Raw genomic sequence first — 72089 nt, 5'->3', positions numbered from 1 at the left:
AGAAAAGATAAAATAGTATATAACTCATTCACTAACTGGACTGCGGTCCTTCGTTCATCATTACATTGTGATTTAGTAGGTGCTCTTATCTGCAATGACTTACATAAGTTACAGTTTTACACATTTACAGAGCTCGATTTTTTCTGAGGCAGTTCTGGGTTAAGTACCTCGCCCAAGGCTACAACAGCAATGCCCTAGCGCGGAATCGAACTATCAAGCTTTTGGTTACGAATCCTGTTACTTACCACTACGCCACACTGCTGCCCATTATGTTCTTAATGCGTATAATTTAACATTTCACTATCATTCATGTGATTTTCGAACAGAGTTGCTCCTAGTTCAGTTGGATGCTCAGTACTGTGGCTTTACACTAATCCAAACCCCATTCATACAGTACATGCTGCAGCTCCCCACCTTTCCACAGTCACCCCCCTGTCTCTGCGACCCCCCCCCCCCCCCCCCTACCTCCGATCTTGTAGACGTCCTGCAGGGGAAGGCGCAGGGGCTTGTCGGTGGGGCGGGAGGGGGGCTGAATGGCGTCCAGGGCTTCCAGCAGCGTGGTTCCTGACGCGTTGCCCTCCTTCCGCGTGATCTTCCAGCCCTTAAACCAGGTCATCTAAAGAAACGATACCACAATGAGCCAACCGGCAGGGTAACAAAGAGGCCATTCAGTACACGGTGCTGCCGTCTGGCACGTCAAGGAAACCCCCGCCCGCCGCTTACGTTGGGGCTGGCCTCCAGCATGTTGTCACCATTCCAGCCGGAGATGGGCACGAACGCCACTGTGTCGGGGTTGTAGCCGATCTTCTTGATGTACGTGCTGACTTCCTTGACGATCTCCTCGTAGCGCTTCTGGCTGTAGTTGGGCTCGGTGGAGTCCATCTTGTTGACGCCCACGATGAGCTGCTTCACGCCCAGCGTGTAGGCCAGCAGAGCGTGCTCCCGGGTCTGCCCGTTCTTGGAGATCCCGGCCTCGAACTCGCCCACGCCAGCCGCCACGATCAGCACGGCGCAGTCCGCCTGGAAAGATCACATATCGCCACCGTTTTCATATGGCGGTTCAGCTTTTGAGGTGCCATTACATGTTATGTTACACAGATTGCCTGTCACCAGCACTGAATTCATCCTGTTGTTATGTCCTGTACAAAGCCAAAGCAACAGCAGGCCACCACAGAGACTTGGGTCCTGAGACAAATGTCCAGGTTACCTGTGTGAAACACTATGATGAAAAAGAGTCCTGAGACAAATGTCCAGGTTACCTGTGTGAAACACTATTATGAAAAAGAGTCCTGAGACAAATGTCCAGGTTACCTGTGTGAAAAACTATTATGAAAAAGAGTCCTGAGACAAATGTCCAGGTTACCTGTGTGAAACACTATTATGAAAAAGAGTCCTGAGACAAATGTCCAGGTTACCTGTGTGAAAAACTATTATGACTGCACATACTTAAATCTTGCTTTCTTTCATTCATTACATTATGTTCATTGTCATTCAGCAGAGCGACTTACATAGCTTACAGCTGTTACTCACGTTATCCATTTATACAGCTGGGTATTTATTTTACAGAGGCAACTGTGGGTTAAGTACCTTCCCCAAGGGGTGCAGCAGCAGTGCCCCAGCGAGGAATCAAACCAGCAACGCTTCGGCTACGAACCCTGCTCCTTATCACTATGCCACACTGCCACCCTACATTCATAAAAGCCTGGGGAACCCTGGTCCCCGCTGCTTACCTGGGAGGTGCCAGTGATCATGTTCTTGATGAAGTCCCTGTGCCCGGGCGCATCGATGATGGTGACGTAGTATTTGCTGGTCTCAAACTTCCAGAGGGAGATGTCGATGGTGATGCCACGCTCCCTCTCTGCCTTCAGCTTGTCCAGCACCCAGGCGTACTTAAAGGAGCCCTTGCCCATCTGGCAAGAACAAATAAACAAAATGAGTGTGCAACAGCAGACGTCTGCGGCAAACGACACTCATTCAGCAACCTGCAGAATATACTTTTATAATCTGACTTTCCAGCAATACTGCTGTGCCTTGCTTATGAGACTGATGCTGGGTAAAATAACTGGGAGAAACAACTTCTGCTTCCAGCCAGTGAAAATGCAGAAAGACTTGTAAAAGGGACAGATGCTTGGCTGATGGAATACATCACGCGCACCTCAGCGGCCTCCTTCTCAAACTTCTCGATGGTCCGCTTGTCGATTCCACCACACTTGTAGATGAGGTGCCCGGTGGTGGTGGACTTGCCCGAGTCGACATGGCCGATCACCACGATGTTGATGTGTAGCTTTTCCTTGCCCATGGCGGACGCTTCAGTTCACACGACACTGGAGCAGCGACAACTGCGATGGGGGAAAAAATTAACCACTGACGCCGAGGAACAGGCATATATTCCTCTTAACACTCTTGCAGCTATTACTCTGACCAACACAATGCACACAGACACTTCCTGGGTCCCGCTGGTGAACTTCAGACGTCCCCAAAAATAAATCCTTTGAAATGTGGTCCAAACAACTGTAAAGCTGTTTCAGCACAGAGTTTAAAATAGCTACCTAGGTTAGCACCTGGAAGGCAGAAACACAGTGTTGTATGAAGTCCTTCTACCCTCTCACAAGCCACTCTCTAGAATAAAGGTAGAGGGGAGAACTCCTTCAAGGACTGAGTCCCCCTCAGCCATTAATTTCAGCGTCACAGAAAAAGAAGCCAGTTGGCACGGCACTGCGTCAAGCACTCAGCCCTCCCTCCCCTCCTCACACCCCTCTCCTGCACCGAGCGGAGGGGGGAATTTATTCACCCCTGATCAGTCACACATCACACCTTAGCACTGTATCTGCTAAGCAGCACCGGGCTCAAAAAGGTCTTTTTTTCCACTTCTGTGTGTATCGTTAGTCAAGCTGTCCTCCATTTTGTGTCTAACTTATTCTCACCATCGAAAAGAATAGCAGCCATTTGTGAAGACAATCACTGCTGTTCTGGGCATCCACATCTTTGCAATTTAACGGATGCCGATAAAAGTACAACTGGAATGGCGACAAACATCGGGAAGTCACGTAAACGTTTTTTTAAAAATGCAGTTAATTGTGTGAATTCAATTCTCGATGCAAATCGAGCATTAATGGAGTGACATTTGACAGATGACAGCTAGCCAGCTGACCAGTGTGACCCCACAGAATCATCTGAGCGGTCATCACGTTGTTTTCACTGGAAAAAGAGTTTGACCTTCAAAATAACTGCATGACCTAGCACGCTACAGGGCCACGAACGAAAATAAAGTTTTGTTAATAGCTTGTGACACATACCGCCCCCGCCCCCCCATACAATTAGCTATCCAGCGACCAGGTTAACCCACCCTTCGCGTACCTGAATTGCTACATAGCGCGGTATCATTTTGCTAAAGCTGTAGTGGCTCGGATGTTTATTTGCCCGTGTCCTAACAGGCTGGCCAGCTGTATCTGCTAGCTAGCAATATTTGTTGACGGGGAAATGACTACGAAAGCAAAATGTGGTTAGCTAACGCTAGCTGGGTTTGGATCCTTAATAGCCGGCATTCCAGACATCGCCTTATACCTAGACGGCGACATACAGCGCCTTTAGCGATGGCATTCTTGGTAAATAAAACCAAGCCTTTTTGTATTCCCTGATGGGCAGCTAAAATAAAAAATGTTTATACAACTGGCTTATAATAAGCGTTACAATATTGGCTTGTAAAGATATGAGGAGCGGAGGTCCTCTTGCGCACTCTGCGGTGAACAGCGCCTGAGATCGGGGAGATGTCGAGCAGAGGGATTAAGCTCTCCGCTCCCTCCTCCTACATCACGCCGCCATGTTAACTCATCCTTGTGTAGCTCAGGTTGCTTATAGCCGCATGCAACACAACATCCTCCCCCATGCTAGCCGGCAACCGTTATCTTATTTCCATTAAGACAAGGCTTACAAAATAGCATTCATGCGGCTTTTCTCCTGTGCTATGTTTTGGGTGAAATGCAAATTACGCACATCGGCCTTTCTTAAAGACAAATAAAAGATGCTGCATTCTGAGGCTCCTACCTGTGCTTCTATCTATGAATTGCGTTCGGCGCAGAAGAGACGGGATGTTGTCGCTGATCCGCTTATATTGCTGACGGGAGGGGGTGCTGGAATTGTCGTCAAAGCCCTCATTGCCCATACCCCCTCTAGGACCAGATACAGCATCATTACGCAGGGACCGTGAGGTGTGAGAAATTCCGACGCAATTGACAGAAAACCACATGCGTGACCAGTGTGAGGTTTCAGTCTCTACGACCTGCTTAGTTTAAGATAATACACATTTAGTATTGTTTATTTTTCAACGCATGCAAACAGGAGGACGGGAAAAAAGCTATACCTACTGTCTAGCTTTGTGTAACGACAGAATGTGTGAACTTTTGAGTCATTCCCTAGCTTTCTTAAGTAGACTCCGTCTTCTAACGCTTTCTATCAAATTAAATTAACTTAGGAGCTAAGTGCATTTCAAACATTTCATCCACTGTTTCCAATGTGTTCTACAATTTAGCCCAATGTTGTTGCTTTGCAAGAAATACGAAAAATGTAAATATGGTGAAGCTACACCCGCGCACTATACAGTAACTGCAGGTGTATGCTAGAGACTTAACGTTACACTTCTTTAACTCAACCCTAGTATGACTGTTTGTATGTGACCCGACTGCACATATCCTATGGAATGAAACGAAAGAGAACCAACAGGTTTTAGGCACATCATGTTTTTAATTAAATGCTAAACAAAGGGCGCTTGCAAGAAAAAATGTGGCCAAGGACACGGTATCATATTCGAAGATGAACCACCTGTGACAATCCCATTGTAAAAGGTTCTATTGTATAAAAAAAAAAAGTGACCAAACAGGTTGGGATGCAGCGATATACAGGTATTATGCACAAAGACAACACATACCTCTTTTGGTATTTTATGCAGAATATTTAAATTACAAGTGCTCTATTATTCTGTACGATATGTTGTACAATATACATAATTAAAACACATTCCTGCTTTCTCTGTTATGTACTACTTTTAACAAATAATCAATAGGTTATGGAGTAATTTATATGTTTCAATATAAATTACATCTTTAATTTAAGGATAATCGAAGAGTGGACTTCCATATGATTACAGTTATACGTCAATAAACTTTATAATTTCTCACAGCTAAAAAAAAAAAAAAAAAAAGTAACTGTCTCCCTGATCCCACAAGCTGGGAAAGGTGAAGGTGAGGTTACCTGACATCATCAAGAGCACACTACGGTGTCTAATCCACCTCCGCTGCCAGTGCTCTTTGCTTTGGCTTCGGTTTTGACGCCTTGGATAGCCGACACGGCTCTGCTTCCCATTGTCAGTCTCATATGCTCATATCTGGAGCGCGTGTCTGCAGCTGGTGGCATTAAAGAACTGACACAACAAATACAACAGAAAGAAACACAACGGAGAAATGCGCATAGTGCAGTAATATCAACGCAAGTGTAAACATCACGTCTTTACGCGTGGCAATGTTCAAGAATCACAGGGAGTCTTTGCCATTCCCTTCACTCCTTTCACAGTTAAGGCCAACATTTCGAACATCTCCAGCACTCTGTACTTACAAAGCCAGCACTGACAGCAGTGTCAGTTTTCAAGCATGCTGAACTAATGACAATTGTTAATTATATCACCTTTGATACGTTTAATTAGGTGTTGGGCCAATTTTATTTCCTAACATTTGATTATAGCTTATGAATGATTCATCAGCCCATTGGACAGGGATTGTAATGAGAACAGCTACAAGTGGAAAACAAAACATACAACACAAAAATGAAAATTAAAATAAAAAATTGCCAATATTTCAGGCATCCTCATGAGCTACATGAAAAACTGGAATGAAAAATCATTAGTATGTTCTGAGTATATAAAATGTAGTGACTAAAAAAATGTCTGTCATGCAGTCAGTAATTATCATTTGTCATTTTTCAAGTTTTCTAGTTTTCCCTTCAAGTTCCAAAATCTGTGCAGTCAGGCTTCCATCCGACGACGTTGACATTTTGAGAAACGTCAGTGATTTAGAGCAAGAATTAATTGGAATTCATATCAGGACAATTGATTGAGATTTCCTAAAACGTGAACGTAAGACTGTGACAGGACAAGACCTAAGACAAGGCTATATAACCCTGAGGGCATCAGCCTGGTAAGATGCTTCCCGATGCCCTCAGGGATGAGAAAAACAAACATCAGTTACATTAAACATTAATCTGATTTGGCAAAAAAGGACAGAAACAGGAGAAAATGGGAGAAAAATGTAAATCCACTAATTAACAGTACATTTTTCACAACTGTCCTGTGCCAGTAAAGTGAAACAAATAAAAATATTTGAAAAGGCTAATTCTTTCTCCGGTGTAATGCACAGAACAGTCTAGACCACAGCAGGTAGCTTAGGCCTGGTCTCTACTGCTCTGTTGACATATGTAACTGAGAGAGCGTGGGTACTGTGTCAATTTTAGGACATTTTAGGAAGTAATTTGTGATAGTGCCAGTTGTCAGAGCGACTTGGATTTCATCCAGATCTCAGCTGACTCTGATAACACAGTTTCAGCGTTGTCGGTCGTTTGCAGATGGTGTGGGCGTGGCTTTTCCCTTTGAGCACAGTCCAGCTGTCAGTCCTGGCAGATATTAGCTTCCTTTCATTTCATTAGTTGTGTCAGAACTTCAGGCTGCACGCACAGCGGTCAAAAACAGAAAGTGAGTGAGGCGTAGCTACCTACAAGAAACAATGACCTTTCAAGTGACTTTGACAACTGGCTACCAGACCTGAAGGTGTCCTAAAAAAGAACAGCGAACACTGGCTCTCTGTTGCAGCAGATTCAGTTATCGTGGGAGTGCATCTTCTGGAATGCCCAGGGCTGGACCACACCCTTTCCAAATATGGTGAAGAAAATGGCGCCGAACACATTGATTCCAGCCGAGATGTAGAAGACCGTCTGCCACTCCTCTAGGGTGTTCTGCAACGAGAGCGAAATCATCAGACAGCCACAGCAGTAAACTGCATCACAATGATGGACTAATCACAGCACCACACCTACAAAGCATTTGTGGCGGTAATGTGCATGACTAAAAAAAACAGCCGTAGTAGTTTACTGTCCTTTTGACATTACCATTAGACATGCACATACAACAATGTAACACAGCGAAAAAATTTACACACATGTACAGAACTAGCGGAAAGCACAATTGTAAAACGTTGTTAAATATATTAAATATCCAGCAAACTCGACACGAAATCAAAATGATTAATATCGTTGTCATTATAGAACCACGATGTTTGTTCAGAAAATAATCAGTGAAGAGTTCATGCCTGGCATCTTGTCAAAACTAATTAAATATGCAAATGTATGCATTATATTGCATCATAATAACATAGACCTCTTGTCATTCATTTGGAGGACTCAGTAAAGCTAAAGAGTTCTTGTAAGTCCTGTATCTCTGTCAACAACTATGTAACCTGCAGACACAAATTGGCAATAACAGAAAACACCCTACAAAAAGACAAGTACAGACTGTATAACCACCTCAACCAGTTCTACAGCAGCTGCCACACAAAAGTCAGCCTATTAGCTTAATTTATCTATGGTTACACACACATCTCTCCCGATCCATTAAAGGAACAGGTTAGTCTGAGTATCAGTTAAGTGTTCACATGTAGTGTGTGTGCATATAAGTACAGCATTTTAAATCACCATAGGTGCAATCTCCATTTAAGATAAAATATGCTAAAAGTGAACAGGTAGCTACTGGCAGTGCTGAGTCAGTCACTGTCAGTGTGGTGATAAAAGTGTGTGTCTGTCTGTGTGGCTCCCACGTTCTGTAAACCATTTCATTCAGACGTTGCTTACATGTGGTGTGAGGGCCCTGGCTATGACTGGCCCCACCATGCCTGGGATGGTGGCAAAGGTGTTGGTAATCCCCAGCAAGATTCCCGCGTAGCTGAGGAGAGAAAAATGTGAACTGAGGAATAATTTCATCATCCAGGACCTTTTTTTTATAGTAAGAACCACCAAACTCGGTCAATTCCATGACAGCACAGACGACATTCTACTTGAATAGTTTCTTTCAAAGAGGATCTGTGGGTGTGTCAGTGAGGCTCAGGAACACACAAAATTAAATTCACAAACTTTTAGTCATGCTACCCATGTGGCACAGGCTGCTGCTATTCTTCTCCTGTCCACTGGGAGTGCAAACGAGTAGTCAAGTGACACTAAGAGAATGCAAGGCAGCTCTAAATATAAAAACATGCAATAAAATGGTCAATACGATTTCACGGCTACTTTGCATTTCTTCGAAAAGTTAGATAGGAACAGCACATCTCTAAGAGCAGACAGCATCTCCTATAACACCATGTCCCGATCACCTCTTTCGGGCATTTGTTCTCTACTTATACATCAGGTAAGACTGCCCCCCACTGATCCACTAGCACAACTTCCAGCAATAATTTTTTTCCCCCAGGAGATTACCCATTCAGCTACTAACCAAGCCCAGATGGACTCTGCACCATGGCAGTGGAAAGGCAAGTCATACATGATCATTATGGGCGCAGTATGGGAAAATAGCTTTTTAAAACAGTTTTAATTTTGCTGGCCACTTCATTTTTACACAAGTACGTGTGCAGACATGATAAATTAATTTTAGTACAGGTACAAGCACTGTTTAGGAGTTAAACACATGAAGCATCCAAGAGCTTGACCAAAGTCTGGAGTTCTGATGTGGCTCAATTGTAATCAGTTGATCAATTGTAAATCAAATGAACTGCTGGATTTTATAAAAGAAAAACATGTCATTCCCTGTCAAGAGTGCACTGATTGTGCAGACTTGCGCAGATGTGCACAGACTTGCGCAGATTTGCTCAGACTTACGAGGGGGCGATGTCCAGGTGGTTGATGTTGAACCCGGAGGCGGAGAAGCCCCCCAGGGCAGATGAGATGGTGAGGAAGGCTACAGCCAGGACGTAGTCGCAGCCGGTGTGCCCTGCGGCCACCAGGAACACGGACGGCCCAATCATCCCTGACGGACCACACAGAGACAAACACACCTGAGACACAGCCCTGCTGCTGCTGGCCAATAGGGTGGCAGCGTGGGCTACAGGTTCAAGAAGCAGAAGGTTCTTTATGTCTTAAGTGGCCCACATCAAATGTACCCTTGGGAAAAGTACTTCTCATGAACTGCTTCAGGGAATATTCGGCTATATAAACACATGAGCCATAAACACCCTGAAAAGGGCATAAATGGGTAATGGAATGTGAGGCAGCAGTGTGGCATAACGGTAAGGAGCAGGAAAAGATGCTGTTTTGATTCCGAACTGGGACACTGTTGTACTGGGATGCTGCTGTACTCTTGTGCAGGTTACTCAACCCATAATTGCCTCAGTATTTATCAAGCTGTATAAATGGATAAAACTGTCGTGTATGTAGGTCGCTCTGGACAAGAGCGTCTGCTAAATGATAATAACGTGATATGAAATGCGATGGCTAAGAAGGTAGAAATATATGGCAACAGCAGGACCTGGAGAGAAATGCACTAGGCCTCCATGTTCTAACCCAGAACCTGTGGAACTCACAGGACTGTTACAAAAGGCTTCTACCTACCACTGCTGAGCCAGAACTCACCCACTCCTCTGTACGGGGGGTGGGCTAAATCTGTTTTCCTTAAACTTTCTGAGCCCCTGACTGACCCCCCTACCCTCTTGGCTCAGAGGGGCGGCGACCCCCGGTCACCTATGAGGGTGAAGGCCTTGCGCACGGCCACGGTGGAGAAGTGGCAGGTCTCCCGCAGGCGGTCGGCCAGCTGTCCCCCCAAGAGGGACAGGAGCCAGCAGCCCAGGTAGGGCAGCGCAGACAGCGTTCCGTTCTGCGGGGGTAAGCAGACGCAGCAGGTTAACACTTAACGGCAGCACGCTTTCAGAGGATGCTGTAGATCTGCTACTCCACCAGCAATCATGACACACAAAATGTAACAGTCACCCAGAGTGGATGGATATTCTACAGAGATGTGAGGGGGTGGCTTGTTAAGGCCATGATGCTGTAATGGTCTTCCTTTTATTTTGTCCTGCCTTTTTAAGAGTTCTTATAAACGCTGCTGTACGTTTGTTCAGAAAGTGACGCAAAACTGCGTGGAATGCTGGGAAATTGAACTTCTTTTCCTTTGGGAAGTTGCTTGATGTTTTATCCCCGCTTGTACAAAAGAACCGTGACAGAACCACAAAGTGGGACTTTATCTGTAATTTTAATTATTTCCTCATTACACACTGAGGCGCACCACCACTCTGTGGAGGTCTTGTCATTTTTTATTTTTTTCACACCCACTTGCAAGCTAGAGAGCCCTCACTACTTCCATGGTAACGGCCGCGAGGTGAGGACTGGGAAAACATGCAACTCCAGCAGCTTGTAAGCGGGCATTAAGACAATAAAAAACAACAAACGTTGAACAAGCGTACAGCAACGTTTGTGAGAACTCTTCAAGAGGCAGGAAAAAATAAAAGGCAGACTATTACAATGCTCTGTGACCAAGGCACCCTGCCACCTCTTTCATAAGCAGGGCTACACACAATTCAGCCTGCAGCTAATGTTCCAACTACACCCTTTTCTGGGGTTTAAGGGTGTCACCCCATTCAACGTGTTCTTTAAAAGAACTTCACACCCTCCTTACGTAGACACTATTATGCATTAGTATCGTGCACGCCACGTGCATCTGTTTGTGTTAACCTGTGTCACCTGAAAATATTGTATAATGAGATCAACACTGAAAGGGCAGATATTTTCCCCCTAAAAGAAACTGGTCAAACCAGTTAACGGAGGAGCAGCTGGCGTGTTAAATGACGTGTGAGTAATTTGACATTTACATCGTTGGTGATGGAGCGCTCAAGGCATACATTCTCCTGAGGTACTTAACGCTTCCACCTTAACACCCACACAGGCCTAGCATCCCAGAAGCATGCCCGTGTACCCTGCTGGATCACTACGAGCTGGCAGTGTGATGGGGCGGGGTGTGGGGGGCAGAGCCACCTGCTTAATGCTGAAGCCCAGGATGTTATTCATGTAGGTGGGGAGCAGGGTGAGCAGGGTGTAGAAGGTCCAGTTGTAGGAGAAGTGAGCGACCACAATGGCCCACAGAGGGAGGGAGCTCAGGATGGACCCCCAGGGGACGGACTCAGACGAGTGGGAGAGCTGAGGGGGAGCACGAAACCTGGTGAACACACCTCAAACTGTGCGCTCTTCCATTCTGCAATCTTACTTACAAAAAAAAAAAAGCACAGCCCAATTAATTACACACACAGCCGTGCAAAACAAATAAATGTGGGGAAATAAAACGGGTTAGCATATCACATATTTCCAATGGAACTGCACACAGCAAAACTAAGGACTGATCTAGGACAAGAAGGCTGATCTAGTAAGCACTGCACTTTCATTAGTTTGTATGTAGTGTAAATATAGAAAACTAATAAACACACAGATTGTTCTAATACCTTTCATTGCACATGGGTATTGTTACCTTGGCACAAACAGCCTTTTCTGGGAGGAATACTTTCATTAGCTCTCTGAGGAATGCAATGCAATGTCAGAAAGATAACTCATTGCTGCCACCTAGCACAAAATCATGTAATAGCATGACAGTGAAACGCACCAGCCTTTGACGATTGAGTCTTTGCAGCAACCTGATCATTAGTTACATTGAGAAATTTTAACAGCACAGCTGAGCTGCTCTGAGATAGGAAATCTTAGGGGGATTTCTATGCAATATTAAAAGTATTCATTTCAACAATAAAACTACACGCCATGGGCAGTGGTTAAATAGAAACAAAAAAAGACTAAGTCAAGACGGCTGGGTTTTTAATTTGTCCATCGTAATCAATGTGAAAATGCTATATTTCTGTATTGTAACAATACTTACATATCTGCACTTACTGAGGAACAGTAAGGATTGTGATGGAGGCTGCCAGCATCAGGACAAAATTTCACACCCCTGTTTGCATTTATAAGTATATTCGCTTTCTTACTGAGCAACAGCGTATTCTTTTTTGATTTTTACAGGGCAATCTAAAGAGGCATGTAACTTTGCTGATAATGTTTGACTTGGGCAACAGTTAGTGGTTCCAAAAAGTCATCTGTGTACTGACTCAAATACCTCCAAACCTCATTGCAACCTGGCTTTATATTTCTTCATTTCATAAGTACAAAGCTGTATCTTACCAGTTTTATTATTATTTAGCAGTATTATTCTTATTGATTCCTTTCATTTGCTGAGGTAATGGTAATACTCATTACTGCCAGATTACAACCAATACCTAACAGCATGGGGAGGCATGGATGGATAAAAATAAGATCTCGGAGCCAGTGACAAGCAGACACAAAGCACAGAGTGTGTAACTGGCAGGGGCGTGTGGCTTTTCTCCTACTTGTCTGTGATCCACACAAACCTGTCAAATGTGGCACTGAGTAGAGGACACTTCGTGCGTGTTGGGAAAATGAACACAGCTTGCTCTGGCAAGTTTCAGGGCTAAAGTGGGCCACTAGGGGGGGCAGTATTCACTCTGGACTTAACAGGAGACCAATGCTCCTGTTCAGTGTGCTGTAGGAAGACATCATCTTTCATATGAGACGTTAAACCAAGATCCTGACTCAGTGTAGTCATTAAAGTCATAAACTGTACTTATCGTAAATATGTGTGTGCGTGTGTGTGTGTGCGTGTGTGTGTGTGTGTTTGCCTTGGTGTCCTGGCTGAATTCACAATCAGTCTCTTTGAATCTACCAATTTAACTGTCAAAATAAATCCCTCAGCTGATGTGTCATGAGTGTTCTACTGCTGATTCACTCCCGTGCATCACCCAGGCGAGTGCTGCACACCAGTGACGGCTGAGACAAGTAACCCCCCCCTCCACTGTAAACTGCTCTTACCTCTTTCTTTAGTGATGAAGTGATGTAGAGCCGCTCCTGGTCTGAGATGGTCCTGTGCGCGTCGGGGGTGCTGCTCACCAGGAAGGCCCACAGGACAAACCACAGCAGCCCAATGGCTCCTGCAGGCAGCAAGGGCACAATTCAACACATCTGCTCACCAGCATCGGCCTTTCAGGGTTTTACATTACAATACATTACATTACATTACACCACATTCATTTAGCAGATGCTCTTATCCAGAGTGACTTCCAGCACCAAAGAACAGAAGCGCATCCACTCAAGTTGAACGAACAACAGTGTCAGACCAGGCTAACGACACTCCCAGACCAGTGAGCGTGAACATAACACTATTCAAGCCCTACCACAAGTTAACTTCTGCAGCCTGACTAGACAAGGGAAGCCACGTATAGCTACTACACATCTGTCAGTAGATCACAAAATCTATAACACTTTGGGATACTGAGTGTAAAATAAACAGCAAGTAATACAAGTGTTGTATACTGAGGTGGAACCAAGATGCAGTCTGAAGAGGTGGGTCTTCAGTCTGGCGAAGTAGGTCTTCAGTTAATTTGTCCAACCTGACTACACAAGGGAAGCCAAAGTATTCTACCATACGTCAGTCAATAGATCACAGAATCCAAAACACATTGTGATCCTACACGTAAAATAAACAGCAACTATTACAAGTAGCTGGAGTTTTTAGCACAATAGCGAAGCTCTGTGCCTCCCAGAAGTACGCTTTAGCCCAGTGAACACACACAACACACATGACAATCCCACTAACATCTGGCACAGCCTTCATGCTCACAGTCGAAGCACACAGTTGGGATTCTGATTTGGAATATACACCAGAGGTACACAAGTGTTTTGGGAGGAATGACCCATCAATGGGTGCAATGCCTCAGACTTACCAAACACATAGAAAACATACGTCCAGTCCAAGTAATAACAAATCTCGCCAGACAAGGGGAGCGCCACTACAGTGCCCAGCTGAGCACCTGGAAGGCAAACGAAACAAGAAAACAACCCTGTTGTGAAAATACAAAGATGGATGTATATTGTAGATTAATTATATTGATTACAGTATTTTAAAAAGAAATCAAAGGAAGGAATTAATGTTACCCTTCCCGTTCCTTATCACTCATTCCCAGCTGTTTTGAAAACTGCACCTTAAGGCGAACAGCTCGGGAAGGAGGAAGTGATGTCAGCCTGAGAGGTCAGCTGACCATCGTACCTGCGTATGAGATGGTGAGCAGCCGGCTCCTCTCCAGGGGCGGGGCCCACGACGCCCACATGGAGTGCATGGCGGGAAAGGTCACACCCTGAGGGGCAAGACAAAATCAGCCCTGTGTCACTGCACATGGGCACGGACAGAACACACAGATACAGGAGACATGAGCTCCACTGCAGAGAGCCCTTGGAAGGCTCCGGGTCAAACGGAAGAGGAGGAAAAATAATAAGCTTAATGTTTAATGACAAGAACAGGCTGTTCAGCCCATCTAGGCTTGGCATTTTCCTTTAGCCTTGGGTGTGTCTACTCTTACAGCATGATGAAGAAGGCGGGTTCTTGGATGTTATTACCCCTACAGGATCCTAACAGGATACGTGTCATCCCTACAGCATATGAAGGGGCAGAGTCTCAAGTTTAACTTTTGTGTATAATGCTCATAAGGCGGGGTACGGTAACTCCAATAACACACAAAGAGATGGAAATGTAGTTTATGATGCAACTAGCATTTAGTCGTGTTGTTCATTACATTTCTTGACTGTAGAACAGAGGAAACTACAACTCCCAGCATTCACTGCAGTTAGCATGGCAAGTGAGAGATTCCACTATATACAAGAGCACGGGATGATGAAGGAGATGGAGGGGTCCCTCATGCAGCTGAGACTTTGCAGTCCACCGCACGCACTGGGGTAGTACTGCACTCCTTCACACCCCTCCCTGACTGGGCAGTCGCATCCGCAAACTCAAAGGATTCTGGGAGACTGAAACGACTGTTTGGACGACAGCGTGTGCAGCTGGCACGGAGGCCTACCTCCCCGATGCCCTCCAGCACTCGCACGGCGATCAGGTATCCCGCGCCCATGTCTGCCGCCAGCGGGGTGACCAGGGTGAAAATGACCGTGCCCAGGATCCCGATGCCCAGAAGCCACTTGGCCCCATATATCCGGGCCAGGTAGCCGCCCGGGATCTGGGTCAGGATGTACCCGTAGAAGAACGAGCCCAGGATCCAGCCCTGCGTCTTTGAGTCCCAGTCGTAAACGCTTGCCTGGGGAACCACAGCCACTGTTAACCACCACAGACTGCAGAGCCTACAAACCCTTTGATTTCCATTGGATGAAGACACAAGACAATACACTTAACCAAGATGTTTCAACGCACTAAGAGAACAGTGTTGCTCAACTGCCATGAAGAAGTGCTCACTAAAACTAGTGGTAAGTAGTATTGAGCAGATCTCACAACCCAAAGGTTGTCGGTTCATATTCCACATAGAGTACCTTCACTTTACCCTTGAGCAAGGTGCTAAACCTGTTTTGTCTCAGTAACTATCCAGCTGTATAAATGGATGATATTCTGTACAACATACGTATCTATATATCAGACAGAAGGAACCAGGTGACGTGCGGTGAAGACTGAGGAGGCTTACTCACCGAGTGGTTGTGTTTTGGCCGTGGTGGACCCTGGCTGGGGCAGAGGGAGGAGCTGACGTTGCCAGTCATGTTAGTGTTGATCATGTCCACCATGGCCACACTCAGGTTGACCCGCAGAGCGTAGGCCACGAAGAAGCCGTAGCATGCGATCACGGCCAGGCCGTAGCGGGAGGAGCAGCAGGCGGGCGCTGTAGGGACACATCGATTCCAAAGCCATGATCACATGACACTGCCAACCAATCAGAGCTCTTCTTACACCCTCTGCCTGCTTAGGTCACAAAGCCATCCTCACACACTGGCACCGCCAACCAATCAGAGCTCCTCTTTCACTCTCAGTCTGCATCGGTCACAAAGCCATGATCACATGACGCTGCCAACCAATCAGAGCTCTTCTTATACCCTCTGCCTGCTTAGGTCACAGAGCCATCCTCACACACTGGCACTGCCGACCAATCAGAGCTCCTCTTATGCCCTCAGTCTGTACACGGGCAGTCAGGTGCTTACTAAAGAGCACAGGGTGAAGAGGAGTGACAGGACTGCGGCAGCAAATAGCCCACCTGCTCAGACTCCATCTTGGCTTCCCTACCTCAGTGTAACACTTCAATCTTTCCTTTCCTGGTACATTAATCACTGTGTGGTATTACTGTACTTGGTGCTGATATAACTGAATTCAGGGCTTCTGTGCTCAGTATGGCACTGATTATAACCGCACTATCTGAGGGAGCAGCACATGTTCAGACGTTGCCTGTTAGTCATTCGTGGGACATTCTGTGTGAAATTATTTTTTGAAATTCACCACAAAGAATTCTCCTTAGGAAGAAGTATCTTTGACATAGATTTAACATTTGTTAACACCAATTATTGAGAAAAATGTCATTATAAAACAGGCCTTGTTTCTGAATTCAGGCCCAAGCAGGTCTCCTGAAAGACTTTTCATCTGTACATGGTACTGAAAAAAATACTCATTATTACCCTTATTACATGGCATACGTGGATCTCAACTCTGCACAATTTACACATTAATTTATTGAATGTAAACTATGTAACAATTAATATTTCAAAAGCACCATTTTCAATCGAACCACTTCGCATTGTTTCACGCACATTATAGGAGCATAGATTGTGGTATCTCTGGTACTTTCTGAATCCATACAGAATGCCTCACAAATCTTCATTATATGTACTGTTCTGTATGTTTTCAGGTTGCTCTGGATAAGAGCATCCGTCAGCTGGCTGTAAGTAAATAAACGAAAAGCACTTCAGACAAAGTCTTTATTGATTGCGGTCTGTTTCCCCTCCATTCGAGGGAGATGAGAAACGTCTGTATTCGATTTGTCTCTCATTGTTGCAGTGCAAAGCCTGAACCTGTAACCTCTGTCTTTCATAATTTAAAAACCATGCAGACCACTTTCAGGGAACAGTATGTTTGTTAATGCAGCCACACAATGACATGCGTACATTAGCGTGCATCTGCATTCCTCTTCATAATTGTCACTTTTCTCACGCTTGTCACAGAACAATAACTTCATTCAAATGCACTGATCCACTTCTTAATGCCTGTTAATATTCCATAGTTGCATTTATATATCGATCCTTATAGGCACATTCATAGGAGGAGACAGAACACGACTGTCTCAAGTTCCCTGTGTTCACACATTTAGTAAAGTGGAAGTATTTTTTAGCACAGTCATACAATACAGCTGTCCAATCGGCGCCAATGCTTCTGCTGAACACTTCCTCGTACACAAGCCCTGGCCAGGAATGTATCTCATGGTTCATATGTACTGTAACATATAGCCGAAACGGTTGCACCCATTCCGCACTCAAGCTCAACGCAATTAAAATATTACTGGCACTGACTCGCCATCTCGCCGTTTAAAATCCACAATCATAACAGCTCCAGATTGCACAGCTGCATAATAATTGACAGACGTCACACAACCTATCAGCTGATCCGCGAGCAAGGAAAAGCGGAAAAGTGACACGCAGGACAGTGTGACTATCATATGATTGCAGGTTTGCAACACGCACGTTACAAACCAAACGCGTGCAAAGAGCTTTGTCCCACCGCAAGCTGCATTGGGTAATTCTACCCAAAAAAAAGACTGCGCACTGTTCCTCGACTGAGGAGGTCTACTCCTGCAATCACTGCCCCGTCTGCCGGGTTGCAACAGCGGCGGAAAGAAAACAACACCGAACTTCGTAACGTGGCGGCAGATAACGTTGGCCAGCTAACCTATCTTACGCTTCGAAGTGCACAGCTTGTAATACATCATTATCGGGACAGAACTGACGATGCGATTATGCTGAGTTAGCCTCAAAATAGCAAACAGCTGTCTGGAATAAATGAAACAAAGCGGGTTTTCCCTCACCCTTTTCAACCTCATCGTTATCCGCACGCTGCAACAAGGGCTTCTTGCAATCGTCCGTCTCCACGTCCGATCCATAATAATCCATTTCACGTCAGTGTGCTTAAATGATTAAACGCAAATTAGGTGATATCATTCCGTGTCAGATGCCGGACTGTACTCTAACAACAACTTTTCCCGTGTGCGGTGCTTCTCTGACGGACACTGATCACTTGACTCATTGTCAACAAGGCTTCTACCGGAAAACGCGTGGTAGTGCGCCGGCGCAGTAAGGCGTGCGCGTCTGCAGACCAGGGGTGTAGCGCCCACCCCCCACCACTCTAACCCGGGACGACACTGAACGTTAGTACTAGTACCAATCCCAGCGATGATCGTTTTATTTATGCATTTATTTTGTTTCTGGCCGGTCTTTTGGAGATTTAGTGTTGTGTGTGTTCCTATGGGTTACGTGTGTATTAAAGAAGTGTATGAACAATGAAATCCTTTTATACTATGATAATAAATGCCAGAATAATACATATCACGCAAAAATCGAACAGAGCATGGTGAAGTGCAGCCGCCCCAAGGAGAAAGAAATACATACTCTGTGTTTAGGACACTTCATCTTGGATATAAACTTAAGTTTCTCTAATAAAATGTATAGCTTATCTTTTCATCAGTCCTAAAACCACAATTTCCAAAGCATGGCAATTGAATGGACACGCCTCGTTTTCTCTTTACAGTGAACATGAAGTTGATTTTCTCCTCTAAAATAGCGTTTTAAAACACAGCCGGAACTAACACTGTTTTTATCTGTTCTGGGGTGTCAAAACATGGAGTTAGTGTTGAAATTCATTCTCATTTAAGAGTGCAGTGTACAGAAAAAGCAGTTGTTTGTCTCAAGTTGCATATACGCTTTCAGACACGCTTTGAAATCGTCAAAATCTTTCTGCAGATTTCCTGAAGATGAAATACAACAGTAATCCACGAGATGGCGAGGTTGTCTTTTCACTAAAGTAAGCCACCCTGAAAGCACGTTACCAACCAATACAAACTGTTTCAATTGAAAATATATATATATATTGATAAAGCCCGCGGGGTCTGAATCTTTGATTTCCCCCTAAATTACATATTATTTGCATAATCCCTCAATTCAGAATCCACGGAATGAGGAACTCTTTTATTCCCCACTCAGTTAAGATACTCCTCAAACAAATTAGTTCATGGTCTACTTAAAATCTGGGCAAATCCAATCAGGGGATCTTGCGCAGTAAACCATGTTGGCAATACACTCTGTAAAGAGCTTGTCGCAAAAGTGAGGTTGGCTTGTGCAATCATGTGGGCCTAGTGCCATTGCGGTGTAGACTAGAATATGTTCCTTGTGAATCTAAGACGATGGGCTGGCAACCTAAAGAACCTGGGGGGGGGATATTTGTTAAATGTACAATAAAATATGCAACAAATACAATATGATAAAAGCTCATTATTTCAATAAATAAAATCATAATATTGTAGGCTGTTTGTTGAACCCCACCTATATTCACTACTGACATATAGGCACAGACACGACAGCGGGAGCTAGTATGTTTGGCTGTCTGTAAGGCATCTGAAATTGGGCTACGACCCATTGGTCACCATAAGGTCCTGCGTCAACGCCCCTGCAGGACGCAAAGTTCCGGGATAACCCTTTGTCATAACGTTATTGTCCAATCAGAGCCAAACAAAGCATCTCATTGACTACAACCTGGCTTCCATGGGGCACCTTCAATTGGACTTTGGTGGACTTTAAGATGTTAGATACTTGGTGCAATAAAGTATTAAATAGAAATAAATTAATGTTAACTGTAATAAATTGAGTTTAAAATCTCTAATAAAAATGGCATTTTTAAAAATTTCCATGCAAACTTTGGCAAGAGCCTCTGAGACTATGAGCACCCTGAATTTACGTGCCTGGCAGGTAAACCCAAGAATGGAGACAGAGGGTGGTGACGCCTCCTTGTGGTCACTGTGAGAAAATACATTATAATCGCACAGGTTCCAGCATCAAGCTAACTGTGCACTGAATGTTTCTCTGAACGGTGACTAACCTGTTAGTCTGGTCCCTCTGTTCTTCCCAGGTGTTTAAAATGCAGACAAAGGAAATAGGATAAAGACCTCAGAATTTGTTTTTCTCCATGAATGGGTGGGTCTTCTTTATAAGCAGCGTCTGCTTGGACCTCTCCCCTAAGGGAAGCAAGACTACAGCAAGAGAAACACACTGAATTATGACATGTAAGTGTGAGTATCTTGCTGGATGTTAAAACTGACACCTCTCTACTTCATTTGTTTGGAACATACAGTTAAGCACCAAACATGAAAGTTAGCAAAGATTTAAATATATGCATGTCATAGAAATGACAGACACAAAAACAGGTTTCGCTTCAGGTTATGTTTGAAATTGGAGGTAAAAGAAGTGAATTTACTTGAGAAACCCCCCACATACACACAGACCTATTCATAGAGCCCACAGGTCTGACACTGCCTGCGCTGGGGGGTGTTTGGTGAATTCCCAGCCGACAGGTCAGAGGGTGGATTTGGAAGTGGTTTGGGTTTCCTGTTTCCACAGAACCAAGCCCTCTCAATAAGGGAGGGAGACCTTACACCCGGAGTCACTCCCTGCCTTATACGGACTGCTTCCTGTCCCAGCAGTACAGGGGAACAGATCTTCTGATGTGCATCATACCTGAAACTGATAAGCAGTAATACTCTCGGACATTTGCATTTTCCCCATTTACTTTTCTACATATTATTCATTTATTTCATTTATGGGCTTGTCAAAATGTTCTGATCACAAAATATCTGCGACTCAATGACTGTACTTTGAGTTGCGTGGAATTAAGCAGGTTTTATGGCAATATGATACAAATTACAACTTCAAACTTCAACTCAGTTCGTAGTTCTTCAGTGCACACACTGGAATTATGCATCCCAAAATACTTGCTGGACTCAAAAATGAGAAACAACTGTGAAGACAACAACCTAAAAATATCCCATCTGAAAAGCCTGCATTGTTGTAAACAGTAACCTGTTTTGAGGAAGTGCACACTACTGACAAGACACATTCCATGGCTTAAAAATAAAAGATAAGCCGGAATTCATCTCTGATTTGTTTTGCCAATCCTTTTCATGGAAGCACGTGACTAACCGCACACAGAAAACAGGGACACCGTATCAGGATGCTGTGGTCAAATGACTTAGCTTCACTACTGTCAGGGACACAAGGACAGTGTAGTTGAAGGAACAACAGACATTATTTGAGATATCATCACAATTTATTGTGTGCAAAATGAAATCGGCCAAGGTTACACGATGAAACATGAGAAATGTCTTCTGATGGGCTCAAAAACAAGCGGTGTGCATGGCCTTCTCCTTCGGGTGACAACATAAAAATAAAATATCTAGGTGTATAAAGAGCAACTTACAAAATGATCTGTGAAAATCCCTGCACAGACTAAATATAATACATATTTTAAGGCATGTTTCACCTTAGTAAAATGACATATTTGAGAGCTAAATTCCTACAAAATGCATAACATTTAGAACAACATATCATATAATATATAATATCATAGAATCATAGTGTTTTCTGCCTGTCTTGTGTATGTCTACTCAGTATCTCTCACAACACAGCTTTCTCAGGAAAAAGGCACAGAATTTTTCACATTTTTACTAAATATTAATCATAAAATTCAATCAATTCAGACACATTAGAAAAATTGTGTGTGTGTGGTCTGTGTCAGAGCTTCTCAGTATTGTCTGTACTTTGCAAATATTAAATTGAGACTGACGTGTCAGAACCAACCAATGCTTATTATTATTATTACTATTATTACTATTATTATTATTATTAACAATAATAACAACAACCCCATACAGTGATCTGGTTTCCTCTTTCAGCGTTATCATGCTTTCCGGGGTGGGGTAGGCCAGATGTATTAACTCACTATTTTTACACATCAGACCTTCAATGAGGAAGTATAAAAATAAATGCTGAAACACACAGAGTGGACTCTTGTAGGCCATTACATTTTCTTAACATTACTCTTAACATTAACATTACTCTTAATAATACGCTTATCCTGTCCCTTCAGTTTCATTCCCTACTCACCCAACGACGCACGTCACTAACGCCCCTCGCACGCGTGGATCAGGCAGTCCACTTCTTCTGGGGCACAGTCCTACCGCAGGCCAAAGAACCAGCGCACCTGGACCCCAACACACGAGTACGGCCAGGAGCAAGTGAGCGAGAGTTCACTGCCTCTAAAGCACAATGACGACGGTGACACCATCTGTCTCCTGTCCATGTGTCAGTAGGTTGTTTGCCTCCTTCAACTTCAGTGAATATTAGTCTCACTCGGTAATGTTTTAAATTAATGTTTAAAGAATATTTAGAGAAGGGACTAATAAGGGAGTGTTGTAGGTGTCAGGTTAACACACAATAATCTTCCCATTACTTGCAACAATAGCTCATAAAGGTTTTTAAAAAGAACACAATTAAAGGATGTACATTATTATAATAATTCAAATAAAACAATGGCATCAATCATATTGCACAGTTTACCAGCAACTGCAGCATAAAAAATCATCCAGATTCCTAAATAAAAATATATAATTACTGTATAGTTATATACAATATTCTTGGCCATTTTCACATGGCAAAAATGAGACACCATATTTCTTAATTTGGGATCTGACAGCAAGGAGATCCCAGTGAGTCCGACACAATATTGAGACAGTGGGAAGAACTTCAATGCCTACATGTCCCAGAATTCCCCTTGATCCAGTCTTTTTACATGAAGTCCTTGCTGTTCCTGCTTTCATAGGTCAGGATTCGTGAAAAAAAGAGAGTTCTTTAAGGCACAGCAGACAGAGAGATGCCAGAGAGGGACACTCTCTATCTCAGCACTAACAGACAGCACTAGGCCTGCAGTGGAGGGGCCTAATCAGAAACACTGCCCGCAGCTGATGAGGAACATATTAAAGGACCCCTGCTTAGCTGCCCCGGGCGTGCCTGCTTTGAACAGCCCCTCTCAATGGAAATCTGTAACAGATAAGCTTTGTGGCTGCAAAAAAGTGCAGGCTAATTTCCGCCCCCCCGATGTGTCTCTCACAAGCACGGGTTCCAGGGGATTAAAAAGAGTCAGAACAGAAGCCTGCAGCTGTCAGACATTTCTTCTCCCCTCCTCTCTCCTTCCTCAGGCCAGCCCTGTCAATGCAGGCCTTTTCCGTATGGAAGGCTCAGATATGAGACCTCACTGCGGTTTTTCGCAGGACTGCGAGCCTCGAGGACTCGCTGCTTTTAACTGCATCCTGAGGCGCAGGAGCTCAGTTTGACGGGTGGTTCCCGTTCAGCTGGTCTGTGGGCACGGGCAGGCCGGGCACCCTCTTGTATACGAAGTGGAAGGGCTGGACCTGGGGACGGCTGTGGATTTCGGCCTTGATCTTCTGGGGATAGGTGTCCGGGGCCAGCTGCTGGCTGGTCTCCCCGATGAGGAGGAAGAGGGCGTGGTTTTTGGGGTCCTGCACCCCAAACCGGTCCGCACAGAGGGCGCACACCTCCTCGGTGGTGCAGTGGGGGCGAACGGGGAGGGTCTTGGCAGTGCAGCCGTTGTCGTGTCGTTGCAGGGCCACTCGAAGGAAGTTCTGCGTGCACAGACACAGGGAGAGAAGGAGGTAAGCCTCAGACATCCGCCGCTCCGCCTCCAGCCGCCTGACAAACACACTGTTTGTGCCACTCTTAATAAAACTTCATAAATGTACTCCACAGAAACACGACAGAAATTTCCTTTTCTATAAGAAATATTGGATATTGTCCAAACGGGTCTGTGAAGCAGGTGAAAAGGAATTTAAGTAACACCAAAATCTGCTGGAACACATCCGTTAATGCAGGTTTAGGCCTAGATTAAATCGAGAGCTTTCCCCTCACTGACGGGTCCGGCACGCCCCCCCCCACCCTCACCTGGAAGTCGTCGATGGAGGGCATGGAGCGCTGGGCGGTGCGTCGCCGGTGCCACTGCCGCAGGGTATTGCGTGTCTCCGAGCTCAGCATGCCGGCCGCCTGCTCCTCCTGGAAGTTCTTGATGAGTGACATGGCTCCGTACGCGCTGGTCAGGTAGTACCCACCTGGGAGCGGGGGGGGAGGGCAGGAGAGGAAAAGAGGACGCGGTCACACGCGGGATCCTTCAGTATGCACAGATCGATGCCTGCTGATGTCACTGCTACGTCTTCCACATTATGGGTTATTACACAGTGTAGTGGTAAGGAGCAGGGCTCACAACTGAGAAGTTGCTGGTTTGATTCCCCGCTGGGGCACTGCTGCTGCACCCTTGGGCAAGGTACTTAACCCACAACTGCCCCAGTAAATATCCAGCCGTATAAATGCGTAAAACTGTAAGCCTGGATAAGAGCGTCTGCTAAATGACAATATAATATAATGTACTGTACTGGTCCAGGATCATTCCCCCTGCCCATGGGGTTAAACTGAAACATTGGCTTCAGTTCGACTAACTCAGAGAAAAGACTGATGCATTGATATGAATATTTAATACACTTAATGAAATACGTTTTGTATGAGTGGAAAATGAAGATAATTTTTTTCCCCTGCAGTAAAGATTTCTGCCAGCAGAAGTGTGTGCAGTAGGTGTAATGCATGAGGGTGCAGACAGATGGCGCTGTTCAGACGCAGGAGCAGAGATGGATACCTTCGCCGTGCAGCAGGGAGGGGTCCAGGAGCTCCATCATGTACTGGATCTCAATGTCCAGCTGCGGCATGTCGCACTGAGCCAGCACATAGGTCAGCATGGGCAGGAAGTCATCGGCCCCGTACATCCTCCCTGCACACACACACAGCAGGACAGAGCTGTCAGTGAGAGAGTGTGTATGTGTGTGTGTGTGTGCGTGTGCGTGTGCGTGTGCGTGTGCGTGCGTGAGGGCACACCTGTGTGTGTGTGTGTGTGTGTGTGTGTGTGTGTGTGTGTGCGCGTGAGGGCACACCTGTGTGTGTGTGTGTTTGCGTGCGCACGTGTGTGCGCGTGTGCTTGTATGCCCTACTCCTCATAAACCCACCCATGTATTCCTCAGAAATTTTACAGAAATTTGCTTTTCTGTAAGAAATATTGGATGTTGTCCAAACGGGTTTGTGAAGCAGGTGAAAGGAATTTAAATAAATGCCAAAACCTGCTTGGACACATCCGTTAATGCAGCTTTAGGCCTAGATTAAATCAACAGCTTTCCCTTACTCTGACTCACGGTTAAATGGAAGCGTTTTCTCTAAACAGACTGGCAGGTTCATCACCAGGATGAATGAAAAAAAAAAAAAAAAAAAAAACTTTCAGTAACCCTTGCATCTGCTCGTGAGCCACACACTGATATAGAAAGGATGTGTCAGTGTGAGCCGGCCAGCACCCCTCCGACCCCCCAGGACTCCGGCCATACCCGAGTTGTCCTCCATGATGGTGTAGATCATCTTGCAGACCCGCAGCAGGCAGGACACCTTCTTCTCGGGGGAGTACATCTTGCACATGGTGTGGATCTTGTGACGGATCTTCTCGATGGCCACGGGGTCAGGGGGCATGCCCCCGTCCACCCCTAGCTCCTGGGGCTGCTTGGTCTTGGCCAGCGCCAGGTTGTCCTTGAGCTGCTTCCACGCCCCGCTGCTCACCTCGAATTCCTGCAGAGCCGACTCCACCATGCCCTTCAGGGGCTTCAGCACACACTTATGCATGGCCTTCTCCAGGACCTGATCTGTGGAGCAGAGAGGGGGGCAGAGGTTTTTACTAACATTCACATTACATTACGTTACGTTACTAACATTTTAGCAGACGCTCTAATCAAGAGCAACACAGGTTACAGTTTTTACATGTCATCCATTTATACAGCTGGGTATTTACTGAGGCAATGCTGGGTTAAGTAGCTTGGCCAAGGCTACAACAGTAGTACCCCAGTGGGGAGTCGAACCAGCAACCTTTCAGTTATAAGCCCTGCTCCTTACCACTACACCATACTGCTGCCCCACCCTCTGTACTCTTGAAACACAACCATGGTTTGGAAATTAAAACCATCTCACGGTCATTTCAAAATCAAAAATAAAAACAATTTAAAACAAAATAAATGTATTTAGAGAGTGGAGGAGAGAGTTAAGCATTTGATCATTTCTGCCTGTTTATGTATTTTGTGTATGAATGTCTGGTAGAAATGAAGGCTCATCTTCCAGTCACTATTAGAATGTAGAATGTCCCCTTTGCTTACTTCTGGGATGAGAGTTATGCAAATTAATGCATTCCATAACGCATGTCATCGAGTACAGTAAGTCTCTGAAGGTGGAAACCAAACCACTGCGGTGATGACAGGGACTGGGAATATGGACTGCTTCTTCACTGTCAGTATTTTTAGTATTTTCTCTTCCTCCTGCCTGTCCAGGGGAAACCCAGCTCTTAGGATGTGAATTTAAACTCGGTATCTTGGAGGCCATATCTTGGAACAAATGATATATATGCACCACAAAGAGTTAAGGCAATTTCCCAATTGGAAAAAAAGTCTTGTATTTCTTAAAAGCAGTAAACAGTAAGTAGTAAGTTCCCATTACCAACTTTTACAACCAATGCTCAAATAAAACCGTGTCTCTGAACAGTAGCCTCATGACTTGTGGGGGGAAAATGTCTGCCTCTTCATATACCAGTCAAAGCCATAAAACAATTGGATAAGCCCTGCACACATATAATCGTGCCTGTGTGCTTCGAAATGCTGACTGTGCTGAGCTCTGCTTGGTCAGCATGTTCTACTGAGGTCTGCTGAAGTCTGCACATGAATGCAATGTGTTTTTCCTTAGGATGTCTGGGCCAGGACTCAGAGACCACTGCTCTTTCTGAGGACACACGGCAACCCTCCCTCCCGCTTCTGTTTAAACACATTTGCCTAATCTGGCCAAATCTACTGCAGGCCCAGACAGGAGCGGCAACTCTGCCATGCACTCTGAGATTCATGCTGGAAATGCCTTATCATCTCAGACACTGAGACTGGCAGAACACTATGCCTAAAGGTGAACTCTTTCTGTCACGGGCACAGTGTTGAGGTGGATGTACCACAGATTCAGCAAAATGAGTGAATGAATGGCTGAATCCCAGAATTGGTGCCACCGGTCATGACACGACACCCGGTAAAACATTTCATTATTGTCATTTAGCAGACTGTACTAACAACAGGGTACAATTGTACATGTTACCCATTTATACAGCTGTGAATTTACTGAGGAAATTCTGGGTTAAGTACCTTGCCCAAGGGCACAGCAGCAGTACCCCAGCAGGGAATCGAATCTCTGTTACAAGTCCTGCTCCTTACCACTACGCTACACTGCAGCCCCAAGTAAGGAAGTAAACATAACACACTTTGACCCTTAAAAGCAGCTGATGAAGGCTTAACATCAGTGGCAGCCATCAGAATGAACGGTTGCACAGAGGCCTGCAGTGTGTGGTGAGTTCATGTGTCAGACTGTAGTAGCAAAGACCCCTACAGTCCAGTTCTTCTGCAGAAAGCACGTCTACAGACTCCGCCACTACTCTTCCCCTCAGCGCATTTCCATCGAAGACCCTGCACGGCACACTGGTAGCTTTCCATGGCTAATGCTACAGCGGCTGGGCTCAGGGCCAAAGCAGCAGTGATCCTATGACCATGAGCGGTCAAAGCCTGCCAATCGTTACACCACATCTCTGATAATGTGTGTGAATTGCAGTTAACAAAAAAGAAAAACTTACTAAAAAAACCCCATCTGATTCCCCTGCCATTCTATTAGAAAAAGAACTTGATTTCCTTGTGTAATGTTACACTGAGGGCTTCTGTTTGTGTGGCAGCTGTCCAAATATAGCATGTTCAGGAGAGTGAAATGGGCTCAAGTTTGCCGGGAAGCAACTCATCCGGTTGGGCCAGTTTCACTGTATAACCGTAAGTCAGTCATTTTAACCGTGCAAGCTTGGGGCAAGATCCACTCCCATCCTCTCTCACACACACGTTTTTTTTAAATAAAAAACATTTCACTCATTTCCAGATTAAAATGATGTTTAATGCTGAACCTCACTCTGGACTGCAGTCAGTGTGCTGCAGTATTCTGTGTGTAGGATTAAGCCCTTAAATCCTCAGTGCTGACTGCCGTCAAACTTTCCAAACAAGAGGGCCAAAAACTTCCTCAGCAGAAGTGAAGGGTTCCTCTCCCCCACATCCTTCCTGCTGGCATCAGCGGTGACTCCCTGCTCCGCCCCAGTGCTCTGTGTTCTACTGCTTAGGCCTGTTTTTCAGACGTACCCCGGTTCCACCAGAAACAGTGCTGCGTCCATTCCGGCTCTCCACGTGCCAGTTTCCAGAACAGCAACTACACAGCACAGGCTCTGTATGCTCCCCAAAGCCGGCAGCCTAATTCCTGCGTTTTGCTCTGTGAAAGCATGCAGACGAACATTTCTAGAGAATTCCTCAGAGGCAGAACCCCCCCCCACAGAGACTCACACTGCACAAACTGCAATGTTTAAATCCCATGTTTGCTGCCTGTGCTTATGACCTAAATACTTCAGCCACAGTTCTGCATGCTGTGCTCTCAGGTAACCCCCCCCTTCTCAACAACCCTACCCCCCAACCCCCAGTGAGGAGAATGTGCACCCCAAGCATCTTAGGGAAGTGGAGGTGGGGGTAGGGGGGTAGGTAAGCACAGGAAACAGCAGGCACCATAACGGCATAACTGAAGTGTTTTTGTGCTGGAACACAGTGGCCCTCCTGGGATCCGGCCCTGAGGGAGAACGGGGCCATATGGTTCTGATTGGGGCTGGTGGTCCCATGTGCTGGGGTTTATTGGGTCTCTTTTGCCTGCAGGAAATGCCACTCACGCACGTGTGCAACCGCTCCCAGCCGAAACACGGTCAGAACCGGGATCAATGCGGTCTTCCGAACGAATGGATGAACAAATGACACGGAAACATCCATGTAGGCTGAGCTCTGGAGACTGCGTAACGAGAGAGGGACCTGGCGGGGCGTACTGAGGAGAGCCTGCACCACCGCTCCAAATAAACATCCGCCGAAAAACAGGATCTGCAATCTGGGGCCACTTCCACATCGCCTTCAGCTGGAGAGCTGAGCCGTCCGCAGGACAGCAACGCTACACCTCAGAGATTCCACCGGCACTTCCCACGCAACAGAAACACTCCAACACACTACGCAAACACAGCCTGTTTCAGAATGAAAAGTGTCACGGCACGACACGTCACTGACGGCTCGACCACAGCATCAGACAGTCCTCTTTAAACCCATGCTTTTGCTTCTGCAAAACACAGGCCAGGCACAATGGAAGTGTTCACTTCTCACTAATGTTTTGATCCTTTTTTTTTTTTTCATCTTTGAGGACAGGCTTCCCAGTATTATTCATGTCATCATTTCATTTCGTGTCACAAAGTTTCCAGCTGTGCTGAAATATGAACCTCCTTCTCAGAACTAAGAGTCAGTACACAGGCCTCCCAAATGTGAAATCTGAAAAAGCCCTCAGCTCGTCCACATGTGCCTCCTAATTAGATACCAGCCCTGCCATAACTATCACCCCTACACATCTAGAGACACTGGCAGCTCTACTCAAACTCTGTGCTCTCTCTACATAAACACACTCACCCCTGAATTCAGTCAACATTCACCATAAACACTGGGAAAAATGGTTAGTTAGCTGTTGTTTTCCCGTACTAACCCGATTTTTTTTGCATTCATTGTGAAAATTGCTGAACATGCCAAAACATGCATCTGAAGAAATGAATCTCATGCTTGCATTTCACTGTAAGTTTTACGGATGAATGTTGATTGGATCCAGTTGGTCCCCACCTCAGACAAGCCCATTCTGGTCCTCGCTGTGCCTCGTACTCTGTCACGCATTCCAACGACAGAGAGATGTACAGAGCTCGTAAACACGGCCGGAAAACTGCGCAGTCAAGGCTATCTATCAGACGGTCATGTTAAACACTGACCCACTTGTTGCTGGCTGGAGAAAACAGTGACCAGCAGGGCAGATTCATAACAAGGGGGCCATTCTCCTGCTCTACTACGCTCTTGCCCCCCGCCCAGGCAAACAGGAGAGAGCAGCAACAACACTCAACAACATGGCAGCTCTACACGGGCTGCCTCAAAAGCAGGTTTTGTGCGGGGAGAACTGCCTGGCACGAGAGAGAGAGGGAGGAAGAGAGGGAGAGGGAGGGAGAGAGAGAGAGAGAGAGAGAGAGAGAGAGAGAGAGAGAGAGAGAGAGGGAGAGAGAGAGAGAGAGGAAGACGGAGAGAGAGAGAGGGGGAGAAAGGAAGAGAGGGGAGAGAGAGGGAGGGAAAGAGAGAGAGAAAGAGAGAGGGAGAGAGAGAGAGAGTGGGAGAGAGGGAGAAAGAGGGGGACAGAGGGAGAGAGGGGGAGAGAGAGAGAGAGAGAGAAGGGGGGAAGAGAGGCAGGGAAAGAGAGAGAGAGGGGGAGAGAGGGAGAAAGAGGGGGACAGAGGGAGACAAAGAGAGGGAGAGAGAGAGAGGGGGGGAGAGAGGGAGAGAGGGGGGATAGAGAGAGGGAGAAGGGTGGGTTCACCAGAGACCGCCAGGAGTGAATGCCATTCAGTAGACCTCAGCGGTTTTCCGCTGACATCTTCAGACACACAGAACTGCACACACAGCTGAACTAATTCATTATTCACATTCCAGCCATCACAGTTTTTCCTCAGTACCCTGCTCTTATGTTCAGCCTGATGAAATGACCTGTAATCCAATCCTGTCCATTAATACCACTGGAAAAATCATTTGAGTTGACTGAGTGAGTCTATGATCAACTCCAGCACTGCACGCTTAGCCAGCTCCTTTAGCACACGCTCTCCTGTGTTCCATAACACACCTGGGAAGTTTCAGACATGTAACGCCATGTAGCCGCGTGTGCAAACATGGACCGGTTTTGTCTGAAAACACTCCACAGATGCCCTGAGGGGAAAATACTCCCCTTAGAAGGTTCCGGAAGATTCCGGATTTTGAGAAGCTCAGAGCGAAGTCACCGCTTCGTTTTCAGTAAACAGAAACTACCGCTGTATCCCGCACTAATGAAGATGAAAACATTTGTACAGATCACCTTGAACTAAAACCCTGCCAGCATGTTTTGCACATGTTGTGTCATGCCTGCACTGCAGAACAAATCCCTGCAGGGGCTACACTGAGAGAGCGTACACCTGTCTCACCCTGCCCAACCTCCTCAGACAGGGACCAGCTCCAAAAATCTGCACCAACCTGCAAACCTCAAACCTCATACAGGTTCCCCAACTCTCATTCCGAACGCCACTCAAGAATTCATCACATTACATTATCAGCATTTAGCAGACGCTCTTCTCCAGAGCGACTTACACCAGAGAATTCACCACAGAAGTTACAGAGGCATCCTTATAAATGCTAGCAATTAAAGAGTTCAGTGTAGCCCTGTAGAGATCCATGTTCCCATAAAGTCACAGCAAAGTAAACAGTTCATACACAGTCACACAGTGTAATCACAGCTGAAACCGCTGGTGCTATACGAACGGAAAGACCGCAGACTCTCACCGATCTGTTCCTCAGGGATGAGGGACGCGATGGGGGGGTCCAGCTCCGAGCTCTGGCACAGGTAGACCTTCATCTGGGTGATGAAGTGGCGCAGGGTCTGCAGCAGGTCCAGGCCGGAGGTGTGGCAGGCATGGTTCTCCTGCAGGAAGCTGATATAGCCCTGTACCAGGCAGCCGAAGTCAGAGGCTTTGTCCTGGGACAGCTCCCACACTCGGCGCAGGGCTCGCTTTTCGGGCGTCATGAGGGAGCTGAAGACCTCGCTCATCTTCCGGATCTGCCCCCTCAGCACCCGCGGCAGGACAAAGGTCCCGGGGCTGTGCCGCTTCTTCCACTTGGACGGCGGGGTCCTGCAGACCTCCGGGTCACTCTCCATGCTGCCCCCGAACTCCTCGCCCTCCCCCTCGATGGCCTCCGCCTCCTCCTCTTCCTCGTACTCATCCTCCTCCTCCTCCACGCTGCTGTCGGCGCGGGTGGGGCTGACCCCCTGCAGCAGCACGCTGGGGGAGAAGTCCAGAGAGTCAGAGGAAGAGGTGGACATGCTGAGGTCGCTCAGCCGCTGGCCGGACTCGCTGCGGGGCCGGAGCGGGACGTCCCGCTGCAGGCTGGGGGCGCTGGAGGGGGAGGGGCTGCCGTGAGCTGGGCCCCGTGTGCGATGCACAGCCCGGGACAGCGCCTGCTGGATGACCCGGTCCTCCAGGGCGTCTGGCACCACGCGCACTGCCGGCACCGGGATGGGGGCGCTGATCTTTTTGGGGGGGTTCGGGGAAGCGGTGGGGCTGCTGGAGCCGTGGAGCTCCTGCGGGTACCTGATCCAGGACACCTTCTCCGGCATCCTCCTCTGATTGGCTGGCCTGTGGGACTGCGAGCGGGGGGGGCGGGGGCCGTGGCGGCGGGGGTGAGCGGGCGGTGCCGTTGGGGTGCTCCGCGTTAACGCGGCGGGGGTCGCTGCCGGGGGCGCGGGGCGCCTCCTTTTCAGGGCTGGGAGAACAGCCGGGGCCCTCCTCGGGGCTGTGCACTTTGAGGAAGAGGGGGTTGATGAAGCACAGAGCCCCGTTGGACTGGGTGCACTGCAGCTGGGACGGGGCGTGAGTGCGTAGGGTCGGCAGGGAGGCCGTGCGCCTGTCCCAGTTCTGTCTCCGCTGGGGGCGGGGAACGCTCTCCACCAATGACACGCCAAACGGAGTTCCCGACGTCTCAGACCAGCTGCACAGAGTGGAGTCCCAGAACCCTGCCAGAACCAGAGAGAGAGAGAGAAAGGAGTGAGAGAAGCCGTAACACACAGCAATGCTACACCACACAGAGAGGTTTCCCCCCCACTTACTTACTCAGATCAAAATCCAACAGGCCCAGATCACAGCCAAAACTGCTAAAGCTACAGGAAAAGTTAAGTCTTTTTTTCCCTCAATGAGCTGGAGCCTTTCAGGGGCTGAGCAGAGAGAGAAGTCAGGAGCGCGTTCGCCTCTGACTGAGGGCTGAATCAGTTGTGCCGGCACACACACAGGAGAGTGAGTCAGGCTGCAGATACGGGAGGGGGCGGAGTCTGGTGCCTCTGAGTCCCCCCCCCCTCCAGCACCTCCCCTTTCCACCGGTGGTTTCCTCCCGCGCCCAGCATGCAGGCTTTTTCTGTTTGTGTTTTTTCTCATAATCTTATCACTTTCCTCTTTCATCATCTCGCAGTTTTTTCACACTGACCTTGTCACAAATTTCTGCTGAACCCACAACCACAGCTATTTTTCCGCACAAATATTTTTTTCTCTGTCTCGCTTCCGAAGCAATAACATGGAGTAGAAAATTTTGACACAATATCATGAAATATTCTCACCAAGTACTATTAATTTGAACCGCCATTAATTTTAACGCTATAATCACAAGAAAATGTCTGACACTTAGCCTGGACACTTTCCCACTTTACGTTGATGGATTCACTCCTGTTCTTCTGGGTTGGAAGTACATCTGCTAAATGAATGTAACATGGAAAAATAATAACCAAAAAGTCAGTTCGCTTAGAGCGGAACCCATGCTGTGGTCACCTTAACAGCGAGCCTACTGTATCATTTCCCTAGCGCTTAACACTCTACAAAAAAGTGTAAAAAAATCAGTGTACAAAAACAGCATACAAAAAACTGTAAATGTCACTCCCACAGATTCACCATGGCAACAGACCTGAGGGGCAGAGAGGTCTGGGGAGGGGGTTTCCAGGCCCTACAGGTATTCTGATCTGTCAGTGCTGGGAAAACCGAATGTCAATAGAGATCTCAGTATCAGCTCTATCTCAGCATCGGGGGCGTTAGTGTGACGCTGAACCTAAAGCAGTCACAGCCTGCTCCTTTAAAAGGGAAGCCTGGCGCTGTGTTTTGCCCTGTCCTTCCTGCTCCTTTCAGCAGGGGTGAGTGGGTGTGCACACAGCACAGGTAACCCTGTCATACACTCTCTCTCTCTCACCGCCCCCCCCCCCCCCCCCCCCCCCCCGGCTCTCTCTCTCGCCCCTATTGACCTGTCGCTGGGAGGAGTGACACTCCTCACTCTTTACCGGCATCTCTGTGCACCTGGGAACCCAGCCAGGTGAACGGAGAAACCGGTTCTGACCGGTGGGCAATACAGCGTCTGCCTTCGCCAAAACCAGCTCAAAGATGTGGCTCCCTGACCGCATGGATTCTTTGAGTTTTGGACGTCTCTTAATTACAGGCTGTGGGTCTCGGTTCACAGATATATCTGAACAGCATTCATCTTTCACCATTTAGACAGCACCGTACACTTATAAAGAGGCCATTCATTTCTGACTCTGGACTGGTCTATATGAGCTGTCAGTGTGTCATCTGGCGAATCCACCCATCATACACCCCCATTTCCTGCACTTTGGGGTCTGGATTTGTAAGACTAAAGCTAGTCTTTATTCAGCAGCTTCCTCCTTTGAAAGTAATTCAGAGAGGCTCAGATCACGATCAGAATGTAACTCCGCTTGTTGTTAGCTATACGGCTGTCATAGCTAGAGCGAAAATTCCCAAGCTGGCATTTTTAGGGAGCTTGAAGCGTTTAAAATATCATGCGTATATTCCACCAAGTGAAGTGTCATGCTGAAGCAGCATGTGCCGGCCACATGAACAGCGTCTTTGATGTTTCAGAGCAGAAACAGATGTACATTTCCTCTGCCTTTGCAGAGACACTGCTCCTTTCTGAACGTAAATAAAGCTATTTTCCCAACTTGCCCCCTTCATGTTCCTCTCAGGCTTACTGAAACCGTCTGTCAGCGGTAAGTAGCTGTTCTAAAACCACACCAAGGGATCTTCCCACTCAGTGACACAGCTGGGTTATAAATACATCGGCTCCACAGCATGACCAATCCCCCCCCCCTCCTTCTCTTTATCCCTCTCTTTCCACATTTACATTCAGTCTTTCTGTCTTTCCCAGACAGGACAAAGCAAAGGTACAAATGCACAAGTCTAACAGAGCACACCTGAACACAGTGCTGCAATAACTGGTGCCACCCTGAATACAACAATCTCATTTTAACAGCCAGTGGAAAAATGCAGTATTACTATCCTAATTATAGGTGGTATTCAAAAAAGGCAAAATGTGAGCGCTACAATTGTGTGGGCAACAGATGCTCTTTGAATAGCTATATAGACCTAAATGCTGTAGGAATAGCTATATAGGTATTCTACAGATCTGCATTCGTTGCACCTGCTGAGGGTGTAACAGTCACACTCTCCGACCAGCACTGTTCCTCTACTGACCCAACATCAGCTGGCTGGACCATGCATGCCCACTGAGAGCTAAAAAACTTTTCCATGGATCCCATCTGAACAGCACAATGAAGAGAATTCATACAAGCACATGCCAAGTTTTTCCACTTTAGGCCCTGCCCTACCCAACCCGGGTGAAAATGATTTACTGGGAAGAGTATCCCCCCAGCCATTAAACACTATGGCACCACCATGAGAAGGTGCTACTCTGATTACGGTACACAGAATGTCCATAAGCGGTCTGTTGTAGCTGTATTGAGCTCACGCCCAGACGGAGGGACAGGGGAGACACTCACCTGCTCCCAGCTGGGCCACCGCCACCAGGTCTGTGGGAGTCTTGGCTGCAGCGATGGCTTCTGGGAGCCTCAAGGGGAACGGCAGCACGTCCCTGCGACAACAGGGAGACAGAGAGAGGATAGGAGAGAGAGAGTGAGCACACAACCTCCGGAGGAAAGGGAGAGAGGCAGAAAGAGTGATACGCAGGGAAACAGGGAGAAAAAACCTCCACAGAACAGGGAGAGAGAGAGATACACACAACCTCCACAGAACAGGGAGAGAGAGAGATACACACAACCTCCACAGAACAGGGAGAGAGGGTCATACACACACAACCTTTAGAGAAGGACAGGGGGAGAGGGAGACCATACACAACCTTCACAGGAATACCGGGAGAGGGGGTGACACACACACCATCCGCAGAAGCACAGGGAGAGGGCTGGGGTCTGAGGGCTGCAGTGCCTTACCTGCTGATGCAGTAGAAGGCCACCAGACGGAAGAGGTCTGAAAAGCTGACCCCAGAGCCCTCCAGGGCAAAGGCTGCGAGCCAAGGAAGGAACGGAGAAAGAAAATAAAATAGATAAATAAAATGTCATCGGAATCGGAATGAAAGAAATGCACAAACGTGAGACGATCTGGGCACTCAGCCCACGGCTTCTCAGTCACCTGGCTGCATTTGCAAATGACTTCCGCTAAGTTACAGTAACAAGTGCCTAAGCCAGTGTAGTCAGAGGCTGTGTGCACTCAGACCTCAGCTAGCAGGTCAGCCTGACACAGACTGGGAGCGGATGGAGCGGTGTGTTCATATGAGCGGAGGGAAGGCCTGAAAGTGGGTTAACTCACACCAGCTGGCCTGGCTGGTAGCTGGCCAGAAATCACTCTGTGATCATCATCTGGCCACAGAATCTGAGCTCCATTATTCATGCCTTTGTTGACGACTCCCACCACGCATAAGAAAAACAAGAAACCGGGAAAAAAAAGCAGGATTCTTTAAGGCATACTCATTCACGCATTTACAGAGTGTGCCAGATATCGGCTCTCCCCTCACAGCGAAAGACTGTGGATGTTTCAACATGCCCCCACACCCTGGCACACAAACAACAGGCTGAAGAAAGTCAGACTGTGTGCTACGACAGGCCACTGCCTTCCTCCCGAAGGGAAATTCTCTCTGCTGCAGCGAAAAATGAGAGAAGCCACATAAAAACAACAATGATAAATGAGCTGGTCAGAGATGTGGCCCTCTGTGCCAGCACCCTTCAATGTTTCAGCTGAAATTTAAAGGCGTTAAAGAGCTGCGAAAAGGACCAGAGTAGCTTTCGTATGGAAATGCCTGAAATACTTCCACCATGACAGCACACACTGTGATACATACGCACTAAGGCTTAAACACACTGTAAGAATACACACTGCGGTGAACGCACTGCTGTGTACAGTCCCTAAGAGAGTGCGCAGTGCCGTGTGTATGCACCGTGATTTACACACATGTATACACACGGCGATTGCATGCGTTACGTGCTCACTGTGGGGTATACGCACTGTGAAAACACACGTCACGCAGGCTTACTGTCAATAACGCACCATGTAGTCAATGCGCCCTGTGTATGTTACGCGCCGTGGTTACGCAAGCGGGAACTGGGGCACCACAACCTGACCGAGGTCAGACTCAGTCACAATGTGGGGAAGTGAGCAGTGAGAGTCAGGGCCCCCAGAACAAAGGCAGACTGTCGGCTTTGGCCTCGGGCAGCTACAGGTGGGAGGGGGCGGAGCAGGGGAGGCTATCCACATAAGACCACAGCCTTGTTCAGTCAGCACAAAGGCCTGGAGGTAATGCAACCATAATGAAACCGCAGGGTAATATTACTGTCTGTCTGTGGCAAGTAAGATGCACAGAGGAAGAGTTAAAAACACATACTGTACTGGCTCTCCTTGATGGGGAAGTCACTGACTGGGGTTCCAGAACTTTCCTCGAGGCGCAGGGAAATCACCTTCTTCTGCAGTTTAGACGATTTTCTCACCAGGAACATCTAGATCAGAGAATAAACACATTAAGTACAGACTTTTCTCAACAGGTTTTCTGACAACCAATATCTGCAATCTTTATTTCTTCCACGAATACCCTTTCTTTTTATGAAAAAAAATAAACAATCACCACAGCCTATTTGTGAATGGGGGTTTTCTGAGGCTGTTGGTTCAGACTAGGTGAGCAGACTGCATCACGTGCCTAAACCCCATGTACCTCAGTCGCTAATGAAGGGCACAGGCCTGGAGGGGAATATTTACATGTGCTGATATCTCCTGAATGGGGAAATTCCCTTTAAGCTGAGCTGTCTACAATGACATGTGTGCAAGAGGAAACAAACTGTGTTTACACCCTTCCAAGAATGTAATTTACTGCTCTAACCATCCTGGTGTTAGCTACATGTAGACAAACGTCACGGAAACAGTCCCGCGACTGCACCCCTCCCCCTCTGTCCACAGCCACCGCGAGGAGGAAGAGCGGAGAGAAAATCACCCTCCTCTATGAGTCTGATTTCAAAGGGGATCTCCAATGAGGACAGGAAGAGCTCAATATTACAGTGCACTAATCAGGGCTTTGTGGACGTGACACTGCAACATGAACCAAGACGCTGCCGGGCTACCAGGAAAAGAAGGGTTAGAGGGGCTGCAGGCTACTGCAGAGGGCATCAGACACCCGTCGAGTCAGCGATTGCAGGGTACAGTAGCATGGCTTAGTGTGGCATAGTGGTAAAGAGTACGGCTTGTAACCACAAGGTTGCCAGTTCAAATGCCACCTGGGGCACTGCTGCTGTACCCTTGCGGAGGGTACTTAACCCACAACTGCCTCACTAAATATCCAGCTGTATAAATGGATAAAATTGTAGCATATGTACATCACTCAGGATAACAGCTTCTGCTAAATGGCACTGATGATGATGATGATGATGATGATGATGATGGTGTACAGGCGCCGCAGTGACTGCGCAGCTGCTCCTCACCCCTGGCGGCTGCCGCAGCAGGATACGGACGGCCTCCTCGTCGGGCAGGGAGAGCAGCAGCCACACCGGATGCGTCTGCACCAGCCTGTCCAGCACGCTCATCCGTCTGCGCAGAGAGTCGTACCCCGAGTCCCTGGCCCCGGCCGTGCTGAGGCAGGGGGCTGGCTGCAGGTACACCCTGCTCACCTCCCCCTCCAGACTGCAGGCACACACAGGGACAGGGGGAGTGAGGACACAGAGCTGACCTCCAGTCTCCTACACAGACACTGGGAATAATGTTTCTCACACACACACACACACATACACAGGGACAGGGGGAGTGAGGACACAGAGCTGACCTCCAGTCTCCTACACAGACACTGGGAATAATGTTTCTTACACACACATACACGCACGCACGCACGCACGCACGCGCACACACACACACACACACACACACACACACACACACACACACACACACAGGGGGAGTGAGGACACCTACAGAGCTGACCTCCAGTCTCCTACACAGACACTGGGAATAATGTTTCTTACACACACACACACACACACACACACACACACAGGGACAGGGGGAGTGAGGACACCTACAGAGCTGACCTCAAGTCTCCTACACAGACACTGGGGATACTGTTTCTCTCACACACACACACACACACACACACACACACACACACACACACACACACACACACACACAGGGAAGGGGGACGACACACAGACAAATACACAAACACACACGCATACACACTCAGCACACACAAACATAAACACTTGCGACGCTGCAATGCAGACCCACTGAATGATGTCAGGTTTATATTGGTCAGGACACTTAGACAGGACACCGTGTGGACAGTCCCACCATGTCTACAAATGAACCCACACAGAGATGAAAGGGAAATGCCAGAGCTGTGCCAGGAAACGCTGCCTCAAAGACCAAAACAAAACAGCAACACACGGTGTCATTCAGGCGGACTAAATTACACAACTCTGACCACCCCACACACGCACTTCCTGGGAGAGGACCAGTCTTTTCGAATTAATTTCTTCCTGGTGAAACTTCCTGTTATCTTGCGCAATAACTCACGGAACTACCACCCCCTGCTGGTAGACAAGCAGCACTGCAGAGAGAACCACTGACAGCGGTTCAAAACAAGACTACAAACCTTGATTGCTCAATCTTTGATCTGTGCTCTGCGGGTGGAACATTGTGTTAATGGCATTGTAAAATGGTGTCACTTACAGAGAACTGAATTGGAACATTATTTTGGTAATCAGTTTCAAAGTCCCCACATGCTCACGACATTAACTGAATCGTGATGAGAAAGCTTATTTCTCTGAAATGACCATAAAGCCAAAACTTTCTGTGGACCATCTTCAATGGCTTTTCCTTCCTCATAACACTGCTTGCTAAGTGTGACTGAGGATGCATATCAAGATAAAACAGTAAAAAACCTGTATAGGTAGGAGGAAAAGACAAAAGCCACACACCCCAGTGTCACAGGTGTCCTGACTGACAGACAGGTTAGAGAGCTATCCCAGAATCCCCCTCTGCTGAAAGGCAGAGGACTGTGGGCGGAGTCCGGACCGTAGCAGCATGATATTCTCGCCAAACGCAGTAGCACGCACTGTGCATCCTGTGCTCACGGACTTCCTCACCCCTCGTGACTAATCGCCTTCCTGACCGACTCTGCTGACCAATCAGATCTCCAGCAGACAGAAGCGTGCACCCGCAGTGAAACGATGTCAGTGTGTTACAGGAAGGCATGTGTGCTGTTTCACTGCGTCATCCAAGACTGGCCAGGAGTTTCCAGTTTCTTAGAATTTTGTCTATGTCTGTGTCTATGAAATTAGGATTTTCATCAAGCTGTAGATGGACAACCGCATTTATTGCATATGACAGGCCTACAAACTGCAAGGCTTTTAGAAAATTTGCATACTTACAACATTTTTTAATAAGCGCTTTTAATCAGTGTTCTGAACAATTTACAGCAATTTGCAAATTTTTTTCTTCTAATATTTTTTCCCCCTTCTCTCCTAAATTTCAGAAACACATTACATACTGAGCCCAATCAGAATGAGCACAGATAAATCTGCTCCTGCTCCTTGCCTGGAGGATGTGCCTACTGGCTTTAGCAGCGTTTAGAAAAGGGTTTCAGTTTCAGACGCAATCACAGCTGCAGCAGAGGGGGAAGGTCCTGGCTATACGCAATGCACTCACCGAAGCGAGAGAGAAAGAACTGGCCCTTCGATGTTAGTGTGGAAAGGTGGGCCAGGACAGCCAGCAGCTGAGAGACACAACCTCACTGGCCATAGGGTCAGTGGGAATGGGCTGGACTTACCCCCGCAGGACCACCATGTCGGGGTCTCTGTCCAATGGCATGGCCTTCCGCACCATCTCCTGCTTCAGCTCCCCGATCTCCGAGGCGAAGGTGGTGATGAGCTGCAGGGGGGCAAGCAGGAAGGACAGAGAGAGCTGGAGATTAGAGACCAGCACATCCAGAAGCCAGCACATGACTGGGGGTGTAGCGTCTCTCAGACAGACACCCATACACACACACACACACACACACACAAACACACACACACACACACACACACACACACAGACACCCACACACGCACACGCACACACACAGACACCCATACACGCGTACACTAGGGCTGGGAAACAGTTAGTCATCTTCCTGTTCTCTTAAAGCACAGCCATCAGGAGAAACTTCCCATTTACAGACAAATGACAGCTTGATGTGAAAGAAAATGAAACACAGACACAGCAAAAAACACAATGGACACTGCACTCAAGCAACAGACAGTGTTCCAGCGAGACCAGACAACAGCCCATTGGGTCAACAGAGCCACTCTCTTACATTACATTACATTTAGCACATGCTTATCCAGAGCAACTTACATTGGTTACAGTTTTTTTTTTTTTTTTTTTTTTTTTTTTTTTACAATGCTATCCATTTATACAGCTGGTCATTCTCTGATGTATGAAGCTGGAATGCCGTTCGTCAAGAGGTTGCCCCTTCGCCTCTCCATGAGAGGGCAGCAGCGGTAAGGAGCAGGGCTCATAACCGAAACGCTGCCGATTCGATTCCCTGCTGGGGCACTGCTGCTGTACAGTTGGGCCAGGTACTTAACCCCAGAATTGCCTAAGTGAACGTCCAGGTGTATAAATGGATAACATGTAAAAACTGTAGCCTATGTAAGTAGAGCGACTTACATTATAGTTTTTACATGTTATCCACTATACACTTTGATAAGAGCGTCTGCTGAAATGGCAATAACTGAGCGTGCAGTGAACATGCTTCTGGATGTCCAGCAGAGGGCAGTATTTTCTCATCCAGTCCCTGCTGAGTGTGGCCCTGTGTTTTGCATGTGGTCTCTATGCTTAGTAAAGCTTTACTACCAAAGGTCAAACAATGCTTTGAAACAGCACACCTGGGTGTGCATGGCAAAATGTCACTGTATCAGGAACATAGAGGGAAAAGCTCACTTAGCAGGAAGCTCTTATCTAGAGCCAGTTACAAAGTGCACCAAAGTGCATCTAATAAAGTCATAAAAAAAGCTGTATGTACACAGAACACAGCAGGCCACATCCGAACACGTGTCACTACATCACAAACATTTGTGATGACACATCTTTGTCAGTCCTGGAGAGACTGCCTCCAAGCTCATTTTGGAGATATTTACACTCTTAAGTTACTAACAGTTATTATAGGCAAAAACAATGGAGAAGCCCTGAGAATCAGAACTTTTAACTTTTTAATGGTACTCTGATTTCAAGTTCTGACAGCGAAGAAGCCTTAGAGGCCTGTAGTGACTGATACATTCATAATACAGGATCCAGGCAGGTGTAGATACTGTTATTGTAGGCAATACTTCTGGAGGAGCTGAGGTTTTATATTAATATTAATTCAAAATAGCCATTAAGAAAAGGGATAAATGGAAAAAGAACTAACCCCTTTACTTGGCCATCGGGTGATTCTTCTGCTTAGACTGAAGCCCCTTCCCATTTCTTTTTTTTTTTTTTTTTAATCCAGCACGTCGCAGTTTTCTGTAAGTATTTATACACTGATATTCGTCTAGTCAGCAAGTGCAATTACACACTAGCCCTTGCCCCCCACCCCACTAACTGCAGGCCACTGCCAAGAAAAGCAGCCTGAATTAAATGCATGTAAACCAGAGAAGCAGACCTCTGTCACAATGCCAATAATTTCACACCAACCTCGCTTAACACACAGCAGGCCAAGCCAATTACAGGAAAAAAAAAAAACAGTGAGCATGCACACTGACAGAACTACTGAAAACCATCAGCTCTGATTTGTTAGACTTTAAATGAGCCAGATGAAAGTTGCACTAGGCCTTGTTCTTATCTTAAATATCCCAAGCACCACGTACCCTGGTATGTGTGTCTCGTAATATTAATGCCCAAAGCGGAGCCAGCGCAGGGTGTGCAATGCCTTTCACAACGCTACTGCACCATCTCAGACAGGACACATGGGGGGGGGAAGCGGTCAGATGACAGGCTGTAAATTGCACTTCTTAATTTTCCAAGAATGCAGCTCTCACAACCCCAGAGAGGCCATTGGAGGTGGAAGAAGATCTGGTACCCTGACTGAGGATTCAGTGTGATGCAACAGCCCTATGTAAACTAGCTCTCTTAGAGACAGAGAGAGACAGAGGGGGATGAAGACATCAGAGAGAAAATGAAAGGAAATTCAGACCCTGGGCTATGAAGGGGTCCACGGAATGTTCCAGGCAGCCAGCCTAGCTTTAGAATTCTGACAGCCAATAAGTGTACACTCTTTCCCTGTAAAGATGTTCCTCACAAAGGCTTCTATGAGGAAAGTCCGATGCTGAGGGTCGAAGTTACACAGCAGAGAACTGGCACATCAAAACAGCTTTGCTCCAGAAGACTTGGACACGGCCGTTTCCGGCTGTTCCGGAGAGTTCTGTCACTGAAACTGTTTTTTAATAAGCGCAGAGGTAAGCGATTCTCTTCAGGGACGTCATTAAAGGACCTAAGTCAGTAGGAAAGTATGTGTTCACACACAGAGTCTTCTTTCAGAGTGAACGGAGGCTGGGTGAGCGCAACCCCACCCTGCCCACTGCCCGTAACGCTCACTGTTCCCCCATCACTCCAGCGCCTTCGGTCCAATCAGGCACACCGCTGTTAATGTATGGATTCTCCTTCCCCACCTGTCCATCCATCTCTCCATGACTTGATTTATTGATCACCTTCAGGGGAGAGGCCAGAGGAAGGGGAGAGACTGAGGAATTCACCTGAAGCCTGGGTCTCTGTGCACTTCCTCCAATTAAGCACCACACTGACCAGTACTGAATGGCCGCTGGGTAAATGGTACGACTGTGATCCCCATTTAGTCATCCCAATCTCCCCCAACCCCCCCCAAATCCAAGACTCCATGCCCAACTGAGTCCAGCGCATTTCACACAGTGTCTGGGATGGTACCGGAGGGGACGGAGGGGGACGGGGGGGGGGTACAGTTGCACCCCACATCTCAACACACGAGTCTCCTATCCACCCTGCTCCTTACTCTGATCACACAACACACAACCAAGCAGTCACGCTGGCACTCGGTTGGAAAATACTAAACAGAAAATCGGTTGTTAGTGGCCGTAAGAGGGACGGTTAAAAAGCCTTAAAAATTCTTCGACCCTCAGAATTAGACGCAACGAAAACAACACATAAATCAACCTGCTTTATCCATTTTTTTACAGTTCACGAAACCCTCAAAGAAAACATTTCAACTCGCTGGTGTGAATGCGGGTTTGTCAGTCTGAGAGCGTCACGCTGCTAGCTTTTATATCCACTGGCACTGTGTCAGACGTGGGGATCCAAGCAGTGCAGAACCAGTTCTGTAATTACATAGGACTCAATTAGAAAGCACTATTTAAACTGGAGTAATTCATGCCTCCTAGGGGAGACCCTACAAACACAGGCTTTGAACGCCTCCTTAATAACGGTTTACTCATTCCCATTCTCAGCTCTGAAAACACGTTCTAATTACCAAAGCAAAACGAAGCACATTTTATGCTGATTACACTCACGTGCATATATTTGTGTGTGTGTGTGTGTTTGCATTTAGTCTGTTTAACAAGTTGTACTTAACATTATTGCATCTCCTTCCACCACCAGAGAAACCTGATAGCTGTGCGTTCCAAAGACATGCAACCCAACAGACAGCAACAGTGCTGGTAACAGATTTATGAACTGAGACAGACAGGTTAAGAGGGACCGGGAGATGCAAACAGACAGAACAGCAGTCTGACTCTCCGAGAGGCTGACAAACAGATTAAAATGGACAGACTGTGACCCACGGTCTCACTGACAGACAGACAGACAGAGACTGACTGGCAGATTAGCAGAGGAAGACAGATTCAGACAGAGAGAACAGTAGTCAGACAGTCAGTCAGTCAGTCAGTCAGTCAGACAGACAGACTCCGTACCTTGAAGAAGCTCCCACTCCTGTTTGGTAGACAAGGCTGGACCACGGAGCTCTGTGCCATGGTGCCCTGCTAAGCCCCGCGTCTGAGTCAGCGTCTGCGTCTCCGTTTGCGTTTCTGTCTGCGTCTGCGCCAGGTCGCTGCCCAGTCAGAGTCCTGTAAGTCACAGACAGGAGCTTCAGCTGCGGCCAGCGGCTGCAGGAAAATCCATCACCCGCTCCACTGACCAGAGAGCCAGTGCCACTGACCGCTCTGCCAGGAATTTCTCCTCTCACACACTGTTACTCTCTTCAAACTCTCCCTTTTTCTCTCTCTTTTTACCCCCCCCCCCCTTTTTTCCTCCCCCCCTCCCTCCACAAACGGCTTATGCCTCACTCTGAATTTTGCTTTTGCTTTGCTCCACCCCCCAGGCCATGCTAGAATCAGGTGAAGTTCTGCAGGTGCAACCAGCAGGAGTGAAGCTTCAAGCTCCCCACTTCAAGAGGGGGAAAACATGTAGGAAGACACAGCAGAGAGAGTCAGAGGCCCTGCAACTCTGTACAGCAGAGCTGACCGATCTCAGAAACCCCACAGAACCTGTCAAGAGCACCAGCTCAAATCGAGTGCCATCTGGTGTGCAGATATAATTAAGAACATGCATCCAATCAAGGATCACAACTGTGTTCAATAACGCAACTAACCATGTGACCTCACGCACACAATTAAACTAAATCAAAGAGGCATGCCTTGAAATAATTACTTACGAGTTTTGTTCTGTGTCAGGATGCGGTGATAGAGTATACTACGCACATACATGTTTTGTCCTGCACACCATCTGTGAGACTGAACACACCCACTTTTCTGGCGTGAAGACTCTTTCCTGCAGACCTGCTTTGCCTGGCTGTATCACAGAGACGGGGCTATGAGTCTGCAGCTTTGCTGACACTGAACTCAGACGAGGAAACCGAGAAGCAACACTTTCCTTCCAAATCCGTCTCAACCAGACAGCCTGTCGGCCACGACCGCTTCCCCGACGTTCACTGTAACATACCGCTCACCGTTCACATAACACAGCTGAAGCCATACCATCGCATGTGCGAAGATAATTTGTTTGAAACACTTAAACAAGCTGTGAGTGACAAGAGTTTATATGAGAAACACCTGCGTCTGGTTTTTATTCTCCTGCGTTTTAATACAGTGCTGGAGGAGCTGGCCTCTGTTCAGGGTGGAAGGGGAGGCCACCTGGGGACCCGTTCCTTGTTGGGGGTTCCTAAACTCCCTTCCGCGCCCCTACATCACCCTCCTTGAACAGCAGGACGTTATGAGCTGTCCTGGGCTGTCCCAGGCCAGCAGCTGCTCGCTGTCAATCACAGCCAGCTGGCTGTATGGACTTCCCAGCTGCTTGGTAAAGCAGCAGAAATAAAAACGCAGGATTGCGTTTCAGGGCTGCGGCCTCTCTCTCAGGAAATGACCACGGAAGGAATGAGGGAGGGTGAAAAAGTAGGCCTGGTCCCGTCAGAGGAATTTCCTGAGAGGCACCAGCCACTGTGAGGTGCACTTTCTTTGAGCCGAAAATGCTTTTCCGGAAAGGGAAAGCTTGTCTTTGTCACCGTCTTCATCCCCCCCCCCCCCGATCACTTCGTGCCACGAGAGAACACTGACTACCATCGCATCAGGGTCGTCACCGGATGACCATGCAAGAGCACACAGAAGCTCCGCCCCTCCTCCACTCACTCATCAAGTGAGAAACCAGAATCGATCGCCTGCCACTGCTGCTGCTGCTGCTGCTGCGGCTAGGTTACTCTGCAGTTACTCACTCTACAATACTGAAAGTTCAACACCAGAAATGTGTATGACAGTGATCTGAGCTGGCGAGCTAACTAAAAAGCAAGGCTGGCAGCTAATCTACACAGATCGGGACACACGCATACCAAATTTTCTGAGAGAACCCTGCTCGTGGCAAAAATCAGCTGTCCATTACTTCAGACGTGACCAGGAGTTGTTCGTTTATAACAAATACTTTTTATACCGTTTCACAAGCTTGAAAAAGTCTGATTTCTTGAGCCCCTATTTTGAAAGTAAGCTAAAGCTACTAGCTGTTTACAAAGTAGGATTGATCTGAGACAATGGGCCAGGGACAACTGTGCTCGTAGTTACCACGACAACCACTACATACACGTCTACACTGCAGCTGCTAGCACCTCTACTATCCCCATTCATTCCTGCCCGTGTCAGTGCAACCAAGCTTGTTGCTGCAGCCATTCTAGTTAGCGCCAAGCCTCCGCACTGTCCCCTCAGATCTTGAAGAGGCCGTGCTTTATAAGAGAGGCTCTGTGCTGATGAGAAAAACTCAGCTGCCCTCCTCACAGAGTATCCACACACTGCTCTGGCCCCGTGCCCCGCAGAACAGAGTACTCACTGTTCCGGAGAGACCCTCGATCCTCCACCGAGTACTGGCAGGTACAGCGGCATTAGAAAGGGGCTGCGCTGGACTGGGCGACAGCTAGCCAATCACAGCAGGAAGCTCAACTGTGGAGCATGAGTCTGGGTAATTTTAGTTTAATTTTAGTCTGAGACACTCAAAATAAAGCAGCTCCCAGCAAGGTCGACTGCCAATCCAGCCTCTAATCACACAGATTAAGATAACTCATCAGGTAATGAATAGGGAGACTTGAATATAAACACCACAAACACATCAAGCCATAAACGCATCAGGAAACGCATCACGGCTGAGAACCCCAAACTTGCTCAACTGTTTATGAACAAAACTCACATCTCATTACATCAGCAACAACACACACTGAAAATGGAGAACACATTTAAACGAACATGACATCTGGAGTGAGTTTCGAAGCTTTTTCAATGTTTTCAAAGTTTATCGAAGGAAGCCAATATGGAGCAATATTTCACTTCCTAAGGGACGTGAAAAAATGCAAAATTCTGATTTCCCGAACCACAGCCAACATGGACTGATATTTTTGCTTCCTAGGAAATATGCCCGCTTTGAAAACTGGAGTCCCTAGAATTGTTCTTCATGTTCCAAAGGAAGAGACATAGACACAACAGATACATGAAGGCACACTGCTGACCAAAACAAGCAGGACTCACTATCTAAGCGGAGTATAACCAGACCAAAGGTGACACTGACACATTCCCTTCTTTAGAAACTGATGATTTTTTATACGCACTATACCAAACAGGACCCGTTATTAGTGTATAGAAACAGAAAGAAGTTTCTAGAACAAAAAAAGCTCATCATCCTTGTGCTTGTGACCTGCTTAACACCCAGATGGCAATTTTTAAAAGGTAAAGTTATCCATTAGGACAAATATTTACAGAACAAAGCCACTACTGTTGGTAGACTGTACTCCTTACCACACCAAAAAAACTAATCTTGTGTTTTTCCCTTTTTATCCAGATAACCATCAATTAATTTAAAAATCCATACAGGTCTAAGCTTCATGGCTAGGTCTAAGCTGTATGCCTTCTGCAAAAGGAAACCAAGCCAGAATTTAAGTGGGTCAAGGGACCAGGCAAATATCATAGAAGGTCATGCCTTATAAAAGGTTATGCTGAGACAACAGGTAAAATGCAGTCATGTCCATGTGTCTGACATCTTCCAGTACAGAATACAACAGTACTGTCTCTCAGCCCAGAGACCATCCCACTGTAACGCCCTTACTGTCTGTTCCTAACCCACTCCAGATCCATCCACTGCACCCCTTCAAAATGACAAATCACAGACACACTTCCAAGCAAGTGACCAATCAGCTTCGCCGGAGTGTTTTGGGCAACAGAATGAAGCTGCCCGGTGCATCCATGCAGCTGTGGTCACACACAGTGTGACGCACAGGTCACTGGCTCGGTCTAAGCCGTACACATTTCACATGGAGTCGACCAGCGTGCGCACAATTATACTGACTCTGGGTCAGCTCTTTCACTTTACACTTGGGCTGTGGTTGCTTGTGCATTTTTAGAAACACTGTTCGGCATATTATTGAAAAACCTCCTCTGAGGTTTGAGGTCTGAGCTGTCGTTTAGGCTGAAGACCAAATGAGTTTCCATGGTGAAGAAATTGAAGAGCTACTTGAAGAGAGATCAGCTTCTCTTTTTCTAGTGACAGATGGATGCCAAATTGTTTTGCGTGTGTGTATGCGTGCGTGTGTGCGTGCGCAACTTGACCTGTGTTACACACCATACATACTCCAATAGCGGCAAATACACACTGTATAAATGTGCCATTTTTTTGTCACAAAAGACACAAAAAACTGAACTGGGCAGAGCTTCAAAGCATAAACCACCAGCATGTCACTCCTGTGTCTGCACGCCTGTTTTACATCAACCACAAGGGACTAACAACAGTCCTACTGACTGTTTCAACTCTTACTTGGAAAAAAAACACACAAGAAATATTCTTACACTGCGGCATGCGTGTCCTGAATTTGCATGGAAATGGCACAGAGCTCACTGTAAAGACAAGCAGAGCTGGCATAAAGCACAATAAATCAGGGATTGAAGTTGAACGAAGTTCACATGTTTTATGAGCGCAAGTACAACATGTGGCCTCGCTGTATCTGCCTCCTTTACGATGATAGTACACAGTAACTGACAGTATTTCACTTCTGCTGATGCTTGCAATGTGACTGCCATCTGATCTCTTTCCACTACATTTCATGACAATGCAAGAGAACAGCTGCAAAAAGGAATGCTACTTTACTCCAAGACGACGCCCACAGCTGCAAGCGGTGATGGTGAGCTCCACACACAGCTTCAGAGTCCCAGAGAGCTTCCCACAGGCCTGAGGCCGCAGTTCTCACTCTTCATTCTGAGGCGGTGTACAGAAAGAGAGGCGTGTGAAACCGAAACCCTTCGATCCCCCTTACTTACTAGCATGCATGAATATCTAGTGGAGGCAGGTGGGTGGAGACTGGGTGGGGTCCTCTTATGCTTATGTATCTCATGTTCGTGAGGGACTTTCCGCTTGATTAGCAGCACAAATATGGACGCACTGCCCACAATCCAACCAGGACAGAAATTGATAGATAGCGTGAAGGCTCAGCAGGTATGAGGGGGTCCAAGATAGCACTTGTCAGCACTTGGGAGCTACACTGAGCCAACTTTTTCACCGGAAAGACTAAAACAAACACACCAAATAAAGACGGGGCATCATACACACTGGGATCAATGAGACGCTGTGGGTACTCGACAGCCTGATACATCAGCACTGCATTCATACCTGATCATTAAAGGAAGACAGTCACTAAGCACTGTTATTGTGGTGCAACATTATTTTACTGGTGATTGCACCTGAGGTAAATAACCTTCCATGATCTAAAACCACACCTGCACTGTAGAGAGAGAATCCTGCCTGAATACCTCATATTAATAACATTGTTGAAAAGGTTACTGTATATAATGAGCAAAAGGTGGCATGGTCATTCTGTAGTCATTTTATAGTGGTGCAGACTCTTTCTCTGGGCTGTTCATATGTTTTGCTGTATCAGTTATTTTACATTTACAAAACACAGACCCCAGAATCAGAGAAAGCAGAGAGGGAGGAGTGGATTTAGTGAAGCCAGGCCGATCGAGAGCTTGGCTTGCCAAGTCTCCCACCCACTTGCAGAGAAACTATTGGGTTACACTGAAGCAATAGCAGGGGGACTGTACTTTGCTAACAAAGAGCAACACACGCAGTGAAATTAGCTCGTAGTTCACAAGGATGTCACGCTGACAAACAAAAAAACAAAATGTCAATGTGCCAGATCTCACCCTATTTAATTCAGCTAAGAGTGGATTTGTGTCTAGAACAGACTGCCCTGGCATTGCTCTCGCCACCGAGTCTCAGACTGGAGTCTGAGTCTGGGAACATGCTGTGTCACTGGGTCCACAGCCCAATCGCGCGCGAGTAATGACCCTGCAGAATCCTCTCTTTACAGTCCAAAATAACCAGACGCAGCTCCAAAAACTTCCCAAAGTTCGCCTGTGGCAATTCCTTTCTGCAATTTTCTCATTATGCATGCGTACCAGGATCACATTAAGCCATTTTGTGGAGGTTCTGTGGCTTGGTTGGAGACTACTGATGTGTGTCTACTCTCGCAGGCTGGAAACTCGCCTGTAACGAGGTGTAAGTTAAACCAAGCTGGGTCAATGTGTAACGGGGAGAAAGCTGTCTGAATGGACGCAGTGGTCTCGCTGCACTTAACAGCTTTATGGAGGGCTGTAGCGAAGGGCGAGAGCAGTCACCCCACCCGGCCTCGAACCCGGGTCTACAGGGTACCAACCATACGACTTTGGCCGCGACGCAGCTCACCTCTACTGGTAATTGCACTAGGACTGGTCATTTACACTGGTTTCTTATCACTCTCTTCTATGTTTGCATGGCAAGTTTTTAATTGATACAAAAGGAATGTACAAATTAATTCTCAGGGGTGCAGTAAAGAGGATCAAACATGTACATTTACACTGGAGATATGGAGCAAACCTGCTCCATATCTTTTCCCCTGCATTAATATCAAGAGGATTACAGAAAAATACACAGTGTAGCATAGTGGTAATCAGCAGGGCTCGTAATCCAAAGGTTGCTGGTTCGATTCCCCGTTGGGGCACTGCTGCTGTACCTTTGGGCAAGGTATGTAATGTACAATTGCCTCAGCAAATATCCAGCTGTATGAATGGATAACATCTAAAAACTGTAAACTACGTAAGTCGCTCTGAATAAGAGCATCAGCTAAATGACAATAGTCTACCTAAGAGCAGACAGTTCACATCACTTGGTAAAGAACACTGGCATTTTAAACTAATACAAAATAGGCTATGTAATGTGCAAATGCTAAATGAGGCTGCATATGGGCGCTGCACCTCTGGATCTAGGCTTTCATTGGATAATAGAGTGAAGCTCTGGCATACGGGTGCTCCTTCTCATTAAGACCCTACCGTTTTACAGCTCCAAATCTCACAATAATCCTAAACGAGTTCCAGGCCCTGGGCAGCTCCAGGCCTTCTGTCTGGGACAGACAGCCCTGCCCGCAGATGGAGCTCACCAGAAAGACCTGAAAAGCAGCCACGACCCGCCCCCATGCCAAGCCCACCAGCCCAATAAAACACAGAAAAATAAAGAATTAACGGCTTCGTGTTTTTATACAGAGGAAACTGCAGTCTGAGAACACACCGTCCAGATTCTTTGGTATGCATTTACTGCTTACTGCTTTTACATTTGAGAGCACAGGGTAAACTATAGAGCTCCTAATTACATTAACAGTGACACAGAGTGAGAAAATAAACCTCAAAAAAAAATCATCTCTTCACAGCCATCTGCCACCATCTGGCCAGAATGCGACCCCTTACTGAAAGAGCTCTAGCCAGTAAGTCTAAAACAAAAGCACAGTGGTTGCTATTTCACCTTGTATTTTTACCCCAAGCATGCCGTAACTTCACGCTAAAATCCACAGTGTCCGTCCCGTGACAAGTTCCCACACTAAAAGAGGGAACTTATGAAGAAGCAGAGAGAGAAGTGAGGCATTGGCCGGTCTTCCTTACACAGGTTGGACCCCAGCACAGGTTAACTGCTGCGACTTCCTGTCGCTGCCAGGATCAGATTCAAGACCCTGACCCTCGCCTTCTCTGCAGTCAACAGGACAGCCCCTGCCTACCCCTGCCTAACTCATCCAGCCCTACACACCAGCCCGACCCCTGCGCTCAGCAGCAACTGGACGCCTTGCTCCCTGCATGGTCAAGGCAGGAGGTGCTCGTTCTGCCAGACATCGGCGTTTCGCCTACATCGCTCCCCAGTGGTGGAACGAACTCCCGGTCTCGCTACGGACAGCTCCTTCACCCCATTCCTTCAGACGGGGCCTGAAGACGCACCTCTTCAGACTCTACCTGGACTGACCCAGCACACAATTGCTGCCCCCCCCCCCCCCCCCCCCCCGCCCATCAGTGCTGTCGTAAATTGCTGTGCTTTTTAAATTGTGCTCTTAAATTTGTCTCTTGTTGCCGCCTTTACCCTGACGCTCATTGTGCCGTTTGAAGTTGTTGAAGTTTGCCGTTCGAAAGTGTATCGTACTAGTTGCCCTTTAGGCTGTAATTGTACAAATCTGATAGTACTGCGTCCTCAAACAGACCTTGCTCTCAGCTGAGAACTGTCTCATTGTGGAACTGCACACATCCTGTCCCCGTACTGTCGCTGTACCTACTGTATGCACTTTTGTAAGTCGCTTTGGATAAAAGCGTCTGCTAAATAAATAAATGTAAATGTAAATGTAAACTGCTGGGGGAGGAATCATCTGCTAACAGCAAGTGGACAATATCCGCCCCAGCCCAGCCCTGGACCAATCAGGAGGGCAGCATGATGTGAGGGGAAAAAAAAACAGCTCAGGACTGGCTGCAGTGAAAGACTACAGCATACCCAACACAAGGCCATTCAGTCAGGGTTTCAGGAACCAAGAGTACTGTGAAATTTAACATGTCTTCGCCCCTAGACTCCCCCCTCTCTGTCATGAATGACACTGATGTGTCCATCTACCTCCAACCCCGAGTTCTATAAAGGATACAACCGAATGCACATGCAAACGCACAGCGCTGGAAACCAGACGATGACGACCTGGGCCCCTGTTTGAAAGAGCCACTGCAGCAGACCCTGTGGAAATACTCAGAGTCACTTCCAGGGGAACAGTGAGCACTCTGGCAGAGGAAAGCGCAGGGGGCTTCTTCCTGCCTGTGCAGTGATGTCATTTACAAGCCTGGACAGAGAGCCGGCACTGTGGCTACACGACAAAGAAAAGCAAAGCAGAAGCAGAGCTTCTCTCCCTACTCCTCACTGGGTAACTGGCTGCATTAGTTAATTAACACCAGTTATGCAATCCCATTCTCATGGTGTGTGACAGAGTGCCGTCACTACGGTTGAGTATGCGCTCTGACTGCCATACCAACGAGCCTGGCTCTTTGGCGTTGCGGTCAAAGTCACATGGTTGGCACCCCGTAGACCCGGGTTCGAGGCCAGGTGGGGTGACTGCTCTCGCCCTTCGCTACATGGCGTTTGGGGTAAAACTCAAAACTCATCTCCTAGACAAACACTCAAGCAATAAGCACCATTGAGGCGTGTTGCCATCCTGTACCTCTGTTCTGCTGTGCAGCAGGCCGCTGATGCAGCCAGAGACGTTCACCCATATTCTCACGTGGAGCTCACGCAACACAAGAAACGCCACGTAAGAAGGCCATGAAATGGCCTGAAAGCACCTGATCCCACCTCTCAAGCCTTGAAGTTAGAGCTTTGTAACTGCTGAACCTGCGTTCTTACTTCAAACGTGGAAACGTTTGGTTCTGCTTCTGTCCTGCTGCTCCAGAGTCATTAGCAGTTACAGCATTTTGTGGCTATAGCACAAATGTAGAAATACAGACCGCTTCTGCTTTTGACTGGCATAGATGTTACCAAACTGCCCTTAAATTTTGAAAACGTGTGCATCTGCAATCTGCTGCATTTCCACAGAAATTAGACTACTTCACCTTCTGCAGCAAGCGTTCATGTTCTCACAAACACTGCTTACGTCTTCTGTCTACATGTGTACTGTAACCCTCCGGCAAATGTTGACTGATGTATTGGTCAAAGAATGAAAAAAAACTCTAGCAGCAACATCTGTGGGACAACAAAAAATATTCAGGAATGAAAAACAGCTACCCTTTTAAACACTATGCTTCAAACAGTGCACTAGAAGAAAAGGTACACGTTGTAATACTGTGCTTCCAAACACTGCAGGAGATCTGTCCCGTTGAAAATTGCTGTCCCATCTGAAAGGATCCTTTTGTAGTCACTTTACCAATTTGGGAGCTCTGGCAGTTCTGATGTCCTGTTCTGCACTCTCCCAGGTCTTCAAAGTGATGATACAACCATCTTAAGGCTTCACATAATGACAGCTTTTCGTGCAGCCGGGACAGACAGAGAAGACAAAGGAGAGTGCAGCAGCACAGAGACGTTCCAGGCTGGGAAAGTCATTCAGGGCTGAGCGTGTCCACATGTGAAGAGTATCAGGAATGTCAACGCTGACCACAAAGCTCTGCTGCCAGCGTCCCTCTCCGAAACCACACTGTCAGACGCAGGCACGCACCTCCCTCCCCCCGCCAGACGCATGCCGAGGTCTGCTGGGATGCACTGGTGATCTCTGGGTTTTGGGGCGCGCTCAGCCCCTCCTGAGTGCGGCGCACTGTTCGGATTAGACATGTTCAAGGGCAGAGTCAAAGGCCACCGTTGAAGGAAAGCTGGACGTCCAGGCAAAGTGTAAAAGAAACATCCCAGAGAGAGAGAGAGAGAGAGAGAGAGAGAGAGAGAGAGAGAGAGAGAGAGAAGAGAGAGAGAGAGAGAGAGAAGAGAGAGAGAGAGAGAGAGAGAGAGAGAGAGAGACATGGACAGTGGGACACCAAGTCAGTCAGTACCGATCTCCTAACGGAAAGAGGAATTCCAAAGTCCCCAACATGTCAGGAAACAACCTCTGGCCTCCCACCTCTGAAGCACCCATGACACAGGGGTGAGCAATATGACCCACATCTGGAGCCATCATTTGGCAGTTTTAATATTCAAAGAGCCACAGTAACAATGCATTAATTTTGCATTAACACCTCTGTCAGTTAACAACATGCATAACTGTCAAATATATTTATCATCCCTCCGTGTGCTCATTTGTAAATGAGATGTTTTACTTGATGCTCGACACAAGGAAAAGATGATCAAGTGGGTATTTTGCCAAAGATACATTGCATAATGTGTGTGTTTTTATCCTTTCGCACTAGCCCCAGGGGCTACGTGCCAAGCTCTGAAGGAGTTGTAGATTCCTTCCTGCTGTAACATGTTCACATTGACCTCATGCAGAACTGTGGGGATCGCTCATGTCAGTTAAATCAGTAGGAATTCTGGACAACTGTTTTGTGCCCAAGGACATGTGCTATTCATCTACTGCTCAAACAGCAGAAATTGCAGTAAACAATCACTAAAATACACAGTTTTAAAAGCCACTCTGTCATGTATACCTTGACGACTGACTGCCTCTAAAAAGGGTCTGTATACAACTTCCAAGTCTTTTCAAAATATTACCCTACTTTTCAGAATGTTTTCAATTATTTTGAATGGAGATGGTAAATATGTGTTTCAATACTGCATCTGGGTCATACAGCATTGGTGTGCTGTTGTGAACACCACTCACAAAATAAGACTCAAGCCCCAAGCATGCGCATTAGGAACGCGCATATTGTGAAAGTAATAATAAAAAACCCCTCAAAACTATTTTTTCACGTGTAGCCTCCCTTCAAAACCGATTTGTCAGTGGTCAGAACTCAGAGAGACTGGCTGAGATTTGAGAGAATTGAGAGAACTCCAAAGACCTTAATCACACCGATGTGGCGGCACTGATTTCTCAGCAAATTCGGTTTGCTGGTTTCCCCACTCTGTCCTCATCTCTCCCCCTTGCAGTACTTGACAGTCCAGTCCAGTTCTTACCGGAAGCACACACACCTCCATCCGCAATCATAAAATGCCACTGCTGGAAAACCAAGGAAACTCCACAGAACCCGCATGCATTAGACAGGTCTCAAAGGACCAGGGCTCAAAGGACCAGGGCTCAAAGGACCAGGGCTCAAAGGACCAGGGCTCAAAGGACCAGGGCTCAAAGGCGTGGCACTCACACATGCATTACAGCTCCATTACAGTTCTGTTACGACCGCCGTGTATGAAATCAACAGCTCACTCAATGAATCTGACCTAACACGAGTTAGCCGCTCAAGCTTTAGCTGCATAAGTCTGTCAACAATTAAAAAAAAAAAAAAAAAACCCACAACAGCATTAATATGCATGTTTGCTGGTGAGCGCAAACCTTGCCCTGCATGCCAGAGATGTGTGGAATGTACTGCATTACAGTGGCTGCCAGGAAACCCATCTGTAGATTGATACTTCCTCCATGAGAATATCTCTGTAGCCCAGGGGTCAGGCCTGTCTGTTAATCCACAGAGCAGGAAAAGAGTGTCTGTTCCAAGATGTAGAAACACATGAGAAACTACCTAAATAGTTTCACTTCACTTCACAGAAAAATGCAAATGTTTACAAACATGGATACAGTGATATGCAGAATCTGCAAAAACACACTTCCTGGGAAAAATCCTCTCAGCTACCCAGAATGCCCTCTTCAGGTTGAGGGCAAACCTAATTAAGAAACACCTCTTTTAAAAAACTTTATACCATAATTTGTACATCGTTAAGGCATACTTTGTACCCCAGGACACTAATTGTCTTGTGGTCCCAAAGAGGGGGCAACTGCTCTGCTCCTTGAATGCACTGGAAATCGTCAAGTTCTTAAATTCTTGTCCCCCGACTTCACAGTTCAGCTCCTCTTCCCCTGCCTCTAAAATAGCACTCAACCTCAACTTCACAACGTATATTCACAGAAATAAAGCAGGGTCCTGACATCACTGACTAGTAATTGTTTTGTTACACTGACAGAGCAAAATGGTTCAGGCATTAGGCAGAAAACGACAAAAAACACACCTGACAGGTATGAACAATGGTGGTCAGTGGTTTATGGGAACTGACGTTTTGCACATCTCTGTAGCCTGCGAAGTCGACATATTACATAGGCTACTCCTCCAAATCAAGAGAATTGTCCAGAACCATAAAGCTAATTGTGGGTGGTGTACACAGCTGTGAACAAAGAAAAAAGACCATCAGAAAATGCATCTGCAAAATATGAAAGATACTAATGCCTAATCCTTAATCCGAATAACAGCATGATTGAACAGATGAACAGCAAACATTGCATTCTGTTTTAGCTACTTCTGTGATTCATAATTACATTTTTGAGCTCGCGTTACAATTAAAACAGAAAATTTCTGCCATTCCCAGAATTACAAAAAAACTTTTTGCATTATTTGTCATTAATACGCAAATTAAAATGCCATATTTCAAGGACATGTGAATTAACTGAGTATAGGGTATATGGATGTGCTCTGTTATCAGTAATAAAACCGAGGAATGCAAAAAATTATATCCCACCGCCTTGCGGCTGCTGAACATGGTTTTGCATACATTTGATTAACAAGGACCATATGGAAAATTCCTTGCATGCCTGGTCCAGTTCACTGAGCAAGATGTAGCTTTGGGCCTTAAAGAATCTAGACAGGGCTTCGTGGTTTGGTGAGAGATCCAATGCATCCCACATGCAACATTTGGACTAGCTCTGTCTTAAGCGGGTGACACAAGTCACCAATGGGTAACTTACATTCAGGAAATGGCAGACTGCCTGTTACAACAGCACAGGTGTAAAACTGAGCAGCCAAAGGCTTCCCGAGTCGGACAGAGTGATAAAGCACGGGATGGTCTTGTGTTTGAAGAGTTTTCTAATGGCAAAGTAGTCTACACCAGGGCCGGCGCTATGGGGATGCTTAGGAGTGCACCCCTAGATGTCTCCTTATATCCCAATGCCTACATAGTATTTATTACGTTTTTTAAGATACGACGTTTTGCGTTTTACGGCGAGTGTACCCCTCTGTTTTCCCCTGAGCCTGGTCTAAAGGGACAGTTCTTGCACAGCACTAAGCTATTCTTTTGTGTTCTTCGGAGGCAACCTGAAAGCGCACAGTAATCTGAATGTATCTGCAGCATGCTTTATTATTAACCGATCCTCAACCCCATTTCTGCATGGATGAAGCCGTTGGAAGGTCAAAGACCGACGCGAGAGCAGTTATCAACTTGGATAACTGCTGGATTATGAATTCCAGTGGTCTGTAGCGCAGACTACAATCTAATTCTCATATCTCTTATGTTTCTGACTCGCGGCGATCATTCGTCACGCCAGTGTTTGCTTAGACGAAGTCATTATGGATTGTAACTAGCAGCACTGCATTCAATTCATACCTACGGGTAGTTTATAAAACAAGCCGTGTTACTTTGCTCGTGGGTACGGAACTGACCCATATGATCCAGACCCGCTGCCGCCCCGCGCCGGTGATCTGCTGGTGCGGCAGAACCGCACGCTGACCCGAGGTGCAATCTCAATCATGCCATAATGTTCGTTTAACGACACACGCACGCACGCACACACACACACACACACACGACGTTGCGTAGTGTTAAGTGTGCTTGTATGAGTGTGTAGGCTATGTTAGGGGAAGAACAGAGGATGGACGAGATTCAACACATTCGCTTTCCTTCAAGAAAATTATGAAAATAACTTCAGTCACTGTCTAGAAGGCGGTATAAAAAGTATACCTAATAATTTACGTGCAAAACACAATTATTGTCGAATCCTACCAATAATTGACCAGTTTTTAGAGCAGTTGTAAGTCGCTAGACCTAGATTAGCTAACTATCCCGGAATATTTCTTCATCCACTGAAGAGGAAACGGAGTGAGAACAAATGTTTTTTTATATATGTTAACTGAAAAACTTACCAGAACTTTGCTCATCGTTAACAAATACATTTGTAATTCGGTTTGAAGCTTGCAGCGCAGCTGTAGCCTACTTTTCTTTTTGAACCCATGCAATGGCATGGCTGGCTAGCTACTAAGACGCTTGATACAGAAAGAATAAGGTTGCTTTTAATGTAGCTATAATGTTCGGAAAGCTGCAAATACATTATTACAAACAATACATTAAATTACAAACAATTGTGTTTGTGTTTGTGTGGTGTTTGTCATAATCCAGCGGTAGCTGGATCACAAGTCAAATTCACACGTTACATCGGATTTACATGAATATCTGGCTAACTGGTAATTTGAACTCATTCACCTAACCCGCAATACAAACGAATGCAATCAAAGCGAAGAGAACTAACCTATACTCCCCACGGCAACTCTCCACGCTGCGAATCCCAATGCCTCGGCGTAAACTCCTTAAAGTAACATCGTAATGCGTTGCTTTAAGACTGTGTTTTAAATCCAGAGACGTCCCATTGTTGCACAGGGAAAAGCAGTTTCCTCCTCTGATACTTTTAGAACTTGGTAAGATATCCAGCCAGCTAACACAGCGCATGCGAACACCCCGGCAAAACAAACTGGAAACGACCAAAACTAGTAGGCTGGCTGTACGTTCACGGGCGTCAGTGTCGCTCAGGCGCCGCGCAGCGCTAGCGATCTTTCGGTGATCTCGATTGGCTGATAGTGAATGCCGCTGATAACGTTGACGCGCTTAGCGGCCGCTGCAAACTGGGGCTTGTGAACAACCAGTAGTGCGTTTTGCGTTGACTTTCACGTCACATGTTTGGTTGAGGAATGTCTCGAAATGGATTTGCACTGTTTTTTGGTTTACCACTGCTGAAGCCGTATTTGTTTGGAGGATGTTTAAATATACACAGAAAACACAGAGAAAACCCTGCACCTTTGTCTGTACTGATTCAGAAAGCAAATCTCTACAGCGTCAATGATACACATGTTTTTATTTTCATGTCAATTTATTAAATGTCAGGTATATCCAATCAAATAAAATGCAAACGTCAGACAGGTTGGAATATTATACAGCATATTGCTAACTATCGACAGAGCAGAGAACCACGAGCGACCGGTATGGCTGTTAAATGTTCTTTCCAATTTTCTGTCAGATTATGCTGTTGTTACAACTTTATACTGCACTGTGTGCAGGTGATATTCTTTGCTTTAAATAAGGAGAAATTGAACCTACAACCATATCCGTTCTACGGTCATAAAACAACATGTGGACTATGTGGTCACAAAGACAATATGGATACTGTCGTGTTTGCAAAAAAAAAAAAAAAAAAAAAAAAAGACATATGCGCGTGAGACAAACTGTTTACTAAACATGCAACTCTTCATTAACTTTGCAACTCCGCCGGATGCACACATCCCAAGATGCCCCGCATATCCCAACCCGATTCCTATTGGTCCATAATACATACGGCTTCATATTGTCAATTATGAAACATATTATGTACCACATACAGTAATACCACAGATACGGCATTTGTAATTATTTTTTTTTTTATCAATTTCAGGTGGTGTGAAATTAGAATTAGAGTTATTTGCACTCGTGATTGCTCCTATCTCACAAGTGATTGTGAGTTTAAAGCCGTTTTCTCACGTGGTCCGGTAGAGGACGAATAGAATGAATCCTTTATACACTGCTCATGATCGCAAGGGAACGAGGGGGCTTTTTCATCACTCTTGAAGATAATGCGCTCGGGCAAAAACGCAGCAAGGCGGAAGGTAATAGCATCACAGCTAATTTGAGTCTTTTCTTTGGTCTTTGGAATTGCTCCCTGCGCTTGATCTTTGGAAGATGCGAACAGACAGTTTTTTCCGTAATCCTTACAAAAATGCTCTTGCGAGAGAGGTTAGCTGGCCAAGATCCCCAGCTGATTAAAAATGATAGAATGAAATGTTGCATCAATTTACAGCAAATGATGCGTAGATTTACGGTTCTTTTTTTATCTACATCTACCATTCGCTTGTTCACTCTCTAGATAGTGCTGTTTGGCTAGTTAACTACAGTCAGGCAAGAACCACATGGTCCGCGCTTTTGCCTTCACACCTTCGGCTGTCTGCTGTGTCCTACAGCACTGTCCCACGCTGGATGTGTTAATGCGAACGGGGTGTGAAGTTACCTGCAGGGCCGGCGCTGTGGGGGTGCTGAGGGGTGCATTGCACCCCCAGACGGACCTCAGTGCACCCCCAGTTGTCTCTTTATAACCCGATGTCTACATAGTATTTATTATATATATATTTTTAAGATATGACGTTTTGTGGCCCCCGTGGATTGCAAGTGCACCCCTCTGTATTTTCTCTGAGCACTGAGCCTGGTTCCCTGTGTCAAGCCTTGAAAAAGGCAGATGCCTTATCATTGGGCAGTGGTGCTTGCAGCAAGAAATGTTAGGAAAATATTGATGCATACTTTAATTTTTAAAATTTTAAATATAGACACTAAAGAAATCTGTGTGAAGTTTTTATTAGACCATAGACATGTTTATGGTCTTTGAAACAATTTCAATGTTTTCTTTTTTATTATTAAAACACTAATGAGACAAAATGCATGATAATTTGATCTTTCTGACCTGCTCTCAAAAAAGGACCTTGTGTTGAAGCCATCAACCAAGTAATCAGGAAACACATTAGCAAGGATCAGAAGGGTGACTCTGCACTGTGACATGCTATTGCTGTCCATGACGTCTTTATCAGAAGACTTCTTTATCACAGTTACTCACCCATGAGCTTATGCTGTTCATCCAGGTGATTTCAATAAAATATTCAAACTCACTCTGGATACTGTTAGTTGATTTATTCTGTGCAGAACACACACATTTTCAGTGGTGATGAGACACAACACTTTTTTTGAAATATAGTGCAAAGCTAAGAGTCATGTAATTTTGGATGCTTGATTATCATCTTACTCAACAACAGTATCATTGCCTTGCTACATATAACCCTCATTATATTTTACTCCGCTTTCATTAGCTAAATCCAAGCCTTACAATATTATATGGTAACAACTCCAAAGACACTTCTGTTTCCCAAAGAACGCCAGACCATTTTACAATTCAGTTACAAGAAAAGAGGCTTGCGTGTTTTGCCAACACATCACAAACTAGGCTACACAAGAGGATTTGCATTTGAAGGGGAAAACTTTAATGAGCAACAGCGCGGAGTTACAGAAGTGGGAGCAAACGGATGAAATATTTGTGTTTAAAAAGCATTCTTTCACAATTTTATACTGTTTTTTTTTAAGTGATGCAATTTAACACACTATGTGATTGTTGTTATTATTTTTTTGTTATACTTACGTTCATAAATGATGAAATTCAGACAGAGTGATTAAACAAACGAGCATTAAAGCAGTTACAATCCAAACTGTTGTGGTCTCCCTTGGCAACACTGTCATGTGACTTACTCTGAGCACATGTATTCAACAGAGGGCTTGTAATGCTGTCTGCGACCACTTCCTCCCTGCCTGAACGGGGCGAATCGCAGCCATTTCTTTACTACATCTGCAAACTGGTGGTGTGTGGCCTCTTTCCCGACCGGAGTCCTCTTCAGAGCTCCTGCAAACATCGAAGTGACAGGATGACACTGTCAATTTATGTCAGAGGCAGAGTATTAGATTGCAACGTCTGTCCTTTTGGAGACAGAGGGAAGCTGAAATAAATAAATAAGCTAAGATAAACAGACAGTTTGAATGTTGCATCATGCAGCAAAATAAGTATGCAGGGTGTCTGTGTTTATAAATGTGTCAGTGGTCAAAAGATCTCTTACGGAAAAGTACTCCCTGGAGTCTGGTGTTTCTGAAACTTCTTTTTTGCCCTCGGCCAACCCAGTTCAGCTCGGAACCGACTCCGAACGAGAGCACAGCCTGCATCAGCCGCCGCACGGCATCATCCACAGTGGCACCCCCCATTCGCGATAAGTGGGACACCTACGATTTAAAGCAAGATCACTACAACACACACGCACCTACATTCAGACGACTGCTGCAGATGGGGGCATTTGCCTGCAAAACCAATGATAACCATTACATTACATGCATTTAGCAGACGCTCTTATCCGGAGCAATTTTTTTTTTAAACTCATGTTATCCATTTATACAGCTGGATATTTATTGAGGCAATTGTGAGTTAAGTACCTTGCCCAAGGGTACAACAGCAGTACCCCAGTGGGGCATCAAACCAGCAACCTTTCGGCTACAAGTCCTGCTCCTTAACTGCTACAATGCCGCCCGTAACTACATACAGAGACTGCTGCGGATGGGTGCACTTGCCTGCAAAGCGTCTGACACCCACCACAATGAACCAGACTGGTACTGATTCTCATGACAAACAGGCAAAAAAAGCGAAGTAACTTTGCATCTATCTGTGCAGGGTTTTTACCATCTTCTTCTGCGCTCCTGCGTCCTCCAAATGCCTCTCGGTTTCGTCCAGCTGCTCCATGGACCTCAGTGGCAGATCGATGTCGAGTGACTCCACCTCGTCGTCACACACCGGTCCCTGCATCCTGGCCTGCAGCTCCTTCAACACTGCCCACTGCTTCTGCTGCTCCTCCTTAATCTCAATCAAAAGCGAGATGATTTTCCTCTGCGCCGCCGTCTCTGCGGGAGGGAATGAATATATGAATTTATTTCACTTCGACTCACCAATTTCGCTTTGTCTTTTGGTACTAGACGGCTGGCGCGATGATGTAACCACAGGCTGCAGCCTTGCTGTATTAGTCCCCCATGGATACAGCAGACTGATGTTACAAGAATAATGTGTCTATAAATGAATTGACATTAACAACTTAAAATTAATTGCATTAATTAATAATAACTAATTAATAAATAATAACCAACTATGATAATGACCTGCATTCTATTACCTCTAACAACAATCTGTAATCATACTCTGTTGTTCTGTCAAAGAGGGCATTGTACCAATTTTTAATTTGATAATGCACAAGCTAGGTCCATGAAGTTGATGTAAAACAGCTGAGACTTTCACTTAAACTCATTTAAGAGGGGTGACATTTCCGCCTGCGGAGCAAACAAGTTGCAGACATATAGCTGCTATGGTAACAAATTATATGCCTACAGAAACTGCGGAGTAAAAAAATGCTCGAATATAATAATCCGTTGCCTTGTTTACATTTTTATCCAGGCGTTCCTCCTAGCTGATAATTTCCCACATCAAGTTTTAAGTGCGTAATACTGCTTAACGTCAGCAAGGACTGTGATTAACAGTTTACCTGAAGATGAAGCTGCTGGCATGAACTTTTCTCCAGCACCTCCGGTATGGTGTAGCTCTGACTGTGATTCCGCCTCAAAATTAACATCTGCGCGTCTTGGGATGTCTTCTGCACGTCTTGGGACATCATCCGCACGTCTAGTTGCGGCATCTTCTGCCAGGTGGGTAATTTCTTCTGATACAGCATTAAGCCTCTGTTGTAGCGTTTCTAGTGCCATGTCTGCCATGTGTTTGTTCACCAAACCCTCCACACGTCGCTGTATTGACCAATGGGAACTATTTCCATTGTTTTGAGCCATCGATTTCGCGAGCTAGCGTGCTAACTTCGCTAGCTAACGCTCACTGAAAATAAATTCACAAGCTTTTGGTGAAACCCTCTTTTGCTAGAATCTGTAAAGAGAGTTCATAAAGAGATTTAAGAAAATAAGCGGAAGTAGTTACCAAACCCGTCCCCAGCCAGCGCACGTTATCACGTTGCTACAACGTCACGGCAACGTTGCGGGAATATTGGGGAGAACCGAACAAACTGCAATTCCCAGAGTTCATTGCGTGCATTTAGTGACGTGTTCACCAGGGACGGGGCGATTGTTCGCTCGCGCGTCAATTGCAAGTAATTATTTGGTGGGTTCTCAGCGTGAGAAAGTCCCAGAGCGACCCAAATCAGGCACGCATCTTTCTTTTTTCCACTGTGTCTTCCCCTTATAGCAAAAGTGTACTTGTCCGTTGCCAGGACTGCACTATTTTGCTGAAGTAGTTATACAAGGACATATCGTTATGTGCTTTGTGAAAATAGAGGAAACAGAGATGCGTGCATAAAGTAAGAGTGTTGCATTTGCATGCGATGCGAGGTCTTATAGTGTAGCTGTCGGGGGCTGAAACACCTTACGGTGTAGCCGAGCCTAGTGCCAGGACGGCACCATTTTGCTAAAATAGCAGATTTAGCTCGTTGGCTAGTTTCGCCCAGATCCGTGCAGAGACCTGGTTCTCTCTCCATGGCTCTGGTGTCGCCCACTCAGTGCCGTTGTAGCCATCTAGCTTTTACTGCCAGGTTAGCTTGCTGGCTGATGCGAATCTGAGTTGTCGAGGCTATAACGAGCTAGACAGTAACCAGTGTTAAGGTTATTAGCAAGTTAGCTGGTATGTAAACTAGCGCAAGGGGTAACAAGGGGGCTGAAGCTGTTAAAGATAGGCGGTCTTTTATGTCTTTCGCATCGGACATTTTCTGAAAGTCGTGAGATTTAGGGCATTTTGGTGGTAGTAATAATAAGTAATAATAATAAAAGAGCAGTAATAACATTCGAATTAATTAATTGGTTTTGATAAATGTGGGTAGCTGGCTAACTGGGAAGACTTGCTTACACATAGAGAACTAAATTTCAGTCTAAAACGCTTACGGAGAAACACATGGTGGCGAAGTATGTTGTTATCCATTTTTCTTCAGGTAGAACACCTCCCAGCAGAACAAAGCGATTGTGTGGGTATGAAACTGCTGAAAACAGCCGGAGTCTTCGATAGCGATCTTGATATTACAAGTCGCACATACATTATTCCTATGCATCTAGCTGAATTGAGTGACATTACCCGTGAGGTGCTTGTGTTGTGGGTCAGTCAGTGGTGCAGATACAATGAGCGCCTGGGCAGCCGGACACAGGTAGTCATGGATCGGGACTCATCCATGCATTTCTCAAATTCTTTAGCATCCTGAGTTTTTCTGTTGCATCCCTGCATGATTCTGGAAGCTTCAGTCAAGACACGGGGAGCCTGTGTGTAATTAAGATTCACAGCCTTGTTTTAAACCATTTTCACATTTGTAAACAGTAAAACGACATAGATTCATTTAAAACTAGTTGTGTGCTGACATTCTAAGTTTCTTAAACATTCTCCTTAATCATATAACTCTGCTATTTACATCATCATCATCATCATCATCATCATCATCATCAAAAATGTGCATTTTCAGTGTCAAAGTTCTTGAAATATACACATAAACACAGTAAAACTTCTCCCTTTAGTGGGATCTCTTTATTTAAACATGCAGACCCATTTTCACCACTCCCTTTGAGTTATTTGTTTGAAAACGGCAGTACAGTATTTACGTTATCCTGGTTCTAAATCGCTAATGAGAGACTTCATTCTTCAGACTTCTTACCAACGCCTCATATTCATAACGCATTATGTCATACTGAAACCACCTTGTCAAGGGAGCAATACAACAAAAGCAGTGTAACCTGGCACAGTTAAACACAGAGGTCATAAAGCCATACTAGCTGAGTGTTTTGGATACTTTGAAATAACATCTGAGTACATCTTGAATCAATTCAGAGTTTGGTATGCATCTCTGTATTGTATTTCTTGAATGAATTTCTTCAGTGCTTTTGAATGTTGTGAAGAAATCTGACAGTTTCAATGATGGAGGTTCTCTGTGGCTTAACCTAAGAGAGGTGTTTTAAGTACTCAGGTATCTCTGTGTAATTTTGAGGAATATTCCCCCTCTCTGTCTGTGGACTGCAGGACACTTCAAGTTGTGAATCCTCACCCTCTACACATTGTGCCCGAACTGAAAGTGAGCACTGTGTGACTCAGAAACCTACCAGCAAATGCTATAACAATTCAATGAATCATCACAATGTAAAACTGCTGGGTTGGGAAAGCTGACAGGTCTAAGGAAAGGAAAAAGAGTAGGGATCCTCTCAAAAGGAGGGAAAGGGGAAAGTGATTTCCTAACCCCAGAGTTCCAGAAAGTACTCTAAGGTGAGTTTCTACAGGTGTGTCCATTACACTGGTAACAGCTCTCAAGTCCCACAGCAAGTACAGTCCTCAGATGTGTTCCTTCGATGAAGAATCATGGCGCACCATATGAACCACGGAGAAGAAGGCAACACTTGACCTCTGGCCTGACCTTTAGCAAAGGTCCTTTTATTTGCACTTGAGTAGCAAAAGTTCAAAACTTACAAACATGGGAACATAGCGGTCTGGCACACAGAGTATACCCTTTCCCAACAACCCAACGAAAGCTTCAAGAACTCTGCAGCTGAGCAGGACCTCTCAGTGCCTGCCACCTTTACAGCCTCCAGGATCCAGCCATGATCAAATCTACAACATGCAGTTTTGTAGTGCTGTGCCCTGAGCCCACACACTATCGGTTCTAATAAGTACAGCTATAATTAATAAATAACTTTTATTTTAAATTACTATCTCCATGCGAGTCAAGTAGTTTTCTATGACTTTGAGAGGTGATTTTATCACAATCTCAACTGAACATAACAGAACAGAGGAACAAAGAACTGATAAAATCTATTCAAATATAATCAACAGATATACAGATTAAGACAAAATATTTATAAATAAACATATATGTATATTTATATATAGTATATATATTTATGTACAGAAGCATGTCTCACCCTGTGAATATCACAAATTATATTAAAATATGTTTTGTACAAGCCATAACACCTGCAGATAATGAGTCCTGATGGTTATTGAAGAGTTTCAGACAGACAATCTTGTTGTGCAGGTTGTAGGATATGCATTCTATGTGTGAGTATGGAAGGAGAATGTGTGCATACACATGCAAACAACTATACAGATGCACACAACAGTACTGGAACCCTATTGCCAATCATTTACAGTTTCTCCATCAATGAAGTCCGTTTTCTACAGATGTTATCACCATTAAATTTGATTAGCATATCTTACAGCAGTTCATATATAATCTGTAATTCTGTGAATTTTTGCACTGCACTGACTGAAAAAACATTTTGCATTTTCCAGGAAAAGGCTATTATTATTATCACATTGGGCCATGAGTTGTAGTACTTTGTTGACAACTGAGTAGACTAAATGGGTCAGTGACAGTGATAACAGGGAATGTAGTTTTGTAATCATGCACATTAATTTGAGTGACAAAGTGAGAACCCAGTTGTGATTAATTCTTTCCAGATGCTACAGCTGTTTTCGACGCTATTGAGTAAATAGTAAACTATTACTGGCATAAACCTGCCCTAGAACGCCTTCTAGTGGTAGGCAGATGTTAGTGCACTATAAACATCTGCAAGGTGTACTTAATTTTTTTTCAATTGTTTTTACAAATAATATGTACATTATCATTACCTTACAAATCATTACCTTACAAATTAATGCAATGCACATTAATTTCATTGCTAAACCTTTTGATTTCCCCCTTCAACAATGGAAAAAAAATCCCATATTTGTATTCCCCCCCACCCCCCCAAAAAAAACATTAAAAGGAGAACTATATCCCATTGATAACTAGATCCATGTGGATTAGGAGGAATAAAAAAACAACAACTGAACCGTCAAATAAACCCCCAGACATATATACAACGATAAAACATTTCAATAACATCGTATTTACATTCTACACAGTTCTCTATGACAATGAGTTTCAAGTGTCTTTCACCATATTGATGCAATTGGTCCACAGGACAAGATCAAGGGGTTGGCTTTCACTCCAATGAACAGTAGGAGAAACATCATTTGATGGACATCTCTGTGGTCCACAATGGACAAATAGACCGCCAAATCTCAAACAATAGAAGTGATCAACACAATTACAACTTGTTGAATGATTGTACCATTTCAATCAAATCAAAATGTCTGCAACAGGGTGAATTTAATGACACTATTTCCCCCGGCATCCTGCAGATGTGAAGCATACCTCACCACAAAGAGCAGTGATCTTAATATGCAGGCTTCAAAACCTTTGGCTTCTTTCCCATATAAACGGCAGGACTCTTTTTATTGGGGACCAGATTATAAGTGTTAAAATATATGCCTTTCAATGGCAAAGTGGCGCAATTGCCAGCCTCAGTGAGAGGCAGAGATTTCAGTATGACATTCATAACTGTACTTCTGTTCTGTGCGTACTCGGGACAGGAAGCTGGCAGACATGTGCACCTCTCTGTGGGGAAAACAACGCATATTACTGTGGTTTACAAAACGTACGAGAACCTTATCTGCATTTCCCACATGAATTTCTGAGGAGAGATTCTGAAGTCTGAAAAATGTACCCAATGCAAGGAGACAAGCAGTAAAGTTTCAAAATACATCCTACCGTTACTGAGCAGAAAACATTTCTAAACATTGTGCATTACAAAATACAGATAATCATTTAATTAAATATATATATAAAACATTTTTGCAGCAATACATATGAGATCTGATTATTGTTCAGCTAAATTCCTACACGTGAACAACACTAAAGTGTCACACCCAGTACAGTGTCATTCTCCAGTGCTGTGCCCACAGACCGGCAGACCCACCACACAGACGGTAGGATTTCAGGTAGTCTACAAGCAATGAACTGTGACATTTCCCAGAATCAGCTGACTAAATCCATTTTCCTACTTCTCCTAAAAAGAAGTGAACCAGAAGCTTGAAAAATGCAAAGTCTTTAAATAACAGGTTTTGTGCCACTGTTCAAAGATCAGCCGGTCCAAAGAAGACGCACAGGCTTCTGTAACTCACAGTCTGCGCCCTGCAGACTCTCACCGTTCCTGTGTTAAAGGAACCTCACTGACAGAAGAAGACCACACAAAGTCCTCTATGGCTGAAATGTTTTGTTCATTAAACATCGAGAGCATCAAAGAGAGTCAGGATACTCGTTTCTGTCCCTCCTCACAGCCAGCCCATGGGAACAGGGGTCTTACTGTCACGCCCTCCTGCTAAAACGCAGTAATATGTAGAACAGGTCAAATCTCAGACCCTCCTCTGAGCAGGGCCAGGTCAGCAGACATTGAATGTTTGGTTGTGATTGAGCAAACATGTGGCTTTGTGATTTTCAACAGTTAAAAAAAGATTGCTGGGACAAATACCTGAAAAACAGTCGTATCTCTAGGACCAGGCTGATTGCTCTTATGAGTCCCCTTCTTGGGAGTTCCCTTGTATGCAGAACCCCAATGATGAAACAAATTGCTGTGGAGTTTGGGCTTGGAACACATGACATAGTGCAGCTTCATGCTCTGGGCAAAGGAGACTGGACCATAACCAGGCTGTCTCTTTATGTTGAGATCAGCTTCGTTTTATCAGATCCTGCTAACCACCCAAATGGGCTTATTGTACCCCAAAATCACCTTGGAAACAGTGACTGGGAACTTTATGTGAGATTTCAGCCCCAAACATTTGGATTTGCCAAACAGCCAGGTAAATGAAGGAGCTTTTTGGTTTTGCTAAAATGGGAATGACTCTGGTCACATCTTTGCACGGTTCATCCCCATCAACAAACATCTGTGAGAAACAGATGAAAGTCAGGCTGACTGTTTCCGGGAATGTGGTCTGAATGGTCATTTACAGTCAGAATCTGAGGGGGAGAGCTAGTGGTGGAGGAGCGTCCCATGCAAAGCTCTGTTCTGTGAAGTGACAGTGCAGGTCTATGACTGCAGGGTTTTCTCTTCTTTGGGACAGCTGTGGGTATTTCATTTGTTTTTTTTTTTGCTTTGGAAAATAAAAAAAAAACATCATATACACATAAATAACTTTCAATAAATTAATAAATAGGATTCAGTCTCTGCCTCACAAAGTACAGAGGAAAAAAAACCACAAAAAGAGAATAACGAAATAAACCAGCACACAGTGCAGCCGTGGTATCGCGGAGAGCCACAGCTCCTCTGTGTGCCCATGTGCTGTGATACGGAGGTGAACGCAGCGCTCTGAGCGGCCCCCTCTCACCCCCGCTCTGCTCCTTTGGGTTCCTCTCCGCACACGGAGGCCCGCGGGGTGAGCCGGGCGCGGCTGGGCCACCTTCCGGCAGACGGCTGGAACAGAAGGCTGGTCTCTTCTCCAGGGTTTCTGTGCATAGGTCCCTCCCGCTCCTTCTCCAGATGGAACCGGGGCGAAGGGGCGTGGTATCCACCCGCGCCACCAGGCCAGACCGGGCACCTGAACACGCCCAAACACGCCCAAACACGCCCGAACCGGGCGATGCAAAGCGGTGAGGGGGCAGGGACAACAACGGCGTCGTAAAGACGATGACACCGTAAAAAAACAAGTCACCACCGTCAGCAAATATAAACATCAGGTCACCTGTACCTTTCAGTTAGTCCCAAAATAATCTCTGAATATATCCCAAGAGTAATCATAGTATCAATACTCATAATAATCAATATTTACATAAGAACAACATCAATAATAATAATTATAATGATCCAGTATAGCATTCTCATCAGTCCAGCTTTACCTTAGCTAGTTAGCAGCTAATAAAACAAATCTCTTTGTAAAATATAATAGTGATATTAATAGTCATAATTCAGTTTGATTCACCTATACAAAATTTCAAAAGTTTTTTTTTCACATCAAAGCAGGCAGTAGTCATCAAAAATATCTGATTGTGTCTCTGTCCTCTCTGAGGATTTTACTCTTTAACGG

General features: G+C 45.9%; 4 protein-coding genes across 4 annotated transcripts in view; all 4 read right to left on the bottom strand.

Annotated features, from left to right (window-relative positions):
* eef1a1a (eukaryotic translation elongation factor 1 alpha 1a) overlaps positions 1–4136 on the bottom strand; it is a 5827-nt gene extending 1691 nt beyond the window's left edge. The window contains exons 1-5 of the mRNA XM_036547378.1: positions 4045–4136; positions 2156–2339; positions 1731–1910; positions 724–1020; positions 466–616 (exon numbers count right to left, since the gene is read on the bottom strand). Of these exons, the coding sequence (XP_036403271.1) occupies positions 466–616; positions 724–1020; positions 1731–1910; positions 2156–2299 (772 nt within the window). The 5' untranslated portion in view covers positions 2300–2339; positions 4045–4136. The remainder of the gene's footprint in view (positions 1–465; positions 617–723; positions 1021–1730; positions 1911–2155; positions 2340–4044) is intronic.
* A 2226-nt stretch (positions 4137–6362) lies between these two features.
* Positions 6363–18174, bottom strand: slc17a5 (solute carrier family 17 member 5). The gene is made up of 11 exons (XM_036546788.1): positions 17967–18174; positions 15595–15782; positions 14979–15212; positions 14174–14261; positions 13851–13937; positions 12940–13058; positions 11050–11211; positions 9763–9895; positions 8905–9052; positions 7888–7978; positions 6363–6996 (listed from the first exon to the last, which is right to left on the bottom strand). Exons 1-11 carry the CDS (start codon positions 18049–18051, stop codon positions 6859–6861), a joined length of 1473 nt encoding a protein of 490 aa, XP_036402681.1. The 5' UTR covers positions 18052–18174; the 3' UTR covers positions 6363–6858.
* Positions 18175–22556: 4382 nt separating this feature from the next.
* rin2 (Ras and Rab interactor 2) lies at positions 22557–49866 on the bottom strand. The gene is given in 13 exon segments (XM_036547486.1): positions 22557–23624; positions 23941–24104; positions 24683–24814; positions 25416–25724; positions 31548–32407; positions 32409–32775; positions 35587–35678; positions 36034–36106; positions 37479–37590; positions 38563–38761; positions 40905–41005; positions 45037–45189; positions 49730–49866. Coding segments are annotated over 12 exon segments (2787 nt in total). The 5' UTR covers positions 45097–45189; positions 49730–49866; the 3' UTR covers positions 22557–23306.
* Positions 49867–62596: 12730 nt separating this feature from the next.
* On the bottom strand, positions 62597–65145 carry si:dkey-187a12.4. The gene is made up of 4 exons (XM_036547379.1): positions 64705–65145; positions 63855–64072; positions 63244–63403; positions 62597–63032 (listed from the first exon to the last, which is right to left on the bottom strand). The coding sequence occupies exons 1-4, from the start codon at positions 65000–65002 to the stop codon at positions 62878–62880; spliced, it is 831 nt and encodes a 276-aa protein (XP_036403272.1). The 5' UTR covers positions 65003–65145; the 3' UTR covers positions 62597–62877.
* Positions 65146–72089: the final 6944 nt, after the last annotated feature.

The sequence above is a fragment of the Megalops cyprinoides genome, chromosome 15, assembly GCF_013368585.1.
Source record: "Megalops cyprinoides isolate fMegCyp1 chromosome 15, fMegCyp1.pri, whole genome shotgun sequence".
Taxonomy (NCBI): domain Eukaryota; kingdom Metazoa; phylum Chordata; class Actinopteri; order Elopiformes; family Megalopidae; genus Megalops; species Megalops cyprinoides.
This window is presented reverse-complemented; position numbering and strand designations above follow the sequence as displayed.

Coding starts and splice junctions, on each gene's coding strand:
- slc17a5 (XM_036546788.1), bottom strand. CDS start 18,051: ATGGATTATTATGGATCGGACGTGGAGACGGACGATTGCAAGAAGCCC. Junction 9,053..9,762: donor CAAGGCCTTCACCCTCATAG/GTGACCGGGGGT, acceptor GTGGTCCGTCAG/GGATGATTGGGCCGTCCGTG. Junction 7,979..8,904: donor CACCTGGACATCGCCCCCTC/GTAAGTCTGAGC, acceptor TTCTCTCCTCAG/CTACGCGGGAATCTTGCTGG.
- si:dkey-187a12.4 (XM_036547379.1), bottom strand. CDS start 65,002: ATGGCTCAAAACAATGGAAATAGTTCCCATTGGTCAATACAGCGACGT. Junction 64,073..64,704: donor GCCAGCAGCTTCATCTTCAG/GTAAACTGTTAA, acceptor TCCCTCCCGCAG/AGACGGCGGCGCAGAGGAAA. Junction 63,033..63,243: donor ACTCCAGGGAGTACTTTTCC/GTAAGAGATCTT, acceptor CGATGTTTGCAG/GAGCTCTGAAGAGGACTCCG.